We start from the raw sequence: 59842 nt of genomic DNA on the forward strand, positions 1-59842 counted from the left end.
ACGAGGGCATCTCGTGGACATCACATGGGGGCAAGAACACTAGCCCACAAAGCCCTCCGAGCTGGCTACTCGGCCCACCATGCTTCAAGATTCCGAACGAAGACCAAGAAGTGCACGAACCGTCGATGCACGCCCGGTGATACACGCTCCCTCCGAGACTTACGGTAGGTGCTTAGTCCCCTTCCCTTCGCGCAATGGGGATGGACATGCTAGGACCGTTCCCAACAGACCTCCGGGAGGAAGGAAATTCTTAATCGTCGCCGTTGACTACTTCACCAAATGGGTTGAGGCCGTAGCGATCAAAGAAAGACCACAAAGCACGTCGTCGAAAGGTAACTGGGAAAACGTTATAACCCGCTTCGGATTGCCCCAAGTTATGGTATTTGACCACGGTCGAGAATTTTGGAGCGACGATAATGAACCAGTTAGAGGAGTGGGCATCAAGTTTGCGTACTCCTCCGTCCGCCATCCACGAGTAACGGGCGGGCGGCGGAGGCGCCAACAAAACCATCCTCAACGGCTTGAAGAAGACAGTTGAAGACCTTAAGGGAAGGTGGGCCGATGAACTACCCGGCGTCTTGTGGTCCCTTCGAACCACGGAAAAAGAAGCAACGGGATACACCCCCTTCCACCTAGTCTACGGCTCCGCGATCCTGCCGCCCCGCCGATCGAAGCAACAAGTGCCGACATTCGAACGACCACCTTCGACCCAATTGAAAACGAGGAAGGCCTAAGGGCTTCCCGGACTGGTCGAAGAAAGCCGCGACACAAAGACGCCCGAACTTGGCCGTATATCGAACCGGATGAAGAGAGCCTACAACCGAAGAGTCCACAAAAGGGACTTAAAAATAGGAGACCTAGTCCTAAGGAAGTCGGCGGCCACCAACAAAGGAAATATTCACGCAAACCGACGGCCAACCGGGAAGGTCCCTACAGAGTGGTTGAGGAGATGAGGCGGGTACATACCGGCCGACAGACATGGGAGGTGTGCCCTTGATGAGCCATTGGAACACCGACAACTTGAGAAAATACTTTGTATAGCGGCGGAGGTATCCAAACCCATTGTGGACACCCCAACGCACAATCATAACATATAAATGAAGCGCCCAAGTTCTCCATCGAAGTGTCTGTCCTCCTCCGAAATTTGCCACCAGACGAGGAAAGAAACGCTATCGAAGCCGCAACCCCGATTACCTCGGTCAAAACCGAGAGCGACGGGGAACACGACGGCCGATACGCTAAAAGAGAGACGTATACTCGCGCAATTGAGACGCAAATCTAGCGGTCAATATGCCTACACGATTCTTAACGCTATCGAAGCCGCAACCCCGATTACCTCGGTCAAAACCGAGAGCGACGGGTAACACGACGGCCGATACGCTAAAAAAGAAACGTATACTCAGCGCAATTGAGACGCAAATCTAGCGGTCAATATGCCTACATTAGCTATTTAACGCTATCGAAGCCGCAACCCCGATTACCTCGGTCAAAACCGAGAGCGACGGGGAACACGACGGCCGATACGCTAAAAAAGAAAACGTATACTCAGCGCAATTGAGACGCAAATCTAGCGGTCAATATGCCTACTAGCGATTCTTAACGCTTATCGAAGCCGCAACCCCGATTACCTCGGTCAAAACCGAGAGCGACGGGGAACACGACGGCCGATACGCTAAAAAAAAACGTATACTCGCCGCAATTGAGACGCAAATCTAGCGGTCAATATGCCTACACGCGATTATTTAACGCTATCGAAGCCGCAACCCCGATTACCTCGGTCAAAACCGAGAGCGACGGGGAACACGACGGCCGATACGCTAAAAAAGAAACGTATACTCAGCGCAATTGAGACGCAAATCTAGCGGTCAATATGCCTACACAGTTAACGCTATCGAAGCCGCAACCCCGATTACCTCGGTCAAAACCGAGAGCGACGGGGAACACGACGGCCGATACGCTAAAAAAGAAACGTATACTCAGTGCAATTGAGACGCCAATCTAGCGGTCAATATGCCTGCACAGTTACGAACGCTAAAGGCGTTGAACACGGTTGGGACATGCATTCAAACCGCCTCGGTCGGGCCGGATGTAAGAACGAACGCACTCAATTAGTAACGCGAAAAGACGAACGAAGAATCGTGATCAAAGCCCCAGCCAAGCCAAAGGCCGACAAAATAGCTCTATTAAGGATGACTGCAAGGAGAGTACAAACGACGGCCGTCCCCGTAAGGGTAGCCTAAACTCTACCTACCAAAGCTTTACAAAAAGCAAAGAAACAAAAAAGCAAAAGATTACAGACTTAGGATTTGAAGCGCCAAAAGGATGGCGGGGGAGAGAAGGCTCAATAATTGGCCCCGAACAGCCTAAAGCTATCCGAGACGCCGGGTGAGTCCGGTGACGACCGCCCGTCTCCCTATGCCCGTTGTTGCCCCCATCGCAGCAACAACATCTTCGATGGCCGGCGTTGAGGAAGGCCGACCATCTCAAGCAACTCCTTGGCCTCACTGCCCGAGCCGCCTTCGCCAAATCTCCGCCTTCTCGGCAGCCCGCGCGCCTCCGCAGCCTCGGCTATCTCATCCATGAATCGGTCATATTTATCCCACGGGAAGGAGCCGTCGGGGACAGACCTTTTGATCGCCTCCCTGGCCGCCTCCTCGGCCTGGTCCCGGAATTTGACGCACATTTTTGGAAGGAGATCATCTTGGAGCATTTCAATATCCTTCTCTTTTTGAGCAAGGATAGCCTGCACGTCGCTGAGCATCTCCGCCTGCTTGTGAAACCGCTCCTCCCACTCGTCCCTCTTGGCAACCACAGCGTCATAGGCACCTTTATACCTATCCCGCTCCTCCATCACCTTGGCGCGGCGCCATCCAAGCATCCTCAACTTTGGCCCTCTCGGCCCTCGGCAGCTTCTCGGCCTCCTCCGCACGCCTCAAAGAACACGAAGATCCAGTTGGGCCTTCCGACTTCCCCCTCGCAGCGGAGAGATCGATCTTGAGCCGTGCAATCACCGGCCCGGATCGGGCCGCAGCCTTTTCTTGCTCCTGGATAAGAGACACGGCGCACGACTCCATCTCCCCAGCCTCTCATATATCTTCTCGCCCTCCGCCACGAGCTCGGCGGGAGTAACCTTCTGGGGAGAGGAGTCCACGACGACGTTCTGGTCACCAGCCATCTCAGTCGCCTTCCCAGTTGCCTTCTCAGGCTGCTTCCCTGCTTGCCGTTCAGTGGGAACGACAGCCGCCGACGATGGATCTACAAAAAATTTACACAGAGCATCCATGTCACCTTGCGTTGGCACGTCAGAAAGCCTGTCGTCGGGAATACCCAACGAGCCGGCTAAATCCGAACCACAGGTTAAATCCGTACCAGTTCGAACCCTCTTAGTTGGAGTGCTGGTGGAAGCAGGCTCCTCCCCGGCAATGGTGGGAGCAGACGGTGGGTCTTTCCTCTTCCTCGGAGAAGGGACCTTAGCAACGGTCACCTCCCCCTCAGAAATGTTGATCACCTCCACATGAACCTTTTCGGCCACTGGGGCCGAAGAAGGAGTTGCCATTGATGCAGCCCCCGACTTGGACGCCGCCCTCTTTGATCTCTTCGGCACGCCACCAAGAACCCGTGCCTGAGCCGTCTCCTGATCCAACGCCTTCGTCTGTCTTTCCATGAGTTCGTTAGGGGACAATCGGCGATCCTTCGCTTCAGCCGCAGGATGACGGATAAGAACCTTCCCGTCCTTATCAAGCCCCAGCCTCTTCAGGTCCTTCTCAGACAGATCCCGGCCAAACCGATCTGCAAGAAACCGAGCAAGAGTTACACAAAAAAAAAAGGGAAAAACAAAGCTCAGAAAAAGGAACATAACGAGCAAAGGTGGGCCTCACACCGACCCCACTCACCCCAGTTGAGGGCCGGTATGAGGCCGACGCGGCATAGCATCTCGTCTTGAAGAATAATCTGAGTCGGGGGCAGCCATCCCTCCTCAGCATCAAATAGCTGCATTGCCCGCTTCTCATCCGCAGAAAGAGGGACAAAAGTGACGTCCATCTTAACCTTGCTACCCCGGGAGACGTATTTCTCATACTCTTCCCGGGTCTCACACCGTAAATGAACGGGGCCCTGAAAAGACCGAGGCAACGGGTAGTCATCCGGCACTTTGACATACACCCATCGCTCTTGCCAGTCCTTACAAGAAGTAAGCTTGTTTACGGAGACATATCCCGGCTCCGTCTGCACGCTGTACCACCCCACCCGTCGGGCGAACGACGGCCGAAGACTATGAAGTCGGCGGAATAAGTCGACCGTAGGGACCTCCCCTTTATAGAGACAGAGCCACACAAAGCCGATTATTGTCCTCACGGCCAACGGATGCAGTTGGGCCACGGCAAGATTCATCGCTCTGATGATGGGCACGACGTGTTCGTTCAAAGGAAACCGGAGCCCGTACTCCAATTGCCTAATGTACACGCCGATATGACCCGGGGGAGGACAGCAGACCGCCTGACCCTCCTGAGGGTAAACAATTTTATACCCCTCACCAAGGAAGAAGTGATCTCCGAAAAGAGTTTCCCCGGAGCTGCTTGCGAATTTATTTGTCCAGGCACGGTCAAGGCCAGTCGTGCAGGCCTCACCATGGTCTGGAATAGCCCTCCTCCCACCACCAACGGGAGCCCCCTCACCACGATCCGGAGTAGCCCTCCTCCCACCGTCACCAGGAGCCCCCTCATCCTCATCCCCATCTACCAACTCCTCCAGGAGAGGCATCTCAGCTGCGGGGGAAGGAGACCTAGGGCCCCCAAACCTTAGCGGAACGGCCTCCAGTACCTCCTCCTCATCAAAACGCGACGGGGAACTCCCCGCCGCAGAAGTACCAACCCCAGCATCAGCAGAAGACATGATTCACAGAGATTACTAGCAAGAAAAAAATAAAAAGTTTGCTTGTTTACCTTAAAGAAAAACACACGCCGGATCAAATACTCCGAAGATTAAGAAGAAGAAAACCCTTGAAAGTTTGGAGAGATGAAGATTTTAGAGAAAAATTTTCGAAAATAAAATGGAGGCCAAAATCACGGAATAACTACCCTATTTATAGAGAAAAGCCCATGAAGAAGGACCAATCAGGGCACAGCCCATGAAGCGTCAACCAATCAGCGAACACACACGTGTCAAGCATGCGACCGCGGAATGTCAATCGTCGCAACAGTTGAATGTCAATCAATGCAACAGTGACCAAACGTCTTCAACACGCCTATCCACATCTCTTCGACTGTTCATCTCCCGCAAACAAATATGTAGGTACCTAGTCTCCGCCGGCCACCGATCAACCAAGCCAGGGAGCACGGCCGGGGCATATCAAAGTCAACCAAGCACCCTCACCCGATCTCGGCCAAAGCGTCTTGATTCTTTTCCACATCGGATACCCTTCACGCATCCATGCGGAGGGGGGATATGGTATATGGTACGGCCTAACAAGAAGACGCCGGTACAGAGAGATTTTCGAAACTTACTCCGCAGAATATACGCTCAGTATACATCGGAGCCTATACCACGGCATAGACTACGCTGGGGGCAAATTGATGGGGCATATTCTGCACCGCTGACCAAGTCAACATATTGAACGAGGTCAAAGATATCCACAAAGAAGTCAACGACTTTAGACCGCTTAGCCGATGCGACCCATCTACTCGCTAGCTGTGGTATCGGCATGGCAACCCGCCAAACCGGGGCACATATCCGCGTACTCACATCCAAGACCCTACGGCCTGCCGTAGGTCCATCGGCCGAGGGTAGAACGGTCTTTCCACCGATCGCCCACTTGGCCACTTGGTCACTACGTGACAAAAGGTGAAAGCCTATATATACTCCTCAACCTTCATTGAGGAAAGGATCCCACAACTTAACCTAAATACACTATTCATCTGGTAATATCTCCCTCATCTCTCTACAATACATACCTAGCCAAGCAACACAACTTAATCCTTTGAGTTTACTGACTTGAGCGTCGGAGTGAGTACGCTTGGCACAAAGCCAAGCCCTCAGTTCGTTCATTGTTGCAGGAGAGGCCGAGAGGAACGATAAGGACAAGAAGAATCCAACCAAAGACATTACTCTACAAGCCACGGGTGGTAACGATACTTGCTCTGGAATTACACCCGGAACAATTTCATTAAATTGTGACATAGTTGCGTTACGATTTTTGAAATATAATATTTGCGTTACAATTAAATTTTTGATATATAATAATTTAATAATATAATTATTTTAGTGAATTTAAAAAGTGTATAGTTTTTGTAAGTAAAATACAAATTTTTGTATTTTTTTCCCTAATAAGTAAAATATTTTTCTTAACTATTTTTCCAGCAAAAGTTGTAGCCTAAAGTCCATTTGTATTTATATTCTTAGTTCCATCCAAAATTTATTGCCTTAATACAGTCTATTTAAATAGACAATATATTTAATTTTAATTATGGACTTTACAATTAATTATGTAATTAATTGCCTCAATGAAATTAATTTCTGTAAACAAAATCTTACGAAGTTAATTAGAATACAATTAATTATCGACTTTTATCGAGTGTGTTTAATCGCGGGACGTTTTATCAAATAAATGCATTTGTACACCAGTGGGCCCACCACTAACTAAATTTCCGGAAAGAAAAAAAATGCACATTGATGGCGTGGAAGCATGAAATTGCTTGAAATGCTTCTGGATTAATAAAGATAAGATAATATAATTATTTTAGTGAATTTAAAAAGTGTATAGTTTTTGTAAGTAAAATACAAATTTTTGTATTTTTTTCCCTAATAAGTAAATTATTTTTCTTAACTATTTTTCCGGCAAAAGTTGTAGCCTAAAGTCCATTTGTATTTATATTCTTAGTTCCATCCTAAATTTATTGCTTTAATACAGTCTATTTAAATAGACGATATATTTAATTTTAATTATGGACTTTATAATTAATTATGTAATTAATTGCCCCAATGAAATTAATTTCTGTAAACAAAATCTTACAAAGTTAATTAGAATACAATTAATTATCGACTTTTATCGAGTGTGTTTAATCGCGGGACGTTTTATCAAATAAATGCATTTGTACACCAGTGGGCCCCACCACTAACTCAATTTCCGGAAAAATAAAATAAAAAAGAAACTGCACATTGATGACGTGGAAGCATGAAATTGTTTGAAATGTTTCTGGATTAATAAAGATAAGATTTAATGGGGTTAAACCGAATTAAAAGTTAATTTGCGAAAAGATGAGTTAAACTAAATTAAAAGAAATTGAATTGAACTTAATAAAATTGAGTTAAACTAAAATGCGTGTTGAAATTAAGTTCAAAAGAACAAAGCCTTACCGACTTATAACACAAATATATATGTACAACAGTTTTACATAAATTTATCGTAAATAGGTTTTTTTAATAACTAGTTTTACTTATTAATTAATAAGGTTGTATTTGGATTTGTTTTACTTAGTGCAAACCCGTCTTAGCCTAACTCAACTTAATAACTTATAATAGGAAAGTAGTGTGCACGGTGCACCTCTTCATTTTTTCATTCAATATTACTTTTCCACTTAGCCAAGTACTCCGTAGTTGACCATAAAGATGATTGAGAGAAAACGGAGAACAAAAGAAACGGAGATGTTCTTAACTGTTTTTCTAACGGTACATTCTATTGTTTATGAACATTACAAAAGGCTAAATGAGCTTTGTGTATGTTTTTTATGGTGTTCTATAAGTTCCAATAGTTAAAAAATGGTAAAGTACGAAGATTTCAATAAGAAATAGCGTAAAAGTAATTAGGGTGGTATACATAATCTCGGTTCAAATGTTATTACCTGTATACTAACAATCTATCTTCACATTCCCGGTAAATGAGTTAACGGGTTGGGTGCGAGTTGGGTCAGTTCGAGTAGAGTCATTTCGGGTTTACAATAATTCAAGTTATACCATTTCGGGTTTCGCATCTTTTCAGCAATGTTATTACCAAGTAACTTAAGGATAATAGATAATCTGTAGTTTGCAACGATAAATATTCGGGTCACAGGTCAAGATTGAATCATTAGTTTAGGTGTCGGATCAAATCAATTTTATAAAGTCTACCTTTACACACACAAAAATTGAGTTGTATGGAACATGTATGCACTCCTCGCGCATGATCGTTCGTTTGCCTTTGTTCCTGACACAACGCGCAACCTTATCAATCAAATTCTCAATTGTACCTAGTTAATTCATCATAGCAAAACCAAAGTCGTTGCGAAAGAAAAACCTAATATAAGAGAGTTGAAAACAAACAAACGTGTGTAACTCGACGTGAAATTAACAAGTTTAGGTTGATATGTTGAGATTGGAATTGTGTTTAAGAGTTTGTGACCTATTGAAATGTGAGTATGTGACAGGAATACGAATTTAACACAACTTGATATGTTTGTGAGGTATAGTCAATCTATATAATTCGACTCGGGTTAGCTTTACTAAATCTACTTATCCACTGTTTAGATAGAGCATATGTACGTTGTAACCACAAATAATTACACCCGGGCATGAAGGATCATAAGTATGGAGGGGCAGGCATACCTTAACACATGATCATTTTAGCTAACAAAAAAGCTTATGACCCTTTTAGCTCATAATCAATACGGAGTATGTTGTTATTTGTAAGGAGTAGCAATTGTGACACTAAGGACATAATCATTTAAATTGTATATTTTTAGTTAAGGTCATAAAAATTGCAATTGTTTTAAAATCTCTAAGTCCAAAAGTATGGAATCAATTTGTCGATAAATATAAAAATGTCACTATTACTTGTACAAACATCATTTACATCTTGATATTATTAATGAAATAAATTTACGCCTTAACAGAAAAACGATTAAGTGCTTTGTCTTCAAGCAAAGCCTCAACAACCCGTCGACCCGAAGCCAACGCCCCATCAAATGTTGCACTAGTTTGATAATCACCACATAAGTACAACCTCGAACCAACCCTTGGACTCTTCATCAAATTTGTTGGCGGGCTTTGGTTCGGTTGAGCAAATCGAATCCGATAAGTCCTCAAGTACTTCCACTCCCGAACTACACTCTCCCCAAACCAACTCGATAATTCTTGTAGTACACGACTAATTAACTCCTGATCAGACACATCATCATACAATCCAATTAAAGTCACCGAAACTAATGCTTTATTGAGCGAACCATATGACTTGGCTACATTAGTAGCAAAGAACATGTTATTCACTATACCTCGACCTGACCCATTCAAGTACAAAATTGGATCAACCGTGGGTACTTTATCCCGGTCGGTTGAAAAATACAAACAAACCGTACTACGACACGGTTTGTTATCTTTTTCAACATTCTCGGTCAAAACTCGTGCCAAAAGTCTTTTTACTTCCGGTTCCTCAACCGCCAAAATCACCCCGGCCTCGCTAACCAACTCCTCCCCGTTTTCTAACCTCACAACCACCGCACCGCCGCCATTCTCCTCCACCGAAACCACCTTTGTGTTCAACCTAACCGAATTTCCCGGCAATTTATCCGCCAATTGCCTCGGAATTTCACCAATGCCTTTCTCCGGAAGCGTATTATCCCCCAACGCAAGACACCTAAACACGAATTCAAACAATCTCGACGTCGTCTCGAGCTCCGTATCGAAAAAAATCCCGCCAAAAAACGGTCGAAAAAACCGATCAATAATCTCAACCGAAAATCCACTACTCCTCAAATACTCAAACACCGTAACTTCATCATCTCGAAAAATGTCGTCATTCGATTTGCTCAAAACCCTAACCGTAGTTAAAAAAATCCGCAATTTATCGAAAACAGAGCCAATTGGATTAGTTAACGAAGTTAAAGACGGAATCAAATGCCGAAACGGATCAGCAACAGTATAAAACTGATTATTATAATAAATACGTGCACCAGAGAAGAATTTCTTGAGGTTCAAGGAAGAGTAATCAAGAAGCTTGCGGCATTCAGGGTAAGAAGTGATAAATATTTGAAAACCGCGATCAAGGAGGAAACCGTCGAGAGTATCGGTTCGGACACGTCCGCCTACGTCATCGGACGATTCGAGGAGGATGAAAGGGATTTTGGCGGAATGCAGGTGTGTGGCCGCGGATAGACCCGCGAGGCCTCCGCCAATAACGATTGTTTCGGTAGTCGGGTTTGTGTTTGTGTTTGTGGTGGTGAGTGTGCATTTTGGTATGTGAGTTGAAGGACGATGGAGTAGGAAGGTTGGGATGGAGGATAACGAGAGGGATGTTATCGATATCATTTTCTTCCTTGGTTGGAAATAAAGTTTGAAAGCTAATCAGATAAGATTAGATCATGGTTTTTTATTTTCTTTCCTTTTTTTTCCATTTGCTTTTTCAAACTGTCCAGGATAATAGTTTGACCATAATTTCCGACCCAAATTCTTGTTTAAGATATGTACTACTCCCTCTCAGTCGTTATAATGTTCCCCTTTGATAATGGCACGATACTTAAGGAAAAGTATTAAAATAGGAGTAAAAGAGTTGTGTGGGGTTGGTGATGGGAGAGAGGGATGAATTATTAGTAGTTAAATAAAGAATTGTGGGCCAAAACATAAAGGAAAGTAATAAAATAGGAGTAAAAGAGTTGTGTGGGGTTTGGTGATAGGAGAGAGGAATGAATAAAATAAGAGTAAAAGTTTCTAAAAATAGAAAGGGGAACATTACTTGAATAATCCGTTTTGGGAAAGAGGGAACATTATAGTGACTGGGAGGGAGTATCTGTTTTAAATTTAAAACGGGTATATTTATGTGGAATTGACCTTGTTTTTTGGATTTAATTTTAGCTTATTTCAATCCAATTAAGTGTTATTCAGACCAGTTCCGTTCAGGTTCAGCAAATCTTTTCAGTTTTCACAAATTAACTCTTACTTCAGTTTAGTTCAGCTTCATTCAGTTTAGTTCAACATTATTAGCAAAGTTCAGCTAAGCTTTTTTCAGCCAAATAAAACACTGCCTAATAGGACAAAAGTAAAATGGGCTGTAAGAGGTACTCTGTAAAAGGTAAAAAGTTTGTCCTATCCCTTATATGTCGGGGATATTTGATCTATTTTAAGCTTTAGACGGATAGTGTCATTTTAAGCAAGACTAACTTCCGATAGGTGAATGTGAGTACGTCTTTTTGTCGAAAATAATATTTTGTCAAAGATGACTTAATAATAAATGTAAATATTTTAGTTTTATGTATTACAGAAATTATTGTCCAATATATTTATAGTCGAGTTGGACCTCTATAAAAATGGGAAGAATATGAAAATGAAAGGAATATTATTTTTATTTTTTTATTTTTCCACAATGCCATACGGTTGTGAAGATTTTTCTTATGAGTAAATGAAACTAGGTTTAATTAGTTTTCCTTACTTTTCGCGAAAGACAAAAATATCCGTTTTAATAATAAAACAGGTCAAATATCATTTCACTTTAGCATATAAGACAAATCTGTTGATAATCCTTATAAATTATGCTTTTGTCTTATCCATATTGCTCAAGTCGTCCTAATCTTAAGACGGATACACCTATGTTTGCTCACTATATGGTTCGGACCAAATTCCAAACCGGACTGGACCATTTAGTCTGATCCACGATATACCTATTCACTTTACTTTGGTCTTCGCTCTTGGACCAAATCGAATGGACCGTGGACTGAACCATAAACTTAACTTAAATAACAAACTAATCTTTAAAATTGTAACATTATTGATTTAACTAGTTTAGATCTCGTGCACTATATGCACAATATATATAGACTTTACCATTTTAGTGTATTATTTTTGAAATTTAAATTAACTAATCTTTTTTATTTTTACGTTTCTCATCGTTATATTTTGATCTGAAAATTCAAAATCAAAATCGTATCAAGCATGAAATGAGTATTTCAATGAAAGTTTTTCTTTTATCGAGAGATTAATAGTGTAATTTTATAAAATTTTACTGATAATATATATTTAGCCGCAAGTTTTTATCATAAAAAATCAATGAATTTTATCGTATGATTCTTTAAACAAAAAAAATGAATTCTTTTTTATATCATGAAAAGACTGCAGATAAATTTGTATAAAATGTTAAATACTAAATGACAAAAATATATAAATCTAAAAGATTATGTGTATTATAGCTCACCATACGTATAAAATATGTTAAAAAAACTAAACCTTATTTTAGGAAATATTTTTAGGCGGGAAAATTTAGAGTTTCACCTATTCATTTAGTAAATAGAGGATTTTTTATTATTTTCTTTACATATATTATAAGATACAATATGTAATTTTGTGCTTAAATACAGTAAGAAGAAAATGTTGTTTATTTTGTTTGTTACGAACTTCTTAAGTTCTAATTTTATATACTACATCATGTCGATGATAATCATATTCGGTTGGGTCCACGCGTTTTTCTAGTCTAGTCCAGACAAGGCCAGACTAATACTAATATGGTTGGTCCTCGGTCCACCATTTAACCCTTATCTGGTCTTCAGTTCAAAGAGTTTGTTCTGGTCCGGTTCGGTCCAGGACCAAGGTCAATGAACACCCTTAAGTACACATTTTTTAAATAAGAATTTGTGTTCTACGTTATCCTTGTGAATAAAGACCGGAAAAAGAAAATTATTAAGGAGTTTCTAGTTATTACTGAAGAAAGAATTATAAAAATTAGGGCACAAAAAACAAGATTTTCCACAACAAAGATAGATGAATGATGGATGAAGGTTTACCTGACCCCAACTCATCCATTTCCACCTCTAATGCACACAACTTGTAACGTTGAATCGACAATAACTTCGACGAGGTTATCCATATAAATTGGAATTTAATTCATGACATATACAAAGTATAACACCTGCACGAGATATCTATCTACGCAACTATAACGGTAACCGTTATCGACATTATGAAGTCAAATAAACTCACTAAGTAACCGATCTCATTAAATCTTTGATAATTATTTAGAAAAAAAAAACACAAATCTCCAATTACTCGTTCAATACTTCCCAAATATACACATCAAAAACATCGATACAAGATTCCATATATGACTCAACACTGTCACTCTTACTTACTCGATGAAACCGTCATCTTAGCACCGTTTATGTCTCATCGATTTGCAGAAACGTACTCTGTAAAAAGTATCAAACGAAACACTAACAAATTAATATCCTTACAAACCGAGTCAATTATACAGCTTAAGTACAACTTAAGTACAAACACAACACATATTCCGCTCCTTATACGATTCAATAATTTCTCTTAAACCAACCGTCTAACATCATTTATCTATCTTTGATTTACAAAAACAAACTCCGTAAAGAGTAATTATCGGAACACTATTAGAAAAAGTACCAATCGATATTGAGTCAGCTAAAATATCTTAAAATACATAATAATATTTCGAGAGTCTCAGGTTCAAAGCTCATCGGACCGAAATAACAATTTGAATTTAAACTATGATTTCCTATGATATGATGGCTAGAAACCTAGAAGTCTAGGCAATCGATTCAAACATACAAATATCCCACCAAATAATCGCGAAAATACTTTCCCGCTTAGTTCAATATACAATATTCCATACTTCCCCCCAAATCCCCAATTATCCCCACTCCTCTATAAATTACCAACCCTCACACTCTCACCTTTTCCACTTCCTTCATTATCGCCGCCCCTCTCTCTTCCACTTCCCCCACACACACACTCTCTCAACTCTCCCGGTCCGGTCCGTTTCCGACCCAATGGCGAAGCGAAAAACATCGAAAACCGGATCCCCATCCACCGCATCCGCATCCACATCCACCCGATCCGCCAGTTCTAAGAAACGAAAGACCGTTACTTCCCCTGCTGTCGAAAATGCTGAGGAAGTTATGGATGTTAGTACTCCGAGTTTAGAAGCGGCGATGGAGGCGGAAGCGGATGAGATTATGATGGGAGTAGCAGTAGCAGATTCTGCTACTGCTGCTGCTGCTGATGTGGTTAAGGAAGAAGAATCTTCGCCGATTGAACCGAGGAGGATTTCGAGGAAAAATGTTAAAAAAGAGGAAGATCTTAATTGTCGGTTTCTCGGAGATCCGGTTTCTGATGATGTTGCTAGGGAACGCTGGCCTCATCGTTATCCTGATACGGTTATTACTCTTTCCGTCTCAGTCATTTGTTTACTTTTCTCAAAATTCCGCTTTTTGTTTAGGTTTTGAAGCTGTGGTCTTTGTTTGTTTCATTTAATTGTTTACGTTTTACAAATTGCTACGTCTCAGTCATTTGTTACGGGTTACATTTTTTTAAATTTCTGCTTACTCGTTTTCTTAGGGGTTAGTTTTGAAGGATTGTTTACGATTTTACAAAATATCGTGTAGACTATCAATTGGAATTCTGCTCACTTATTTTCTGTAGGAGTTAGTTTTGAAGGATTGCTTGCGATGATTTCTAAAAATGTAGTCTTTATTTCATTTGATTGTTTACGTTTTGCAAAATATCCGGTAGTCTATCAATTAGATTTCTGCTCACTTATTTTCTTTAGGGGTTAGTTTTGAAGGATTGTTTGTGATGTTTCTAAAAATGTAGTCTTTGTATTATTTGATTGTTTACGTTTTACAAAATATCGCCTAGACTATATCAATTGGAATTCTGCTCACTTTTTTGTTTAGGGGTTAGTTTTGAAGGATTGCTTGCCATAGATTGTTTATAGACTATCAATTGGAATTCTGCTCACTTATTTTCTTTAGGGGTTAGTTTTGAAGGATTGCTTGCGATGATTTCTAAAAATGAAGTCTTTGTTTCATTTGATTGTTTACGTTTTACAAAATATTGTGTAAACTATCAATTGGAACGACCAAAGTATTATTTTTTTGCAATTTTTTGGAATTTATTCATCAATGTAGGAAAATTTGGCTCGATTTGTGACGGTTTTTGATGAATTAATGTAATGTGGAAGGTTAATTAATCGAATAAGATGACATAAAGTTGAGATAATATCAATTGGAAATTTGGAATGATGAAAGTTACCATCGTTTCCATTTTTTTGATTTTATTCATCAATGTAGGAATATTTGACTGGATGTGACATTTTCTGATGAATTAATGCAATGTAGAGGGTTAAATAATCGAATAAGATGACATGAACCTGAGATTAGTATTTTGATATTGTGTATTAGGCATCTTAAAGATAGAATTATTGTGGATTAGAGTATTTACTTTATATTTTCCCCATTATAATCTGTTGCTAATTTATACTGCATTTCGTTGCAACAGGATTCGCGGGGAAAGAGCTTGAAAACGTAAGTAGTCTTGCTAAAGTTGTTACCTTTTTGCCTGTTTGATTTAATTTTGAAACATGAATGTATCTAAACCTATGAGAAGTTCTTTTTTCTGATATTGATTCTGAATTTTGGCAGTTCGGGGGGAGATGATGACATTGTGCTGGCTAAACGCCACTATTTGAAGGCCGAGGTTGATGGACACATTTTTGAACTGAATGATGATGCTCATGTTGCGGTAATCGTCAAATTTCACAATTAATTTCAAAAATATTGTTTTTTGTTCATACAGCCTGCCATCTGTTGCAAGATTCAGGTGTAATTGTTGACGAGTTTGAGTACTGATCACTGAGCTTTATAGTTTTATGTTGTTGTCCGTAGTTTTGAATACTGTTTAACTCGAAAGATTTCATATTTCTACAGTTCAGAGTTAGTTACCTCGTATGCATACTTATGCTTACACTTAAATTGAATATCCAATGTCACATTTGTGTGTTGCAGTCTTTTTGTTGGAAATGTTATGATATTTTTCCAACTTGATATGTAGATCAATAACTTGGATTCAAACAACCTGATTTTGCATTGATGAATCTTTGTATAACTAGAGTTTTAATGACATTCTTATTTTGATGATGCGTAGATTTTCATGATTTTGATGATTGCATTCTTTCTAACTTAATAAGTTGATCAATAACTTGATTTGGATTTTGGATAACCGGATTTGGCATTGATGAATCTTTCTACAACTAGATTTTTTAATGTCATTCTAATTTTGGTGTTGCTTAGGCTTACATGATTTTGATGATTGCATTCTTTAAGTTGGAAATGTCCTGATATGTTTCCAAATTACTAAGTAGATCAATAACTGATTTGACAACCCGGTTTTGAATTGATGATTCTTTGTATAACTAGCTCATGAATGGCATTCTTATTTTAGTGTTGCACAGATTTACATGATTTTGACCTTTGCATTCTTTATGTCAGAAGTGCCATGATATGTTTTCAACCTATTAAGTCGATAGATACAACGTCCTGACTTAGTGTCGGTGAATCTTTGTACAAACTGAAATCCTGAATAATTCAGGACATTTGCATTTTGGCTGTTGTATAGATTTTTATGAATTTGTGTTTCTTATGGAAACTAGCAGACTACCTCCTTCTTTAACACTAATGCGCTAATGTGTCATTTGATCTTGCAGTCGGAAGAAAATATGCCACCATATATCTGTAAGATACTGGAGCTATTTGAAGGTGTAGATGGGCTGCCCTACTTCAGGGCACAATGGTCTTACAGATCCAAGGACACAGTGAGTGAATTTCATGAAGCTTTCTTCACAACTGTTTCAGTGTTTTGTATCATGCTCTTTTTCATTAATCTTTATGCTTCATTTGCCTTGCTATTTGTCAGGTTATCAAAGAAGCCTTTACTTTGAGGGAAGGGAAGCGCATTTTTCCTTCCGATATCCAAGATGATAATCCATTAGACTGTCTTATAGAGAAGATTAAGATAGTTAGGGTGAAACCTAATGTAAGTCCTACGACTCTACTTTATTTATTTTAAACATTGATTTTTTTCTGGCTGATAAAATGCTCTTACATATATCTGATATTGGTGTATTTTCGTTTTTTTTATTCCAGTTTGACATTGTTGCTAAGCAATCTGCAATCCCAGAGTGTGATTATTACTATGATATGAAATACTTGGTGCCGTACTCTACTTTCATTGTCCCAACAGATGGTATGACTTCCTCTACCTTCACACTGTTATCCAATGGGTTCTGCTGATTTGTTGCTATGAGATAACTTTAAGCATGTTTGCAGAAGCTGTTCCGGTGCCAGACGATTCACATTCTTCTTTATCTAGTGGACTGGATGAGACGAAAGCCGGAATTGATGAAGTGAATCAAGTAGACGAGGTATCACGTCCTGAGATGCGGTTGTTAGACCTCTACTCTGGTTGTGGTGCGATGTCAACGGGGTTGTGCTTGGGTGCTAACATGCAAGGCATCAACCTTGTCACTGTAAGTCACTACGCGCTGAATTTATTTATGCTACTTCAGGTTTTACTATTTTCAATCCCACTAAATATTTATTTTTACTTTTTGTTCTGATAGAAATGGGCAGTGGACATCAACAAGTATGCTTGTGAGAGTCTTAAACTCAATCATCCAGAGACTGAGGTACAGACACATGCCTTGAATACGTTTCTTTGATGCGTTATTTTGTTGTTTCAATTTAGTGCTCATCAGTTGCTAGTTTTATTCAATACAATCAGGTAAGGAATGAAACAGTCGATGACTTTTTGACTCTACTGAAAGAGTGGAAGAGGTTATGTGCAAGCTACAAGTTGATTGAGAGCGGTGATACTCACGAAATAGTTGATGCTATGAGAGTTGAGGATGGGGAAGATGATGCGGAAGACGAATCTGAAGAAGAAGACGGAGACAATGAAGAAGTGTATGAAGTGGAGCAAATTGTTGGCATTTGTTACGGTGACCCCAAGGATAATAATAAGGCTGGCCTATATTTGAAGGTATCCTTGAATCTGCTTGAACTTTTATTCTGTTAAACAGCCACACATGGTTGATATAATAGTCCTTATTGCTAAACCTGTGATTTTACCAAACAATATAGGTGCACTGGAAGGGTTATGGTCCGGATTATGATACTTGGGAACCTGTTGACGGGCTAGGGTATGAACCTGAACTTTGTAGAGGCATACAATTGTGCAATCAACATTTTCATTTTGTTCTAATAAATTTATTTTTAAACACAGAAACTGCTGGAAGAGCATTGGAGAATTTGTGAGAAAGGGATTTCAAGAGAGGGTATTGCCTTTACCGGTATGTCCTTTCCTGCAATGGTTAATGAATCCTAGTGATTTTCAAGTATCAGATTACAATTCTTTACATTTTTATTCTTTGATTGATTGTAGGGTGATGTTGATGTGATTTGTGGAGGACCACCTTGCCAAGGATTAAGTGGGTTCAACAGGTTTCGAAATAAGGAGAGCCCTCTTGAAGACCCTAAGAACAAGCAACTGCTCAGTTATATGGATGTTGTCGATTATTTAAAGCCCAAGTATGTTTTAATGGAAAACGTGGTCGATCTACTTAAGTTTTCCAATGGGTTTTGTGGTAGATATGCTTTAGGAAAGATGGTTGATATGAATTATCAAGCCCGCATAGGAATGATGGCAGCCGGTTACTATGGTCTACCCCAATTTCGCATGCGTGTGTTCCTTTGGGGTGCACGGCCTTCTGAGGTATGTTTCTGTATGCAATGTAGATTGATATTCATATTAATTAAATGTTCAAGAAATTTTGATTCTTGGATTTTCCCTGTACAGAAATTGCCTCAGTACCCGTTGCCTACACACGATGTTGTTTACAGAGGCGTTACTCCAGTTGAATTTGAGGTTACTCATATTTATCAGTCTATGCATTCATTTTTTTTTAAAGTTCACCTATTTAGGCAATTGATGATCGACTTTACTCATTTCAGATGAATGCCGTTGCACATGTTGAAGGCCACGCTAATCATTTGGAGAACAAGCTTTTCCTTGGTGATGCCATCTCTGATCTCCCACCTGTAAGAATATGTTCATTTTCAGTATAGGATGGCTTTCCCAATTTATGTTACTTTTGATTTCCGAGTGCTCTGCATCATTTTTGCTGTTTCTGTAGTCTAGATTTGAATTTGGCTGAGACAACTATTGTTTTGCCTGAATTGCAGGTTAATAACGATGAGACTCGTGATCAGATCCTTTATCGTGATGAACCAAAAACTGATTTCCAACGTTTCATCAGAATGACAAAAGACGGTAAGTTCATTTCTATGAACACTTGAGGACTAATGCTCGCTATTCTTTCAGTCATTTGGTTGTTAAAAACTGAGTCAATTTCTTGTTGTAGCCATGATCGGTGGTGGGACGGAAATGATTACCACATTATATGATCACCGTCCACTACAACTGAATATTGACGATTATCAAAGGGTTTGCAGGGTACCTAAGCGTAAGGTATGAGTTTCTGTCAAGCGTCAATACTTTCCGTTTTTAACTATATTGAGTAATCTTATACGGAATAGTTAAATAAGGCGAGGCTTTTTTTCAGGGTGCAAATTTCAGAGACTTCCCTGGTGTTCGCGTGCGGCAAGATAAGAAGGTTGAATGGGACCCTGACGTAGAAAGGGTGCTATTGCCTTCCGGGAAACCATTAGTAAGTTCTGTTACTTTTATTTACGAGAGCTTGACACAATCTGTTGCCGATTGCCAAGATTTAAATCGTACTTTATTTCTTCCTTTGAACAGGTTCCGGATTATGCCATGAGCTTTGTTGGTGGAACCTCATCCAAGTAAGCGATCCATGTCAATCTCGACAGCTATCTTTTAGGGTGTGTTTGGATTGAGGGATTTGGAGGAAAAGGGAGGGGAGGGAATTGGAAGGATGAGAAATCCGTTGTTTGGTTAGCAAAATGAAGGTAGAGGGATCTGGAGGTGAGGGAAAATGGATCCCTCCATTTCCCTCCTACAAGGCAAATTATTTCCCTACCAACATAAGCAAGATTTGGAGGAAAAATCATCTCCTTCGTTCTCCCTCCCCTCCTCTTCCCTCCTTCCCCCTCCCTTTCCTTTCCCTCCTTTTTTCCTATCCAAACAAGGCCTTGGGGTATGTTTGGATTGAGGGATTTGAAGGGAAAAGAAAGGGAGGGAGTGTAGGAGATTTAAAATCCTTTGTTTAGATATCAAATAAGGGTAGAGGGAAATGGAGAGGGAGAGATTTATTTTCCCTTCTCCAAGGCAAATCAAAATCTCTTCACAATATGCAAGATTTGGAAGGAATTGTATCCAAACACCCACATCCAATTTCCCTTCCCCTTCCCTTACCTCCCATTCTATTCCTTCCTTCCCTCTCCCCTTCATTTCCCTCCACTTTCCCTATCCAGACACACCCTAAGGATGTGTTTGGATTGAGGGATTTGGAGGAAAATGGAGGGGAGGGAATTGGAAGGATGAGAAATCTATCGTTTGGTTAGCAAAATGAAGGTGGAAGGATTTGGAGGGGAGGGAAAACGGATCCCTCCATTTCCCTCCTACAAGGCAAATTATTTCCCTACCAACATAGGCAAGATTTGGAGGGAAAATCACCTCCTTCATTCTCCCTCCCCTTCCCTTCCTTTCCCTTCCCTCCTTCCCACTCCCCTCCCTTTCCCACCTTTTTTTCCTATCCAAACACACCCTTAGTATATTTTCTTTTAGTATATTTTTGTTTTTCTGTGTGTGCTTGGATTTCTAAAACAATATTGCTGTTCAGGCCATTTGGGAGGTTATGGTATGACGAGACGGTACCAACCGTGGTTACGAGGGCTGAACCTCATAACCAAAAAATCTGCCATCCCGCGCAAGATAGGGTCCTCACGATTAGGGAGAATGCTCGATTACAAGGATTTCCGGACTACTATCAGTTAAAGGGCCCTGTGAAAGAGAGGTATATTCAAGTCGGAAATGCTGTAGCAGTCCCAGTGGCACGTGCCTTGGGATATTCACTTGCCTCCGCAAGCCAAGGGTTGATCGACAATCAACCTCTTATGGTCCTCCCGGCTGGTTTTCCCGTCAGACTCGCTCCCACTGTTGAAGATGCTGTGTAACCAATTGATCGAAGTATTAATCAGTCAAAAACATTGAAAGCCTAAAAATTGTTTCTGTTAAATTATTGTCATTGTTTCTGTAATTCTGAGAGGTGTATAAACTCATTAATTGTTGCTATTCCAAACTTATTTTTAGTCTATCACAACTGAGTTTACACACAAGTCGTAAGACGGTCTTAAAACTCTCACACCGTGAGACAATTCTTTTGCTATAAAAATCCATTTATTTATTGCTTAATAAAAGAGTGATTTTTATACAAATGGATGAGATTGTCTTACAGTGTGATACTGTTTATTCGGGAGAGTAATGTATAGACCTGGCAAAAGTAATTCGACCCGAAAAGACTGACCCGAGACCCAAAGTGACCTGAACTACATAACCCGAATGTGACCCGCCTCGAGTTTTCTTGACCCTAACCGACCCGACGCGAAAATGACCCGATCCGAAATCACCAACTTGAAAATGACCCGGCAAAATATAACTCTAATTGAACCAAAGAGACTTGAAATGACTTTCACTATTATTCGTTGACCCGAAAATGACCCACCTGAAATAACCCGACTCGCTTGACCCGAAATAGAGCCGACAACAAACCCGGAATAGACTCGAAACCCGAAAAGATCCGCCCGACCCGAATTAACCCGAACTCAATGAGAGACCCGAATTGACCCGACTGAACCCGACATGTTGACCCGTTTTACCACGTCTACTACTAATGTATTCTATTTCATAATTGATAAATAACAAATTGCTTTTGGACAAATGCTGTGATTCTTTTAACTTTAGATCAGACCTTCACTTTATTGTCAACCTTTTCTTTTGTCCCAGTGAAGAAATGGAACATTAAAATTTACTGTAAAAGTAGCCATACACTTTACTTAATCAGTGGGTGTTCTAGTTTCAATTCTTAGGAATTAAGTACCGAAGATGTCACTCGATAATGATCCTTCCGTCCCATTCATTTGTTTACATTTACTTGTAATCTTTCGAGTTTTTTAATTATTGGTAAAGAAATTACTGTGTCAGGATTGAAAACGGGATTTTACTATTTTTTATCGCCTTCATAATAAACCAAAAGGAAAGTTTGAAATGTATTCGTGTTGATGCCTATTGAATTCCTTGTCTTAAAAGATGATCTCTCGTTTCATAACAAATAACTTGGTTAATACTCCCTCTGTCCCGGTCATTTGTTGTCCTTTTCCATATTGGGGTGTCTCAGTGAGTTGTTGTCCTTTCTATTTTAAGAATGAACTTGATGAACAATTTGATCATTCACACTCAATTTGTTCCACTTGTTATTTAGTAATTGACCCCTTCCTCTTTTCTTGGTCTTTGTGCCAAAACCAAAGGACAACAATTGACCGGGACGGAGGGAGTACGAGTTTTGTACCAGACGCTTCAATTGTAACGAGTTTTGTACCAGACGCTTAATTTGTTATGAGGTGAAACATTAAACATATAACATCAAATGTCTGATTATATGCTCAAAAACTTATCTTACATATATAGAGAAGTTTTTGTAGACAACATCGATACAAAAACCGTACAAAATCGAATCACTTTAAAGCTAGCTAAGCTCATGCATACATATTATGTCCTCATGACATAAAACACAAAACCTTAACACAAAAGTACAAAACCCCATAAATCTAATTTTTACAAATATACTAATTACACAAATTACCAACTCAATAATCATGAAAGTCATGATTAATTATCATCATATTTATTTTTTTACTTACACCGGGCAGTCCACCATCGATAACAGTATCCAGTGAGTAATCCCCTTGCCGCGTCTGCTCTCAGGAATATGCTGCTGGCTAAGAAATTTGCTCGAATTAACTAATTATCATGTTAAGATGATAATTAATTACTTAGAGAGCAAAGGCCACCAACTCTCCCTAATAGAAGTATGATAAGAAATCATAAACATGAGAAACACTAGTAATAAACCAACACCCCACGGCGAACCACCGGCGCGATGAATGGTGTCTTGTTCCGGGAAAGGGATGAACAATTTTCGCTCATTTTCGCCACTCGAAAGCCAATGGAGTGCTACTAGTAGTAACACAGGGAATATCATAAGGAAGAGTTTAATTTGATCCATTAAATCCTCGAACATGGATTCATAGTTTACGTACCATGTAAACCCTAAAAATAATAATAAAACCGTTATGAAAAAACATAATTGGACCGGTGGTGGCGATAAATATTGTGTGTACCAATTGTTATCGTACCTTGCCATATCCCTCGTAATATGTTGTTTTACCTGGTTTGAATATGTTATTATTATGAAATTATGAAATTGAGATATTAATATTAGCTCGTAATATGTTGTTTTACCTGGTTTGAATCTATTTATTGCGAGATTTATGAAAAATGTGTGGTAATGGAAGTTTGATTTGAGAGGTTTTTGTACGTATGATATCTAGAGTGATGCCAACTTCTATTATTGTAGACTTTATAGGACAAATAAATAATGGGACTTTTTTATTTATTTTTTATTTTTTTAATGGGAAATGTTGAATTGGACGGTGACATAATGTTGGATGGTGTGTCTTATATTCATACGCTCTTATAGTAATGCGTGGATGTTTGATGTCTCTAGATTATATTAGAACCACACACTTAGCAAGTGATTAGTGACAAGAGAAATAAATAATCATATGATTAGTCTATATTTGTAGGTCATTGTTAATGTGTGGTAATGAGTCATTTTTCAACTATGCCAAGTCATTATTTAGGTTACTTTTTTTTACTAATAGATCCATCATCCATATAAAGACTGAAAATTACAATTTATTTACGCGAAAATTAAGTGATAAACTCGTCATGAAACTAACCTTAGCTCATTCTATAATATAAGTAATTAAGACTGTTTTACAGTGAGACAACCTCGTTAAAAAAATAACAAGTAATTGAGTTACAACGCAATCAATATATTAGTTCAAAACAAATTATTACACTAACAATATTACATATTTGATCCTTATCGGTTTCAAAAATTACCAATGAAACAACGATATATAAAATTAGCTCGAATTTGTGTTAGCTAATGTAAATGTAAGCTAACTAAGCTGGTAAAGTTTTAATAGTTGGTACTCTCGATTGTGCTGAATACCGTCAATATATTATCTTTATGACTCATTTTACATAAAAAATATACGGAGTATAAATAACGGACCGTGTAATCACGCTCTTTATTGGCGTGTGGAGCATTGAGCTACAATACAATAAAAATAAAGAAAAAAAAACAAGAGTTTTGCTTTAAATTAGATCGCGAGTGTTCCACTTTGCGATCCTATCAAGATACTTTAAGGAGCATTGTGAATTTCAAAGGTCCAGATTCATGTAGAAATCTGGTACAATTCTGAACCAATGATAAACTGCCACGTACCACCGACCATTAACGAGAATATTGGTGAAATTAAGGACAGACAACACTTGAAGTAGATAAGGTTTAGCTTTGTGATCTTTGTGTTTGGCCGACGCATATACTTCTTGGGCTTGTGGAACAATTTTTGGGCTTAAATAGGCCCTAATTAACTACATGTTGGGCTTGTAAGTCCGGGTAAATGGGTCATTTGGGTTGGTCACTTCGAGCCGGGTTATTTTCGAGTCAACAATTTATCGGGTCAATTTCGGGTTAGGGCATTTCGGATTGGGTTATGTTGGGACGGATCGTTTGGGTCATTTCGGGTATGATTTTGCCTTAATTAACCCATTTTGGGTTAATTGGGTCATTTTGGGTATGATTTTCCCTTAATTAACTCATTTTGGGTAAATCAGGTCATTTCGAGTCAGATCACTTCTTGATCGGATCACTTTGGGTCTATAAGATCAGTTTGGATCTATCCAAGAACTTTCGGATCACAGGTCGGTTCAGTTTTACCAGGTCTACTTTTAACCAAGTAGATTGTGAATGAGTTGGGTTTTCTTTCATGATGATGTGTAAATTTTAGTTGCTAATAAGACGTGTTTATAAAGTGGTTTGGTCCGGTTAAGTGCTCGGGTCCATAAATATGTGGGATATGGTTCTGTTTGGTCCAAGTCTCAGCCTAATTGGTCCAATCTTCGATTTTGGAGTGAAAGGTTATCCGGTCTATATTCAACCGGTAAGGTCCGGTTTCGGAGTGGTAAACACCCCTACTCATATCAATTTGCAAACTACTTAAGTGGAAGATCGTCACACATTTAAAAGCTTCAAACGAACATGGGAAATGAGATAATACCCGTATTTAGTTTCGTTATCATCATCTCACACTCTATATTACAACTAGAGCTGTTCATAGGTCGTCCCGTCCATTAAACCCGACCCATCCCGCCCGCTAAAAAAGCGGGTACGGACAAGACATTTTAAGAAAAATACAAAGGCCCAGCCCACTAACCCGTCCCGAACCCGCTAACCCGCTTATCCATAGGCCAAAAGTTAAACGTGAGCGCAGCCCATATCCGGCCCAGGCCCGCATTTGAACACCTCTAATTACAACACCAATTAAAATATATGATTTCAATTGTTGGGTTTAGATAAGGTTAGCTTGTGATCCTTGTACTAGGCCGACCCATATAACTCTGTTGGGCTTGTTACCAAGTAAATTCAGAATGAGTTGGGTTTTTCTTTCAGGATGTTTTGTCCAATTTTGGTTGCTTCGATTATAATGGATTTGTCGATGACATAGGTCGTGTTCTTTTGGACATAATTTTAGTGAACTGAACTGAACGGAATTTATAAAAGGTTAATTTTTTTTTAAGCTGAACATGTAAGAGTTTATTTTTTCTGAATGAAATTTGTAAGAGTTAAATTGAACTTAAAAGGAGTGGCGTTAAGTTCAAAAGAACAAGCTTAAGTGGAAGACCGTCACACATTACGAGATTTAAATGAATAAGGAAAACGAGATGATATCAGCATTTAGTTTTGTTAACGGTGGAAGGTTTGAACCTAGGACCTAATGTCTACTATACCTCCATTTTAATCACTCAATTAAGGCATTTTCGGTATGTAATTTGTTTATTAGGTTAAGAAATGAATGATTATGTGCATATATTTAATCACTCGATTAAGACATTTTCGGTATGTAACTTGTTTATTAGGTTAAGAAATGAATGATAATGTGCCTATTTAAGGTTGATTGTCTAACACTCATAATTGTGTCCAAGGTAGAGTCAACACACAAACAAATACCTAAAGAAAGCATATATTAAGAGAAAAAATTGGAAAAAAAATGACAACAAAACAAAATCTTATATTTAGGAAATTTAACAACCAAATTTCCCTTAATCTCTCATTTTTCCAACACAAAAAATTTACAACATTTTTTTACACAAAATATCTAACACTAAAATACAATCTCCCTTGTTTTTCTCCATTAATTACGTAAATTAATTAAAATCCAAATTCCCACTCCTCTAATCTCCGTAGCCCGCTCCCCATTTCGTCAATGGCGGAGCGGACCACCCACTCCAACCACCACGACGACCACCATCACGGTGAAGACGAGGGCTTATTTGCTGATGCTGAAGATGATATTAATAATTTTACACAAAACAAAAATAATAATAATAATAATAATACTCAATTTATGCAAATAGTCTCGTCCGATGGCTCTACGGCCCCTAGGGTACCTCATGAAACGTACATTGTACAAATTCCGAGAGATCAAATATATCGGGTTCCGCCTCCAGAGAATGCCGAGTATGTGCAACGACAGTGCAACACCGTTGTAAAAGACAAGGGTGGTACTCGTCGTTGCGCATTTTGGTTCTTGTCGATATTTTTTGTTCTCGCTTTTATTATAAGCGTTATTGTTTGCGTTCATAAGTTTACGTTGAGCCCTAAGCCTCCTTCCTTTTCGATTAAACATCTTGTTAAGCAATCACCCAAGTCTTCGTCGAAGAAAACTCCGTCTCCTGGATTCCTGGTAATTTTCTCGAATTTTGAATGATATTAGTGTCTTTGTCCCAATCATTTATTTCTTTTTTTTTTCGAAACAAATGACTGAGATGCAGGCAGGTTATCTTATAGTGTTTCATTTATATCCTATTTGTTTGGTCAATTTTTTTTTTTGACAACGATTTTGTTTGGTCTAAATGAAACATGATACCAACAGTAAGTGAATTATACATCTGATGTAATACATCAGATGATATAGTTTTTGAGCATTAAGATAAAGTTTTTGAGTTTTAATTTAAAATTTTTGAGTTTTATTATAAAGTATTTTGAGTTTATTTACTTAAACATTAATTTAAAAAAGTTACATTATAACTCAAAAAAATTACAGTTCAGAAAAATTTGATTTTTGACGTCATAAAACTAAAATGTAATTTATAAACTCTATACAACTCAAGAATACACAAAAACTCAAAAACTCATTGAGTGTAAGGTAGTACATCTGATGTACCATCCTTTTTCTCTGATATCAAACGCAAATTCTCATTTCAGATGGCTGAATTTACCAAAAGTACGACAGATAAAATGTAACTATTTTACGATAAAATTTGAACATTTCCTGATAAAAAACTACCATCGGTTTATTATCAAAAAGCGACAATTTTAATTATAACTTTTTATCGTTAATTGTTAACTTTCTATTATAAAATGGCGACATTGTTCTCGTCTTAATTGGAAAACTGTGTGTAAATATGGATTAGGTATCAATGGAGACAACAAATCCAAACAGTGTGAATGATCTCGGCTATAATCAAGGAAGTGTTACGCTTTCGTACAAAGGAAAACAAATAGGCAATGGCCATTTTCCGGCATTGGGCAACCAAGGTCCCGGGATATCCGACTCAGTCGACATTAATCTCGTAGGATCGTCTAAGGGAGGTTTGCCTAAAGACTTAGACGTATCGCCGGACAGTAACAAAAAGTCTAAGAACACAAAAGGTAGTAATCCAGTGATCAATATGAACCTGTCACTCAATGTTCCAGTTAGAATGAAGACTTGGTTATGGACAAACGTAGTCGATTTCGACGTAAATTGCGAGTTTGAGACGGAATTCATCGGAGATCATTTCAAAGTTCAGTCACAAAAATGTGACATCGCTAAGGCATGACATTGTTTATTTTTTTTTTGTATGAATTCAGTCCAGATTCGAGCCGAGTAGATTATTATAAAGGATAATGCATGACATTTTGTTGATTCTTTTGTGGTATGTTTTAACGTTTTAAAATGTAAATAGTGATTGTGCTAAAGATTCCATTAAAGTACTTTTGTTTTTGATTGTTGTCATCAATTAAAAGTAAACATGCAATTAATCATACTATCATAGGAATGCAAGTACCTATAAGACGGTTTTATACAAGTTTATACAGAGTAGTACACAATAAAATGGGATTAATTGCTTTGTGTGTAGGTTTAATTTTCTAAAAAAGAGATGTATATATTAACCATGAGGATAAGTAATAATGGTTTTAGTTATATTCTATTATCTTATATCTATATCTCAATTCTCAACTATTCAATATTTGGTGATATAAATTTGTCCTATTTTCTAATTTTGATCTCGATCATTTATTCACCTTTTCAATTTCTATTTTCGATGTCCATTTAAGGTATTGTTTTGGTTACGATTACAAAATATCTTTGACGGTATCTTGTTTGCGCGGAAAGAAGGTTAGTCATATGAAAAATTCTTGTGTCCTCTGGGAGGACGGAACTCCTTACACCTAAGCCTTTATAATATTTCATTTGGTGGATTGATTTTAAGTGTAAAGAGTACGGTCCTCCGGAAGAATACAGAAATTTTTCTAATCAGTTAATATTTAATACTTCCTCCATTTCAGTCAGTTTTTTACGTTTGCATTTGCCGTTAATAGATTATACATACTCTACTTAGTCCTATACTCCTATATACAAAGAGACCGCTACATTGCCTCTTTGTTGGACCGCCGGCGCGAACACAGTGGTCTCTGACCAGGACCAGGAAGCTCTTAGAATTTGGATCTTGACATGTCAGTGCTTTTTAACCGTAGGCATCTTGCCAGGAAGTTGGTGGGCTCATCATGATTTAGGTCGGGGTGGCTGGTGGTTTCGGGATCCCGTAGAAAATGCTTCTTTTATGCCTCGGGTATTAGCCACCGCTCGTATTCATTCAGTCATTTTACCCCTTCTTCAATTCATTCTTGGACTTTGCTTCTTAATATTGTGACTTTTCTATGCTGTATCTTAGGAACCAACTTTAAGGCGGTTGTAATACAACTGGGTGTAGGATAATACTTGTGTTGCATTATTTGTCACAAAGATAAGGAGAAAAAAGATTATTTGTGGTATTTACAATATATATTACAACATTTGGATACACAAATTACCAAAAAAAAAAAAAATCCAACTTAACAAAAGAAAAAATATCTTGAAATGAAATATGTAAACAAATGATCGAGATCGAGATGTAAAAGAAGTCCTTGAACCAAGGAATTTAAATATCAACGAAACCTTGCGTTCCGGCCAAGTTATTAATTTTCTTGTGCGCTTCAACGTCGTCTTCGACCTCCTCCTCGTCCTCCTCCTCCTGCTCATTCGTCGACAACGACAAGACACTATACTTGACGCTACGATTCCCAAAAACAATCATCATAAACATGTAAAACGACGCAGCAAAAACAACGAGCAAGATCAAATTCCAGCTAAATAAAATATTAACCAACGCCTTGGCTCGGTTAAGCGACTCCTCACCTTCACATCGGATCTCTTTATGTCCATTATCCTCGACGTGTATGGAACACCCTTTCGCGATAAAGCCGGGTGTCCAAAGTGCAAACCCCATGATCACAAACCACACACCCTGGAACACTATGCTTAAGGAGCGTACAAACGCTACAACAAAGCTTCCAGCACCACCGCGTCCAAACCCTAGAATAGTCGTGACTAACGACACAAACACGACGAGCTGGAGGAGCCAATGGTATTGTCCCTCAACTCCCATGTGGTCGATTGAGTGGAGGTGAAACATCAAGAGCTCCTGAGCAAAACAAAACCCGGCCAGAATGAGCAGGATGTCGTCTTGCGCTGGAAGTGGACGAGAGGCCCATTTGTCGAGAATTAGGGCGAAGAGGGCGAAAATTATGAAGGTTAAGTAGATTGGTGAGTGTTCGAAGTTGTGAAGGTGGTCTGACGGAATGGTGCCATCTGAGTCCAAGGGTTGGTGCTTCGCCGGGTTAATGAAGAGCTCCATGGTAACTGAGAGGGTGAAGCCGGTTATTATGAGGTATAACTCGAGTCGTCGAGGTAGACGACCTTGGTTCGAAGGGAACCATAGTCTAGACTTGTATGATGAGGGACCCTTAAGGGCTAGTAGTCTTAGGTGGTTGTACATGTGCCATAACCCGATTAGGATGAACCCGAAACCCGGAGCCACATGACCGATTAGAGAACCCATTTCTTATGTTTTTGTAGATGGTTAAGTTCTTATATGGAGTTGGATGATGGGGTTTTGCAGGATGGAAATTGGGGTAGTAAAGAGGTGTTTATATAAAGGAGGCAAATAACCAAGTGGTGTTAGTCCAGTGGTAACCGGGTTAAACCTTAAAGCTTGCAGAAATGCAGGAGTTGAGAGGTCCCGAGTTCGAGTTCGACTACCAGCTGGGGCGCGATGATCACTTGGCCACTGCAGCCCCCGAATGGGGTGGCTTACATGGTCCATGTGGTGGTGCGGGAATGCATGGGCCCAGGGGGATTCAACCCCCTCGTCATCAAAAAAAAAAAAAAAAAAAAGGAGGCAAATGTATATGGAAAAAAGTTTATTTAGGGAAGGTGATGATTTAGGGTTTCACTTATTTTTCTATATTGAAATCACTTCATAATTATAGGATATTATAAGAAGAGTAATTCTACCGTCCTTTCGGAGGACGGTATTCCTCACAAACAAGCAATTATAATATTCCATTTGGGTGGATTGTGTTTGTGTGTGAGGAGTACCGTCCTCCGGGAGGACGATAGAATTTTTGTTATAAGAAATACTCCTTTCGTTTCGGTCAATTGTTGTTATTTGGCTTTAGCACAAAACCAAGAAAAGAGGAGGGGACCAATTACTAAACAACAAGTGGAGCAAATTGAGTGTAAATGATTAAATTGCTTATCAAATTCATTCTTAAAATAGAAAGGGCGACAATTAACTGAGACGCCCTAATATATAAAAGGACAACAAATGACTGAAATAGAGGAAATATTATTTTTGCAAGTGCCCAATAGTTCACTACTTATTCTTTCATTTTTTTTTTGCACTCGTAAATTTTTTGGTTTAACAAAGACAAGTGCAATTTAAAAAATAATACTCCCTCCTATTCTCTATTTTCTTCCCTATTTCCTAAAACGGATTATTCAGGTTTTCTTCCCCTTTCCTTTTTTGGAAACTTTTAATCTTATTTTATTCATTCCTCTCCCCTATCACCAAACCCCACCCAACTCACAATTCCTTATTTAATTCATAATTATTCATTTCTCTCTCCTATCACCAAACCCCACCCAACTCACAATTCCTTATTTTATTAATTCCTCTCTCCTATAACCAAACCCCACCCAATTCACAATTCATATTTTATTCTCTACCTTAATTCTTGTGCCCCCAACAAAGGGGAAGAATATGAAGAATAAGAGGGAGTACTTGTACAAGTACTAGTATAACTCCTTTCACATTCGATCTTTCTCATCTTCTCGAGGTTTGTCCAGTCAATTGATTTAACAAATAATTTAAGAATTATCATTTTTTGATAGATTCTTTTCTCTTTTTAATACTTCTTTCGTTCCAGTCAATTATTATTATCATTTGCATTTTTATCACTATTTATAAGTGAAGAAATTTATTCATTTAAAATTTTGTTTGACCTATCTTCTTCCCATTGTGTAAATAAACAACTCATGCTAATAAATGAATAACTTTTTAACAATGCAGATGAATTTTCTAATAGTAAAACCTAAAAACCGTCTTATATTCTATAGTTTGTGTACCGAAAAAGGTACTAGAAACACCTACCCTAGTAGTCTAGTACAGTAGTACTAATTTATCTATCATGAGATCACATATTCACATGTAACTTGATAATCTTAAAATGAAGGTATTAGTTACACGTAAATAATGATGTAATTATACTAATTATATAATTAACCACCTGATGAAAAGAATGAGTCTTGAAAATGATTGTATTCAGAAGACATTAATCTCGTAGGATCGTCCGAGGAAGGTTTGCCTAAAGACTTAGGGTAAGATTATTGGTAGTCTTGACACAAGACGTTGGTAAGTCTTGAGACAAGACTACCAATAATCTACCCTACTCTTGACAAAATCTTAAGTTGAGTCTTGGAAATACAAGACTCAACTTAAGATTTTGGGTAAGTCTTGACCCCACCTTAAAGAAAAATTATCCAATGAGTTGATAATATGTGTCCTTTCTTTTTGTTAAAAAAAAAGTGGAGTGAAAAAGTAGAGTCCGAGGTAAGTCTGACGGATAATGTATAAAGTTTGAGGTGGGTTTGAGATGAGTCTAAACAATAAAAAAATAATATAAGTTAGCGGAAAGCTGATGTGGCAGAGTCCTAAGACTTGGGAGAGTTTGACTGATAATCTAAACCTTAGATGTATCAGACAATACCAAAAAGTCTAAGAACACAAAAGGTAGTAATCAATATGAATCTGTCACTCAACATTCCAGTTAGAGTGAAGACTTGGTTATGGACAAACACCGTCGAGTTCGATGTTAATTGCGAGTTTGAGGCGAAATTCAACGGAGATCATCTCAAAGTTCAGTAACAAAAATGTGACTTGGCTAAGGCAAGATAATGTGTATTTTTTTGTATGAATTCAATCCAGATTCGAGCCGGGTAGATTATTATAAAGGATAATGCATGACATTTTGTTGATTCTTTTGTGGTACGTTTAACGTTTTAAAATGTAAATAGTGATTGTGCTAAAAATTTCATTAAAGTTTGTTATTTGTCATCGGTAACGATTCTATTTATGGAGTTAGAACGAGTTCTTGGTTGTTGATTATTGTTATCACATGTTAGAAAAACCCATTTATAAAAGTAAACATGCAAATGATCATTATAGGAATGCGCAAGCTAAGTACTTAACTACTTATAAGACGGTTTCAATATATTGTAAAATAGATACAGAGTACCTTTTAACATTTATAATATTAGTGTAAAACTGCCTTATATATACAAGACTTATAAGACGGTTCAGTTACAATTATATTAGTTTATTTTAGAAGTTTTACACTAGTAGGTTCGAGGTGCATAGCAGTATAGATTACCTTCATTTGCGTTCGACGATTCTGAAACCAAAACTTGACCCGGAAATGATTAGGCGAATTTAAAGCATTTGTCGTTCCCGCATCTATATTCGCTAATCCAAGCCTCCTTGCTATCTCAGACCGCGATAATGTAGCGATAGCGATAAAGTGAAGACATACCTAAGCAGAAACATGCAGAATGTTTGTATGTTGTGTGCCTCACTATCTCGCTATCTTAGACAGCGATAAATTAAGAAAACACCTATCTCGCTATCTAAGACAGCGAGATAGTGCAAGCTCATTGTAAATCGCATTCTGGCTTGTTTCTGCCTTTTGCCCTCTGTAGTTTCTCGCTGTCCTGGACCGCGAGATATGTCGATTTTTTTTTTTTTAAAAAAAAGATAAGTGCGGAAATGATGACGTGAACCCACCCATTTTTGCTAAATAGTTTGAAACCCGCCTTATTTTGTTAAATAGTTTGGGTTTGAACCCCATTTAAGCAAAAACTTGTAAAATAAACTAAATACTTATTATATGCTTTTATATAATTTTACCATATTATAACTACCTTTTCAATTTTCAACTAATTTACCAACCAGTTTTAATATTATCAGCTAGTTTATCAACTTATATCCTTATGGATATATTTTCAGTTAGTTTAATTAGGGCATTAGCAATGCACGTTTGTAGTGGGGTTCATATAAATGATGAACAACTTCAACCAGTGTTGGTACTCCTTTGTCAAAAGTTGTGGGACATCTCATTTGAACTTGAAATGCAATGGAGTAGAAGAATTTAAATTAATATTGGGTGATAATGGTGGATCTCATAAAGCACAAATTCTATTATAGACAGGAGATATACGTCTATAGTTATAGACAGGTTAAATATCCACTCACTTTAAACATATTTGACCTGTTTTTTATTTTAGACGGATATATCTGTCTATAGTGAGACTAATTGCTCATAAAGATCCATTTAACTATGCTCTTCATGATTTTAAACGGAAAAACGTTTATCATTGTTAAGATTAGTTTATAAAATTTGTGTTTGTTATTAAGTGAGGTGACGTTAATGTGTCGAAGAAAAAAACTTTTAAAAAAGTTTGACGATTACTATTGCTTTTATAACTTTTAGGTACCTTTTATTTTTTGCTATCAGCTACGGCAGAGTACGGATTGGGTATTTGATCCAAAGTGTTAGTTCGGATCGGATATCCATATTAAAAATTCTGAAGTTAGATATCCAATATCCAAACCAAATGTTTCGGATGTCCAATGTTCGGGTATCCAAAATAATCGGATCGGATGCGGATATCCATACTTTAGAATTTACTTTAAAATTAAGTTTGAAACACGATTATATTCATAGTCTTACATGATGATTTTCTTTAGTATTCTTATTCCAATTTTCTCGACATAAAATTTAAGTACCACCTAGATATTTCTCTAATATTTTAAACATTAATTAAGTTGTTGTATCAAATAAAATTTTATTTTCTCGAAATTATACTAGAAAACTATAGTTTCGGATCGGATCGGATATCCAAATGTTTTAATTCTAATATCCATATCCAAACCAAAACCAAAGATTTCGGATCAGATATCCAAACCAAACTTAACTTTCGGATCGGCTATCGGATCAGTTTGGATAATCGAATTTTTTGTTCTGCACTACTATCAGCTACCTTTTTAGTTTTTAACTTATTTTACCAAATAAAAAATCATAGTAGGAGGAACAAAAGCAAAAGGAGCAAGTCCATTTTAGCGTAAATCACACATTTTAAAAACAACAAGCGTTGGTGCCAAAAGCAAATGAAGGAAAACAAACAACCGGGACAGAGAAAATATTTGAGAACAATAACGGCATTTCATGATAAATTAGGCCTTCAAATTAGGGCTTTCCCATTAGACCTTGTTACTAACGAAACCTTGCGTTCCGGCGCAGGTATTATAAGTTTTTTTCGGAGTTTCAATGTCGTCTTCGTCGTCATCCTCCTCCTCCGATACAGCACTATACTTGACGGTAGCATTCCCATAAACAATCATGATAAAAAGGTAAAACGACGCAGCGAAGAGAGCCAGTAAGACCAAAATCCAGCTAAAGAGAATATTAACCAACGCCTTGGCTCGGTTAAGAGACTCTTCCCCATGACAACCCACAACTGTACGGCCGTCTACGACGTGCATGAAACACCCTTTGGGGATCAACCCAGGTGTCCAAAGTGCAAACCCAATGATCACAAACCAGACACCCTGGAATACTATGCTCAGTGAGCGTACAAAAGCAACGGAAAAACTTCCATTGCCTCGGCCAAACCCGAGAATTGATGTGCTTAGGGAAACAAATATGACTAGCTGGAGGAGCCAGTGATACTGCCCTTCAACTCCCATGTGATCGGATGAATGGAGGTGAAACATCAAGAACTCTTGAGCAAATGAAAGCGCGGCTATAAAATACAGGACATCATGTTGTGCTGGAATACGACGATGAGAGGCCGAGGCCCATTGGTCGAGAGCAAGGGCGGAGAGGGCGTAAGCTATAAAGGATAGGGAAATGGACGAGTGCTCGAAGTTGTGGAGGTGGTATGATGGAATGGTGCCGTCTGAGTCCAAGGGTTGGTGCTTTGCCGGGCTAATGAAGAGCTCCATCGACACTGCGAGGGTGCAGCCGGATATTATGAGGTATAACTCGAGTAGTCTAGGTAGACCATGGTTCCGGTCTGAAGGGAACCATGGTCTAGACTTGTACAATGATGGACCCTTAAGGGCTAGTAGTCTTAGATTGTTGTACAAGTGCCATAACCCGATCACCAAGAACCCGAGACCCGGTGCCACATGGCCGATTAGTGAACCCATTTGATATGTTTAGCAGTTTAGATATGGAGTTGGATTAAGAGGGGTGTGTAATGTGTATAGTGGAAATTGGGATGGTAGACGGGTGTTTTTATAAGGACTAAGGAGGGAAATATAATTTTTTTTTTTTTTTAAAAAAGGAGGGAAATATAATTGGAATAGGCACAATTTTTTTTTTATTTAAAACCGTCTTAGTTAGAGTTGAAAATAAAAAGAGATTGTGAGAGATTTTAATAAAAGATAGGTGAGATAGCGTCCTTAACATTTTGGTAAATTTTGCAATTATTCCGTAATTCTCTAATACACTCACTTCTTTTATACGGAGCGAGTATTCAAATCATTTCATAAAGAGGGTATTATTGCGAGTTTATTACTGCTTCTGTCCAAGTGAATTGTTATGATATTACACTTTGGGTGTATATATGAGTGTATCCCTCTAATTAAGCCCATATAATTAAGGTTGCTTATTTACTTCGTATCCCTCTTCTTATATTTGTTCCCGATATTTACTTTACCAGAGTTTTCTTAATAATAAGTTGACGATGTTTTTTTGTGAGTAGCAATTAAACGTTATGTTAGAGTATTATTTTTATTGAAAATATAGTTTTATGAAGTGTATTTCAACAAAAAATATAACTACGTAAATATTATGGGATAAATAAAATATACTCTGTAATTTTTTTGTAAGTATATGGGCAAAATTTAAAATGTTAGACCTCTAAAAATCAAATGGAAGGAACAAAAATAAAAAGAAGAGGTACTAGAATAGAAGGCTAAAAACAAAGACATATCACAAAATAACATAACAATGTTAATCTTTTAGAACTCCGGTTATAATTATTAGTTATTTTTCACCATCATAATACGATAATTTATATGTCTTCTTTAGTCATTATATTCGATATAATGATATTATCTTGCCTTATTCTTATCCAAAATGTAATAAAACAACTAGTGTAATAATTATATAGGGAAAAAAAAAGTATCAAAAAATGATTACAAACTGTGGTACCAACTACTACTAACTATATACAGTATAGTGTAGTATAAGATTCACATGTAATTTTTTTTTTTTTTTTTTTGACAGTGAGAGAAAATAGAGTCAGACAATTCACATGTAATTTGATGCTTATAAAAGAAGGTATTAAAAAGTAAAAATGATTACAAATTTAGCAAGACAATTGGTTCCCAAACTTCCATTGTGACCAACTAGGCAACTAGGCAACTAATCAACTACTCCCTCTGTTCTGATTAATATTTATCTATTTTCATTTTGAGGTGTATCATTGAATAGTTATTTATTTTCATTTTTGATAACATTTTTTGGGCTACTTCCCATGTGCATGTGGGGTTAAGTGATTTATGGGGAATATCCTCAGCTCTATAAAAATTCGCACTTCCTCCCCCGCCAAATCCACCAAACAACCACCGAAAAATAACTTTATTAAGAGACCTCTTACATAATGAAGGGATACCTAATTTCTATTTTCCATGTTATGTCTCCCACTAATTTAGTGAGAGGGTCTTTGACGAGACCTACTAAACAACACAAAAACTTTATGTGAGAGGTCTCTCAATAACGCTAGTGAGAGACCGTCTCTCTAAAGTTCATGTGTTGTTGTAAATATCGAAACTTTTCTTCCATCTAACCAATGGCGGAGCGAGGATTTGAGCTTGGGGGCGGAAAATTTTAGGAGGGACGGATGGGTAATAATATAAGGCACACTCGATTTTTTTTTGAAAAATTTAACTAAAAACTCCGAAAAACTCAACCACCGGGGACAACCGCCCCTGCTAGCCCCCCAAGCTCCACCACTGCACCTAACCCCTATAAATCTAAGATAAATCCAGACGCAAAGTTCAGAAGTCAAAATCATATCCTTCTTTTACTCCTTTGGTTCTCCCATATTCTATCATGACAACAATGTCATGCCTCCATCAACACCATCCACCATCCACCATCATTATTACATAACATGCTCTCTTTATTTTCGGATCAGATATCGGATAGTAAAATTTTGATTTTTTGGATCGGATATCTGATCCGAAAGTCTGGTTGTACAATAACAGACGTAAACGGTTTTATACAAGAATTATTGTTTGAAAAATGGGAAAAATTTGATCAGATTTATGTGTAAATATGGACTAGATATCCATGGAGACAACAAATCCAAACAATGTGAATGATCTTGGCTATAATCAAGGAAGTGTTACGCTTTCGTACAAAGGTAAACAGATAGGCAATGGCCATTTTCCGGCATTGGGCAATCAAGGTCCCGGAATATCCGACTCAATCGACATTAATCTCGTAGGGTCATCTAAGGGAGGTTTGCCTAAAGACTTAGACGTATCGCCGGACAGTAACAAAAAGTCTAAGAACACAAAAGGTAGTAACAATCCAGTGAATATGAACTTGTCACTCAACATTCCAGTTAGAATGAAGACTTGGTTATGGACAAACACAGTCGATTTCGACGTTAATTGCGAATTTGAAGCGGAATTCATGGGAGATCATCTCCAAGTTCAGTCACAAAAATGTGACTTGGCTAAGGCATGACATTGTTTATTTTTTTTGTATGAGTTCAGTCCAGATTCGAGCCAGTTAGATTATAAAAGGTTATGCATGACATTTTGTTGATTCTTTAAAAAATGTAAAAAGTGATTCACAAATTTTCATTATAGACGGGAGATATCAGTCTATAGGTATAGACGGATCAAATATCCACCCACTTTAAGCGTAAGACAACAATAAGTTGTATAGTGGGGCCCAAAAATGTCACCACTTTAAGCATATTTGACCCGTCTTTCACTTTAAACGAATATATCCGTCTATAATGGGACTAATTGATAGTGATTATGCTTAAAATATTTCCATTAAAGTTCATTATTTGCATGTCATTGGTAACAATTCTACTCATTTGACTTTTAAGGCTGTACTGTTGTTGATCATTGTTATTCAGTTACTGTATTATTGTAGTGAACAGGTCTTAACCATCAGAGTGGTTAAGACGAAGGTATATATATGTTGTAGTGAACAGGTCTTAATAATTATTCCCTCTGTCCTGGTTATTTGTTGTCCTTTTCCATTTTTGGGTGTCTCAGTCAATTGTTATCCTTTCTATTTTAAGAATGAACTTGAAGAGTAATTTGATCATTTACACTCAATTTATTCCACTTGTCATTTAGTAATTGGCCCCTTCCCCCTTTCCTTGGTCTTTGTGCCAAAACCAAAGGACAACAAATGACCGGGACGGAGGGAGTACAATTAAAGTGGTTAACAATCAAAGTGGTTAAGACCACAAATTCTCATTTAAAACGACCACTATTCGTCTTAAGCTTAAGACGGATAGTGGCCTCTCACACAAATGCAAGTGGGAGGCAAGTGGGTGGAAAATGGATACACCCACTTGCCTCCCACTTGCATTTGTGTGAGAGAGTCACTATCCGTCTTAAGCTTAAGACGGATAGTGGCCGTTTTAAGCAAGACGAAGTGGGTTAAGACAGAGGTATATATATAGTTACTCAGTTACTATATTATTTGCGTGTCATCGGTAACAATTTTATTCATTTACCTTTTTTCTGCATGTGTAAACCTGTCTTTCCAAATTTATTCAGTAGTAACTAAACAATTAAAGTGATTAAGACGGAGGTATATGATAATATATCATGGGATCGAATTCCATGCCTCTCATATATTGTATTGGTCTTACAAAAATATGTATCCTAGCTGGCCTGACTGTATGAATTGTGTTTAATCCCAGTTCGGTCATTTATTTACCTTTGCTTCGAGACGGAGGGAGTAATTAAGTAATTTGATGAGGTTGGTTGTTATTGGATTGATCTTATTGATAAGACCATCTTACAAAACAATCTACGAGTCTTTTTTAATAATTTTCTACATTTGTGTGGTCCAAATTTAATTGTATGGTGGGGCAGTATATTTGTGTGGTCCAAATTTATTTATATGGTGGGTAGTGTGTTTCCTTAATTTTTGTGTCAAAATGAAATGAGAAGTTTATTGTGAATAGGAGGGAGTACAATATATAGTGATTAGTGCTTGTTTGGTTAATCGTAGGAAGATGAGGTTCTCATGAAAAAATAAATTCACATAAATTAGCAATTCACGTAAATTTTATACGAGTTGTTTGGTTATAATAAATTATAATAGAGGAACTACGATTTGTATATGAACTTTTCTTATATGAAAGATTGAGAGGTCTCACAATACTCTTATTATGTTATTATGTGAGATCGCCTTAAAAGGAGAATTTGTCAAATATTTATAGGAAATTCCATTAATCATGGTTTTAAGAGTGGGGTTGCGCAACTACCCACAATTCCACAAATCACAATTCCACAAATCCATAGTTTCTTACTTGTAGAATGCGATTATATGTGAAAAATAGAAATATAAGATTTCACACGTTTATGTTGAGGTTGGTAGCGTGAGATCAAATAACACCCAGGTATTTTGACTTTTTTTTTTCTTTTTTTCCTCCTTTTTCATTATCTATCCATCATTTCCTGTTTATTATAAAACAAAATTACGTTCAGAGATAAAAAAAAATATGTCTAAAATTTACTAAAACGCTTTGGTCTACATCAATTTTTAGTTTTTCACAATACAATACAATACAATTATTATTATTATTATTATTTATCCCAATTAAATCATACTCCCTTCAATCATATCCAAACACAATTTAATTTTTACACACTTGACAATACAAATATTGCAAGGTTCACATTATAAAAAGATTTATGAGTTTGATGTTCTTCTTATGCTACTTATAAAGACAAATTAAACAAAATCCTGCATAACTATATTCTTCGTATATATTACAAAAAATTACTCTCTTCGTTGAGGTCATTTGTTTACCTTTGGTTTTGGCATAAAGACCAATGAAAAAGTAGATGATCAATTATTTGATAATGGACCAAATTAAGTGAGGAGGATCAAATTGTTCATTAAAAGCATTCCTAAATAGAATGGTAAACAATTGACTGAGACACCAAAATGTAATAGGTAAACAAATGACCGGGACAAAGAAAGTACGAGTTATCAATCGTTTATAAATAATACTCTCTTTGTCACAGTCATTTGTTTACATTTTTCATAATTTATAAGAGGTATTTTAATCAAACGTAAACAAATGATCGAAATAGTGTCAATATATTTCGTACGCATTAAGCACCTCACCTCATCGCTTACGCTATTGACCAACAACTCAATCTCTTGATCAAACCAACTGTAACTGGTCAACGTGACAACGGCTAACGGCTGGAGGCTAGCTTATAAATTATTTAGGATAAGATCACAAAATTAAGACATGGATTACGTATTACGTATTAAAGGATTCTAGAAATAGTGTTATTTCTTACATTTTAATCCAAATATAGCAATTGTTAAATCTCGCACATCTTTTACTTAATCTCACACATTTGTCTCTAATTTTCCATAATTACCCTTTATCATAAAAAAAGACCTAAAAAGAATTATCCCTCTTCTTTCTCACAAACCTAACCAATTCATTAACAACTCGACAATTATAGATCGTAATTCGCAAATACCACACGTATTTCTCCATTTCTATCAATAATTTTATTAGTACGGTCTTTTAATTAATACAGTATAATAATGTTTTTTTAAAAGGGTTTTTTACAATTAAGGTTTGGATTGATGTTGGATTAATATTAACGTAGGGGTAGTTGTGGCCTGTGGCGTCGTCGAACAGGCCGGAGTAGATTGATCGGAAGATATGGTCGGTCATCAAATTTGTGGCAGCCATGGGCCGTGATATGATGAGTAGCAAGTTGCTGACCTAAATTCACTTCTAACTTGGCAAATTTGATTAAATAGTATGTGAGGCTAGATGGATTGTTATTAGGTGGATTAATTAAAATGGCAAAACCTTAATTTACCAATTAAATCTTGATGCGTTGGAGGTTGCTGCAAATATCGAACTCTATTGATTTAATTGATGATGGAGCAATTGGTAGGGGGGCGAAAGGGAGAATGAGAGGTGTTTATTTTTTAGATTTTTCATTTTTTTTTTATCTTTGTGGGTGTGAGAAATGAGAGGGATACAATCGAAATAAGGGGGAAAAATGTGCGGGATTTAGTAAAATGGTGTGCTGGATTTAGCATGTAAAGTCTATATAGATGATATCCATAAACCAAATATATTCTCATTCAAAAATGTAAATTACTCGTATAATAATATATTGAGAGCTTGACCTATAAAAGACGCAAATAAAATTATTACGATTATCGATTGTCCTATTGAGTTAGCGCAAAATCTCATTGAAGACGGTACGTATCCGTCATTTTGGAGTGACGGATACCATTTCTTCTCACAAATGACCCAAATAGAGGAGAGAGGGAAGCACATGGGGGTGCCCCACCTTGTCCCCTCTATCCGTTTTGTGAGTGACATTACCCGTTACTTGCTCCGACCCGTCTTTAGCAAGACTAACTATTGAGTTAGTGAGTCAATATAATCGGTGGAGTTGATGTGCGAGTCACACATATATCGTTAGTTTAAAAAATAATAATTTTCTTTTGGTGTCAAATGAGTCATAACGATAGTCTTATAGGAGTATCATCGATGGGGTAATTCGAATCTGAGACTTATTTTCCACTAATGAATAATAAGAAAACTACTTCCATCCTCATCCTCTTGTGGCTCGTGTAATTAGGGGACTTTATGAGTAATTAGTGACCCACAAGAATGAATGCCAAAACATAATTAGACGCATAAAATTGTCAAATTTTGAGACATAAGACACAGGGGGGAACCTACATAGTAGCAAAGGGTAGCATTCGCTACCCCAAATCTCTAGAAAATGGTTAAGATTATCGACTTTTGCTACCCCAAATTTTTTAAATATGCACCTTAACATAAGTATAAAATAACATCAGAAAAGTTTGCTACTCCAAAATTTTATTTCTAGGTTCGCCCCTGATAAGACATGAGATGTGACCAGATATGTACTTAGTATTTCCGCTTATCTTCGCATAAAGCGCACCAACAAGGCAAATTTATTGACTTTGTACCAAAAAAATTAATAATTATTTATTACTGTATTAATTAATACTCCCTCCTAGTTTGATTGTTGGTTCCTCTTTCCTTTTCCATGCTAGTCGGGTGTTGGTTCCCCTTTCCTTTTTTGGTAAGTTTTTTGTGGTCCAAATTCAGGGTATGATATTTTGTGTGGTCCAAATCCATTTCTTTAATTTTGATGCCCAAAAGAAAGAGAACCAACAATCAGACTAGGAGGGAGTAACACTTATAAACCATTTCAAAGAGTAGACACAAATTTTCCTAAATTAATGAAAAATCGATTATATTTTATTAATCTCGTGAAAACAATGAGACTATTTAACTTTTTTTAACAGAAAATTCGAACTCGTACAAATCCACTCTTATCTTATTATTTCAATACATTTTCTAGAAAGATGTTCCCTTATTCACGAGAACACATTAAAAAAGGATTAATTGCTTTGTGTGCTGATTTATTATACACAAATTCTCATTGAAGACATGACATATCCGTCACAAGCTTGTGACGGATACCACTTTACCTCACAATGTACCCACTTTTTCTCTCTCTGCAACACTATTCATGTGGTCCCCTTTCTCCACTAACCTATTTTGTTACCATTTTATCTCACAAAATATCCGCCACAAATGGTAACCCGTCACAAGGGAGACCAATTGTTTATTATATTTCTAGAAAAAGGATGTTGTTGTAGCCATGAAGATCAAGGTAGCATTAGTCAACCTTGAATCAAAATTTGCTAGCTAGCAAATAAAAACAAAACTTGTTCTCCAAGCCACCATACCTCATATGACATATGCACATAGCCATACATACAAGTCACAAAGATTCTCATTTGTGACCCGTCAGGTCGTCACAAGCTTGTGACAGATAAATGTGATTATTTTATGATGAATTTGTAATCATTATCTGATAAATATGAATTTATAAATGATTACTTTTTATCATAAAATATAAATGGTTACATTTCCCGTCACAATTTGTGACCAACTACAAAAAGGACCAACTGTACAAGTAATAATAATAACAACAACAATAATACCTCAGTACCTCAATGGCTCCCGTAAATTACGGGGTAAGGGAGGGTCGGATGTACGTAGACTTACCAACTGTACAAGTAATAACAACACAAAAAAAATGTTTCTATTACTTCTAAAATGGTCAACTAAGTTAACCCTTCAAAGTTTCAAACACCCCAATTTATACTCTATTTACAATTCCTTGAGAAGTCTCTAGACATATTTGAAGTCTAATTTCAATTTCAACCTTTCCCTCCTTATATATTCCCCCTCTACTACCCCAATTTCCCCCATATACACACCTCTCCTTCAACTCCTATACCTTAAACTGACATTTCTCGTTCCCGAGTTTAAAATCTTGGCTTTGCCACTGCCAAAAAATAAAACTTAAATCACTTGAATATAGTAGTGCATGGGTACTCTTATTGGACATGTGGGACCGGGTTTCGGATTTTTTGTTATCGGGTTATGGCACTTGTACCAAAATCTACGACTACTAGCCCTTAAGGGTCCGTCGATGTACAAGTCTCGACCATGGTTCCCATCGGACCATGGTCTACTTAGACGACTCGAGTTGTACCTTATAATAACTGGCTGCAGTCTCTCAGTTGCCATGGAGCTCTTCATTGGCCCAGAGAAGCACCAGCCTTTCGACTCAGATGGCACCATTCCATCAAACCACCTTCACAACTTTGAACACTCGTCAATATCGCTAACATTCTTAGTGTACGCCTTCTTCGCCCTCGTCCTTGACAAATGGGCCACGCGTCCTGTTCCAGCACAACAGGACGTCCTGCAGTTCATGGGCGCGCTTGCATTTGCGCAGCAGCTATTGTTGTTCCACCTCCATTCAACCGATCACATGGGTGTGGAGGGGCAATACCACTGGCTCCTCCAGCTCGTCGTGTTCGTCTCTCTCGCCACCACGCTGCTGGGGATTGGCCGCGGTGCTGCAAGCTTTGTTGTCGCTTTTGTACGTTCCCTGAGTATAATGTTCCAGGGGGTGTGGCTCATGGTGATGGGGTTCGCACTTTGGACACCCGGGTTGATCGCGAAAGGGTGCTTTATGCACTTAGAGGAAGGGCATAAAGTGGTGCGATGTGACGGGGAAGAGTCTCTTCACCGAGCCAAGGCCTTGGTTAATATTCAGTTCAGTTGGTTCCTGATCTTGCTGGCAGTCTTCGCAGCCGCATCTTACATGTTTATGATGATAGTTTACGGGAATCGTACCGTTGAGTACAGAGCTATGTTGTCGTCGTCCACTGATGAGGAGGAGGACGACGTCGAAGCACAGAAGAAAATTAGTAACTTCGCCGAAACGCAAGGTTTCGGTAATAATAAGGTTATTGATCATATGGAAAGGTAGATTTTCAAGTTCATAGGGTAGAGTATGAAACTTGAATTCTTTTCTTCATATTTCTATAAAAAAAAAAAGAAAAAAAAATTAGACTTGTAAATATTTTAAGATAAATATATAGTTATTTTATCCTGAAACAACTTTTAAATTAAAAGAGTAGTTAAGTTGATGATGGTGTTAATTTAGAAGGATGATGTGATGAAAAGGAAACTCAAGATGGGTTAAGGAAGAAGATTACAAGCAAGTATTGTCTTACTTTATTGGATTGGATTGTAGTTATGGGGTTGAATATTTGTACATACTAGGTTGTACTTTTTCAGTCTCAATTATTTGTTTATCTTTATTAATTTTTGTGAGAGATATTTTAATTAAAGTTAAACAAATAAATGAGACGAAAGTAATACTTTGTACATACTAGGTAGTACTTTTACCATCACAATTATTTGTTTACCTTTATTAATTTTTGTTAGAGATATTTTAATTAAAGGTAAACAAATAAATAAGACGGAAGTAATACTTTCTACATACTAGGTAGTCCTTTTACCGTCACAATTATTTGATTACCTTTATTAATTTTTGTGAGAGATATTTTAATTAAAGGTAAACAAATAAATGAGACGGAAGTAATACTTTGTACATACTAGGTAGTACTTTTACCGTCACAATTATTTGTTTTCCTTTATTATTATTTGTGAGAGATATTTTAATCAAAGGTAAACAAATGAACGAGATGGAAAGTGTCATTTAGAAGAAAAAGTAGGGTTAATGATTTGTCGTGTGTTCATAATTATTTTTGAGATAAGAAAAAGTGTGCGTGTGCATTTGGATGATAGAATTTTGAAGTCAATTAGTTTGTTTCGTAACAGATTCAATTTGCATTATTCTTATCTAAAAAGGGATTTGTGACACATAATTAATACCAACTTCTCTATCATGACATTCACATCTAGTTTCATGTTCACGAAATAAAGATATGGTAAACGTAAATAAACAAAGTAAAAGAAAATAAATAAAGATTTACGAAAACGTAAATAAACAAAGTAAAAGAAAATAAATAAAGATTTACGAAACAAGTATGTTGTAAAAATGAAGCAAAGCTCTTCTACAGTGTAACTACGTCAAACATTTTAACTTATCATTCGTATTATGACCAATTAATCGACTACGACCTACGGAGCGTCAACCTCAAGTGTCCAGTCACCACTGTCTATACTTCTGGTGGGGCAGGGCAAAGGTACAAGATGGCAAAATCATACTCCGTATAAGAAAAACCTTTACTATCTACTACACTAGTTGGAGTTCACCCTGCAATGACTAGCTATGTAAACCATAATTTGCTAGTGTCGTCTACCGGGTTCACCAATCTAGGGGGAAAAACATTTTCCAAACAAAATTAGAAATGTTTTCTGATGATCTACTGAAGAGTGTAGTAAAACAAGGCTACGAGATTATCTCTACATGCAAGTTAATGTATACATTAGGCATTGAATAAGAGGGTCTTACTTGGGAAGCAATCTTGGAGGAGGCGGTCTATGAGGTAATAAGCAGGAGGTATGACAAGATGACCCAACCATGAAAAAATCCGTCTACTCGTCATTTGCTGGAATAAAGACGACATTTGATGATGATATAAGAGCAACAGCAGTATAGCAGGGTTGTCAGGTAAAAGGATAGAAGTTTGAAAATAGCAGACTGCCCAGGAAAATATACGAGGCAGCATATGCCCATATTAGATACGCCCATCTCCTCCTTTCTATACAGCCCATCAGATATGAAGCATACCAATATAACGGAGGGCTTGCTGATAAGAACCGAGTAGATACCTGTGGCGTTTTAAACACCCACGTCATCAGTGTTCCCCTAACTGCATTAAAATACTAAGCATCAAAAATCGGAATGATGAGTTATTGAGTTACCTGAACATGCATCACAAACAAAGCTGTAGCCGCCATGAAGCTTAAGTGATATATGAAAGGAAGCATCTCCATTGTATAGTATCCTCCTTTAACTGACACCTCCTTTTCTGCTGCACTACTGGATTTTACTCGCGGTTTGGCGCTCTGCTGCCGACGTCTCAAATCTATCACATATTTGTTCATACTGGGTTAAAATGGGGCACTGTCAGCCATAAGTAAACTGAAAAAAGAGGCACTTCAATAACAACTGTACAATAGATGGAAGACCCCATTTGTTCATTGTTCATATGAATAATGTGTCACCCAAGATTTCCAGTTAAACTAGTTAACCCAGAGAAAAAATATATCGACAATAACAATGGTCCAAGACTCCAATCAAAAATCATATTCCAGATAATTACACGTATACACTTCTCCAGTAAGATAGTACCTTGCTTTGCAGCACGGTGATCGTCAAACCTCTGCTCTTCACCTCTGGAGAAAGGCTCGTTAGCTGAATTGTTTTCCTTTGATGCAATTCCAAAACCAAGCGAAAAGAATTTCTCAGGCTCAAACTTTAAATAAGAAAAGATGGAGCAAAATGCCAAGGACAGAACAGGTGACGCTAGCAGAAAGTTGGGACTCTGCTTAAGTTGGAAATACCGCAAAAAGCCAACACCCCTGGAGCAAAGAGAGATTTGTGCTTGTTAAAAACTAGAAGCTCAAATATAAACAATTCCGAAATAGAGTTGCACATGTGGAGACAATTGAAAGCACTGATTATGATCACTCAAACAAACTGACAAAGGTATGTCTTAGGCACTCAGGAAACATTTCAGCTCATATTTTAGTCTCAGGGTAACTAAAGGAGAGAATAGTGTAAGAGATTGATCCGAACAAATGAAATGAGAGAAGATGGAATCCTTTCAACCAAGGGCTTATCAGACATTAAAGATGGCTTTAGAATCTAACTGACTAGAACAGAGTAGCATCCAGTATGCACTGGAATATTAGGAAGCATAAAAATAAACAGAAATAACAGGCGCTATAGGCAAAGCAGTTGGCCATACCAGTACTGACTTTGGATAAAACTGTACAACAAAGGAACCTTTGTCCTGCACCAAGGCCTCATTTCATCAGTATTGAGCCCATGACAAAGGTTGTAGTAACCATACGCTTGAAAGGCAAGAAAGGGAAGGCAGATGCAGATACATCGAAAAACACCAGCTAAAAGAACTTTCACAGCCAACTGAAGACAAGAAATATGCACATGTTAATCTCATTTCAAGCCACAACAACACCAGAAGACCAGACGTAAAAGATGGCGAGGACTTACAAGAGAGCGCTTCTTCACATAAACAGCATGATAAGCCTGATGCAACATCTTGAAACCACAATATCCAGCATTAATTACTCCATTTGATCGTGCAAAACTAGATAGTGAAAGAAGAAGAACCGAAGTATTGTTTGCTCCAGAAATCAAGTAATAGACACCACCAATCGAACATAAAGCATACAAGCTTTCTGTATATCTGCATATTACTAGACACTATCAGGCACACGTAGTATAGCTACGTAGACTACATTAATCCCAAGAGGCCAAGAGTATAATTTTTGAATTCAACAAGGGACGATAACTGTTACATTGATGAGTAGAATATCGAAGCTGGGTTAAAGCAGAACAGAATTGATGCCCTCAGCGATGCATCTTTATCCTTTAAAATAGCAATCGAGAGCCTATTAGAAGATCACACAATGAAAACATGAGAAAACACAGTATCAGGCAACATTGATGTACAAATTAAACACTAAAATGCATTAATAGTGGAACTCTCCGTACAAGATAAAGAGTTCAGTAGAAAATGTTATGTCGGGTCTGAATTTAATAAAAGCCAGAAACACGCAATATTCTGCTCTGATTAACTGATCAAGTCAAGGTATTTTGTTAATGATAGGAAACTGAAATATCCTGGGAATGCAAAACCTTGAATGCAGTTAAGTAGTTAAAATTAAAGGTAAACCACGCCAATAACGTAGAACTCAAAGTCTAGGTAATGTCAGCAAGTCAATTCCGAGTGTGCAAGGAGAACAAGCACACAGATACTGCCGTGGCAACGTGAAGAACTTAAGTCAAACAGCTACTGTAGCAAGGTCACGATCACATAGTTCAAAAACATACTAGTAGAAGACGGGAATGTATTACTCGTAGATATTTACATTTACATCCTCAGCAGAAAGACCTTAATCCGCACTAAGATACACTATTCTCTTATCTTAGAGTCATGTTTCATTACGGCATCAGTCCTACCACTCGATATTGATACACAATTTTTGCATACTCGGACAATGAGCTATATAATTACAATCGCGGCATAAGACAATCATCGGACAATCACCAGTAAATATTACTCCCTCCGTCCCGGTCATTTGTTGTCCTTTCGTTTTGGCACAAAGACCAAGAAAAGAGGAAAGAGCCAATTACTAAATGACATGTGGACTAAATTGAGTGTGAATGAGCAAATTGTTCATCAAATGCATTCCTAAAATAGAAAGGATAACAAATGACCGAGACACCCAAAAATAGAAAAGGACAACAAATGACCGGAACAGAGGGAGTAATACACAAATTTTGCATACTCTGACACCAGTAAACTGTACAAACAAATTCCAATTACAATCGCGGCAAAAGACAGTCACCGGAAATCACCTGTAGAAGTAGAGTGCAGCAAGGACAAAAGCCAGGTTGTTGATAACATATCCAGACAATGCTAGCACAGCTCTATATCCAATCACCGGAATAAGCGGCCGAAAAACTATCTTGATATTCAAAACACAACAAAATCAATGAGGTATATACAAGCATCATAGAACCGTATACTACAACAGTCTGTCAGTCTGACAGAATAATTTACGATAACTCGAAATGAAAATTGCGTAAGCGAATTGCATCGAATGACCGCTACTTACGACAAAAACACGAACCTGAATTAGAAACAAGGAAGATTAAAACAGGAAGGAGAGGCAAAAAGGCGTAGGTCTGCTCATACTCGTAACCACATTGAGCAATACGAAGGAAGTAAACGGAATCCCAAACAACACTTGTTTCGATAGCGGAACCGATACCGGGGAAAATAACTGAATGTGGTGATGAATCGGAAGGGGATGGTGATAGACAATTAGGGTTTAGAGATGCGGATGTATCGTATGGTGAAAAGATTGATCTCCATACGATTATTAGGGTTACGATTAGGATTCTTGATGTGATTGCGTATCGTATGAGCGATGTTGACATTGAATTGTTGATTGATGAAGCTGGTGATATTTGAGATTTCAGTGGGAGTAGGAGATCTCCGCCATTTTTAACGGTTTTCCCCTCCTTTTGCTTTCCATTTCAATTTCAATTGACTTTTTAAGTCCTCGAAATTAACCCGCTCCGAAAGCCTAACCCAAGACTTGGAATTGACTAGAAGTCTAGAACTATAACAGCCGAAGCTAGACCTAGCGAAACGGGTTAACGGGTCGAGTTCGGGCCGGGTTAACTTGGCTTTGTCACATTATCGGGTTAGTTTGGGTCGGGTCGGGTCCTTTTGGGTTTTAGGGTTGTTTCGGGTAGGGCTGAGCAAAACCGGATATCCGATCCGGATTTTAAAACCGGTTCGGATATCCGAATTTAAAATTATCATTTTTCCTGATCCACATCCGATCCGAATATTTCGGATATCCGAAAATCTGGAATCCGAAAATTCGGAGATCCAGATTTCGGAAACCGGATTCGATCCAGATTTAAATTTACATTAAAAATTACACCGGGGGTGGTGGTATTGGGCTATTGGCAGACTAAAACTAAAGGCAATTTCGGTCCATTTCGCATTTTGCAACCCACTAAAAAAGGTAACGTCTTCGATCGTATAAATTATAAGTCTTGATCGCATAAATTACAAGTCTCGATCGCATAAATTACAAGTCTTAATTTCATAAATAACAAGTCTTTATTACAAATTTCAAAACTAGTCTAAAAACCACATAAACTAAACATAAATTTTGCTTTTTTTTTATATATATATATAATTTTTTAAAATTCGGATCGGATTCGGATATCCGGTTTTAAGAAAATCACAATCCACATCCGATCCAGTTTATTCGGAAAAAACCGGATCGGATATCCAATTTAAATGGTATCCATATATTCGGATTTTTTTATTCGGATTTCGGATCGGATTCGGAAAAAAAATCGGATCGGATATTTTTTGCTCGGCCCTAGTTTCGGGTAAGTTTGTTGGGTTATTTTCGGGTCAAGCGGGTCGAGTTGTTTCGGGCCAGGTCATTTTCGGGTTAAAGATTAAGAGAGAAAAAGGCATTTCAAGTCTTTTGGGGTTAATTAAAGTTATGTTTTGTCGGTTCATTTTCGGATTGGTTTGTTTCAGATCGGGTCATTCCGGGTCGGGGTTGTTACGGGTCCATGAAAGCTCGAGTCATTTTTGGGTCAGGTAGTCAATTCGGGCTTCGAGTGCGGTAGTTCGGATCGATTTCGGGCCTCTGACAACTTTTTCGGGTCGGGTCAATCGGGTCTAGGCCGACCCATTTTGAATTTCGGACCTACTACGATATGCTGCCCGACTCCACAATGGGACAAATTATTTTGAGTCGGGCCATGTTTCGATTAATGATTAAGAGAGAAAGTGATTGAATTCATTTTGGTTCAATTACTCAATTAGAGTTATGTTTTGTCGGGTCATTTTTAGTAGACCTGGTAAATCGGGTTAACGGGTCGGGTTCGGGTCGGGCCAATTCGGGCCGGGCTAGTTCGGGTTAGCTCGTGTCGGGCCGGGTTATTTCGGGTTTGTTGGTCGGGTCTGTTTCGGGTCAAGCGTTATTTCAAATCTTTTGGGGTCAATGATTAAGAGAGAAAAAGGCATTTCAAATCTTTTGGGGTCAATTAGAGTTATATTTTGTCGGGTCATTTTCGGGTTGAGTGGTTTCGGGTCGGGCATTTTGGGTCGGGTCTGTTACAAGTCCATGAAAGCTCGGGTCATTTTCGGGTCGGGTCGGGTTAATTCAGGCAGCGGGTGTCGTTCGGATATGGCAGCTCGAGTCGATTTCGGGACTCAGGTTAACCTTTTCGGGTCGGGTCAATCGGATCAGGTTGATTTTGCCAGGTCTAATTTTTAGGTTGGGTGATTTTTGGTAGGGTTAGTTACGAGTCAACAAAACTTGGGTTATGTTCAAGTTAGATCAGGTCAATTTAGATTTCAGATCACATTCTCGACCTGACCGGACCGAATAACTCGAAAATGTGATGCATCCGAACTGACTCGATCTGAAATGGCCCGACTGACCCGTTTGCCAATGGACGGATAGACTTCGCAAAGTTGACCCGACCTGAAAAGGCTGACCCAAGACCCAGAGTGACCCGGAAGTACCTAATCCAAATTGAACCAACTCGATCCAAACTAGACCGAAACTTTGATTGACCCAATGTTGATCCGACCCAAAACTACCCAAATCGTACATGATACGAAACGATCCAAAGTGATTCAAAATGGCTTGTAATTAGAAGTATCCATTCATACTAATATTATACTCCCTTCTATTCACTCTTTTCTTCCCTATTTCCTAAAACGGATTATTCAGGCTTTATTCACTTTCTTATTTTGGAAACTTTTTACTCTTATTTTATTCATCTATCTCCCATATCACCAAACCCCACCCAACTCTTTTACCCACATTTTATTACTTTTCTTAATGTTTTGACCCCACAATTCCTTATATTAACTCCTAATTATTCATTCCTCTCTCTTATCGCCAACCCCACGTCCCCACCCAACTCTTTTACTTTTATTTTATCCCTTGCCTTAATACCCGTGCTCACAAATACGGGGAAGAAAACCCTAAAATAGGAGGGAGTATAAATCAAAATAAAGGGTTCACTAGTTGCAACGTTCCATAATGAATAACTAATTTTGTAAAATAATATTTGTTAATCAAATTAATATTTAATATTAATTAATTAAAGTGTTTTGACATTGACTCGACAGTCTGACACTAAATGACCTATATCCAAAAATGTCCTGACTCGTCCCGTCCCAAAGTAACCCAAATCCGAAATGATAGACAACTTGAATTCTGAAATTGATTCGAAACGTGAAATGACTCAACTAGATCCGAGATGTGGGACAAATTCGAAATCTCAATTCAAATTAACCCGATTTAAATCTGACCCGACCCGATTGTATGCGACAACACCAATACCTAAACGAAGTACTCGTGTCGCAACACTCCTTATAATCTTCCCCAAGCCTTGGGATACAAGCAAGTAAGCGACCCCAACACAAAACCCCGCTCAAAATTCTGAAACGGTAATATTCTCCCCCCCCCCCCCCCCCCTTTTTATGATTGTTGTTAATTGGGGTTTTGATTTTGAATTATGCTATACTATTGAATCACTGATTGTTTATTAGGGTTCTGAATTTCGATTTAGGGTTTTAATTTTGAATTATGTTATACTATTGAATCATTGATTGTTTATTAGGGTTTTGAATTTCGAATTATTATATTTTCTATTATTGTTTTTCAGGAATTATGTTAGACAAGAATCCGCGTTATGTATTTGGAGGTCCAAGCACTCCTCGTAAGTTCTTTAATTTTTCCAGTTTTTCTTAACCATTTTAACACTGTCAATTATTGAATTTGTGTTGTGAAGTTCCTGGGAAAACTGTAAAAACTAAAAATTGCAAATTTGTCACCTTTAATTTGGTGAAATTGTTATTAATACTGTTTTGAGGTGAACATTTGCAGTCGGATATATCTGTCACAATCTTGTAATGGGTCAAATATCACTCGTCATAGCTTGTAACGGATACGAATTTGTGAAATTGCATATTTGGTTACCCATTTTTTCAGTTCGTGATCATACATTTGGTGATACATTACAGTTCAACCCCACCAAAAAAAAATTGGGATTTTTTTATCATCTAGGCATTGCTATTAACACTTGTGATAAAATGATAAAAAATCGGAGCCCGGAAAAGTTTTCTAAAGTTTAATTGTACTAATCCACTTTCATTTTCTGGAACACATGGAGCACAAAAAACAACTTGACACATGAAAGCGGGCTCAAGTAGTCAATCAGAGTACACGTATTCGCATAAGACGGGCAATAAAATGATAAGAAACTGTTTTACTTGGTACAAATTGCTGAGAAATATAGTTAGGTTTAAGAATTTGTAGCTATATAGGGATAAGTAAAGCTTGAAGGCAGAGTTAATGGTGTCTTTGTGGTTGTGGATGGAGGCCTAAAGGGTGGAACAAGAAGAATAGATGATCAGCTAATGGTGCTATTGATTTAGTGGCTAATTGTACAATTGAGGCGTAGCATTGATATATTTTAAATTACTAGGTTACAATGTAGTTTTAGGAGAAACGCAGTTGTGACATAGAAAAACCCTTAATTTTTCTCTCTAGTGTATTTGATTATTTGTTATTTGTTATTTTCTATATTCATTGGTTCTAATTTATTTGCAGCCATAGAATCCCACCAACGGCCTACTCGTGAAGATGTTGATACATATTTGCGTATGTTCTACACTCTCTTTTTTCGTTCATTCTCCATTTAATATTTGCCAGATATGTCAGTGTATGTTCTTTTTTTTTATTTTATAGTTGGTCAATTTCATGGCTTGTATGAAGTTACAAACGAAGCAGTGTAGACACCTCGTTTCTGCACCTCCCGCAAACCACCCGTTGATGATTGGGCCGCATGTTTGATTCGCGGAACGATTTGTGACAGTTCGTAAGATTATCGTCAAGTGATTGCTCAAATATTAATGTCGACCTCATAGTTGTCATCTACGTCCTGATACGGTCGTTTTGGCAGTAATTAGAGTACATTCGGAGTCCGGGTCAAAAACCGTCTCCATTTTCTGATAACTGTTAAATCCCGAGTCGGAATGTTCTGGAATGTTCCGGATATTTCTATTCCATATTTTACAAGTTTTATCTTTTGGCAAATAATATCCCGTAATATTCATGTTAAATATTAAGGAAGATCGAATTATTTCCGTCCTACCATAACTCAAACACGGAAATCTTTCTTCTTGGGAGGAAACCTCCGGGAATAGACGCAAGAAGCAGTGCCGCGCCTCTTCCAAGAGAGACGCTGGGTCGCTGCGCCTCTTCCCGTGCCCTTCTCTCGCATGTTCCACGTATCTTTTTCATATCTTTCCGAGATTCACTTCCAAAGAGTCTCCGAAACCCTATTCCGTCGTGTGATTAGTATAAATAGGAGCCTTCGCTCCTCATATTTCTCACGCGAGTGTCCGCCCTTCTCTTCTCCCTTTGCATTCTAGACTTTGTTCTTACTAATTGGCGCCTACGTGCTTGAACATTCGACCACGTAAGCTCGGATCCTTCCGGTACCGACCTCTCCGTTGCATGACCGACCAATTTGACCAACTACACCAATAATCAATTTAATCAATCAACTTAATCGTTTTCCTCTTACGAGGGCACTTTCTTTGCATTCGCGTCGAGCATCACTAATCGATATCTTAGTCCTTCTCGTTTCGTCAACATGTAAGTCTGAGGGTGTATAATCTCTCTTTTATTTATTGTATTTATTTATCGTATCACTCATGTAAGGTTTACGTTGAAAATACCATTAAAACCGATTTCTAAAACCGTCTTTAAAACCTCTTTTTACGGATTTTCAGTAGACAAACAGTCGAGAAAAGACGCAAAGAATCGCTCGCGCCTCTTGAAGGAGCGCATTCTGCGCCGCGCCTCTTCGTGAGGCCGCGCAGATTCGCTTCTTTTCTTCTTCCTCGTCCTCGTAATTGCGTCTTTCTTATTTGTTTTCGTATGTTTCTCTTTAATTCATTCACATAATCATCATCAATAATTCATATGTATATTATTCATCATTCATTCACATGTTTAATTCATTGTTAAATCCGACTTAAATCCCTAATAATCCAATATTTGCGGGTTTTCGCCATTAAATTCATTCCGGGTTTTAGAGATTCAATTCGTCCATATTGGGTTTCTGGAATTCGTCTTTGATACATTCCATCTGTTTATTCATATATTCGTCACTAATTCATCATATTTAGTCCAATTAATTTGTTTAGTTAGTTTAATTCGTTTATCGATCATTAATCATGTAATTAATTCGTCTACTTCCGTCTCATTCATGTTTTACTGTTTTTATGACTCATTCATATGTTAAATAACCTGCTAATCACTTTCATCCGAGTAAATATTATCAATCAACCATTAAAATCATCAATCGACATTAACGGCTCGCAATTACGGCTTCACACAAATTTAATCGAGCCGAAGAAGAATGACGCAGCGTCTCGCGCGCTTATTCAAAGGGACGCAGCTCTCTGCGCTTTGTTCTGGCCGAGTTTCGTCACGAACTCCGTTTCTGCTTTGACATAGTTTAATTAGCTTACGTAATTAACTAACTAATATCCGTATTATCACGCTAATTCTTGTTCGCTAATTTCATCCTTTTATTCTTTTATCAAATTATCCGTTTTAAAGGTATTTTCGACATAAATCGCCTTTCCAAATGTAATTATTGTAATTTTCATTATTGTAATTTTCTTTTATTGTATTTATCCTATTTCTTGTATGCTTTCACATGTAATTGAGCATTAATTCCAACTTCGACTTAATTGTATGCTAATTATTTGTCAACCCACTTAGCTAAATTCTCACATGCTAGGATCAAAACTTGGATGTTGCATTGCATGCATACAATCGACGATATATCGAGTACGAATAACTTCCCTAATCATTAGTAGAGGCCGCTATCGAGGCGGGCGGGATTAGGTGTTCGATCAAAAGAGCTTCCTAATACGTACCCTCACCCCTTACTCCAGATCTCCGTGAGCACCCGTGTTCATTGGCATCCACGAGAGTCATTCTAGACATAGAATGCTAAGGGTAACGATTGCTTAGTGTTCATGTCACTACTTTATGTCTTGACATGACATGAGGTATTCGAACGGTTCCAATTTCCCATAAAAATTGGTGGCGACTCCATACAAAATGCAAACGCTTGTTTTCGCTTCTCACCAAGCGCCCCGTGGGCGGCCCGCTGTCCACAAGCGAGATGACCCGTCAAGCCGGGAGTTGAGAAAGCTAGCCTGTTCAGTTTCATCTTCTATTGTTGGCATTTCTTGTTATGGTTTAGGACCTTTAGGTTTGTTAACTATTTACATTCTTTGGAACGGATTTATACCGCTAGTAATCTAGTATTGCTTTAATGCTTTAATGTTGTTGACACAATTACATACATTCGAGATACGATATAAGTAGTTTTATTTAGAACTCATATATTACACATAAAGAAAGAAAATCTCTTGTTATTTGCAGGGTTCAGACCATACCATAGCTCCGGGATCATTTTGGAGCATAATGGAGAGAAATTCATCTTAACTTCCTGTTATATCCTAGGAGATCGATCTAAAACCCCTTCTAAGGTTATCTTTCATTTTCTTTCTTTTATTTTATACATACAAGTCCTCAAATTTTGTAACTCTCCCTCTGTCACTTTTAGGCCTTTATGTGAAAGTTTTTTGGTCTAACCTTACTACTTAATTCTTCTACTTTAAAACGTCACACTTTATTTGGTCTTTTGCAAAATTTTATCCATTTTTCCCAATTTAAACAAGATATTTAAAGAAGTAAGTGAGAAATGTTTAAAGAGATTTGTTCATAATTTCATTTCTATAGTTCAATTATGTGTTGTAGTCTATGAAATCGATAAACTAGTGTGATAAGAAATGTGTTTGATTTGTAAAAAACTATGACTGCTTTTATTAATGTTAAGTATGCTAGATTTTCAAAAAAAAAAAAATCAATTTATTAGGTCTAAATGTTTTAGTTTCTTTTATTGCAGGTTACTATTTTTCTTTGTAACAAACAAGGTGTAGATGCTGATATTACGCACATTAATGTGGACCACAACATTGTACTCCTCCGTGCTAAACAACAGCAAGAACTAGATGAGACTACTACTGCACGCTTCATTACTGATCTCCGAAAGTCAGGTACTCTAGTGTCGTCTTGTGGGTCGCGACTACCACTATAGGCTCATGGCATCCTCCGGGACGACCAATGTTAGAGGGGATCATTTAGAATGTGATGACCTTATGTCATCTAGTTGCAACATCTCTGAGGTAGTATTATTTCTTGTGTTTCCTATTTTTTTCTAAAGCAAATAATTTCATATTGTTTTTTAATACCAAATGCATAATTTACATGTTACCAATAGTTTTGAAATATCTCTTTTGAAATAATGCTTACAAAAATTATTTATTATTTTGGGTCGATTTTGAAAGTATTTATGAAACTGATGTCCACGTAATCTCGTGGAAGACATGAATAAACACGACTTTGTTAATGATGTGTTTATCCTAGTAATGGAAATTTCATGTAGCAATTATAAAATAAACACGCAATTGCCGGTGGCATGTCTTTTGAAGGACACACGGGTAATTGCATATTCCGTGTGTGTACAACAGTATTAAAAACCAAGTCAAACAAGAACACGCCACTTTCAATGGCGTGTCTATTCCGTGTAACGTATTGTGTGTTACACTTGTTCAAGTCATTGTTCCACCACACATAACCATACCATTACATGTGGGGTATTTCTTTCAAGTCACACACCGTTGTGTGTGAGGTGTCTTTTCCGATCACTTTTTTCTTCTAAATATGTTCTTAATTTTCCATTAATTTTCAGTTGTGTGTGAGGTGTCTTTTCTGATCACCACACATAACCATCCTTGTCCCCGCCGTCGCTCTGACTTCCTCAGTCTACTAGTCCACAACCACACCCACCCCTTATTCAAAATCCACCAACCAACCCCATAAAAACACAGCAACAACCTCCCCAACCCACGAAAACACCACCCTTCGTGGGTGGGGGAGGTTTTTATATTTGTTTTGTTGTGCTTTTTATGGGTTGGTTGATTATTGGTGGATATCGAAATGAGTGAGGACTGATGGTGATGTAGGGATGGCATCGTCGGCCAATGACTCCAGCGAAGGGACTAAGTGGGACGCCGGCAAAGGGACACAGGTGGTTGTTAGTGGCGGCAGCAAGCGTGTGGTGGTGGTGGTTATAATTTGGGTTTATTTTTTAATTCCCTTACCTAGTAATCTAGTATAAACCAAACAATGAACTACTTCAAAAGGAATTCTTTCCTTACCTTTTGTTTCCCTTCCCCTTACTTTCAAGTTTTAACAACTGAAATTATTATTTTTTGTGCTTTGTGTTTAATTTGAGTTACACGTTAATTTCAGTGGGGTATCGGTGGACCCTTGGTTGATAGATCAGGAAATGTTCTTGGCATGAATTTCTTTTCCAAGAAAGGGTATACACCTTTTATGCCGAGTAACATTATAATGAAATGTGTGAAACACTTGATAGAAATTGGGTAAGTTTTCATAACTCGGTCTTCCTAGATCGTTTAATTCGGCCTTCCTAGGCCCAACCCAACCCA

General features: G+C 37.9%; 8 protein-coding genes and 1 long non-coding RNA gene across 10 annotated transcripts; 5 read left to right on the plus strand and 4 right to left on the minus strand.

Annotated features, from left to right (window-relative positions):
- Positions 1–8770: 8770 nt before the first annotated feature.
- On the minus strand, positions 8771–10345 carry LOC141619488 (15-cis-phytoene desaturase, chloroplastic/chromoplastic). Its single transcript, XM_074436505.1, has one exon. The coding sequence runs from the start codon at positions 10270–10272 to the stop codon at positions 8848–8850; it is 1425 nt and encodes a 474-aa protein (XP_074292606.1). The 5' UTR covers positions 10273–10345; the 3' UTR covers positions 8771–8847.
- A 3212-nt stretch (positions 10346–13557) lies between these two features.
- On the plus strand, positions 13558–21047 carry LOC141619487 (DNA (cytosine-5)-methyltransferase CMT3-like). Its single transcript, XM_074436504.1, has 19 exons — positions 13558–14132; positions 15256–15281; positions 15399–15498; positions 16460–16567; positions 16669–16788; positions 16899–16998; positions 17082–17281; positions 17375–17440; positions 17536–17793; positions 17895–17953; positions 18037–18103; positions 18196–18525; positions 18610–18678; positions 18765–18851; positions 18996–19083; positions 19175–19281; positions 19376–19480; positions 19573–19616; positions 20576–21047. The coding sequence occupies exons 1-19, from the start codon at positions 13746–13748 to the stop codon at positions 20907–20909; spliced, it is 2655 nt and encodes an 884-aa protein (XP_074292605.1). The 5' UTR covers positions 13558–13745; the 3' UTR covers positions 20910–21047.
- Positions 21048–26216: 5169 nt separating this feature from the next.
- On the plus strand, positions 26217–28120 carry LOC141622671 (NDR1/HIN1-like protein 13). Its single transcript, XM_074438679.1, has 2 exons — positions 26217–26828; positions 27559–28120. The coding sequence occupies exons 1-2, from the start codon at positions 26349–26351 to the stop codon at positions 27964–27966; spliced, it is 888 nt and encodes a 295-aa protein (XP_074294780.1). The 5' UTR covers positions 26217–26348; the 3' UTR covers positions 27967–28120.
- A 1208-nt stretch (positions 28121–29328) lies between these two features.
- LOC141621063 (uncharacterized) lies at positions 29329–30322 on the minus strand. Its single transcript, XM_074437779.1, has one exon. The coding sequence runs from the start codon at positions 30286–30288 to the stop codon at positions 29329–29331; it is 960 nt and encodes a 319-aa protein (XP_074293880.1). The 5' UTR covers positions 30289–30322.
- A 4666-nt stretch (positions 30323–34988) lies between these two features.
- Positions 34989–36078, minus strand: LOC141622670 (uncharacterized). The gene has a single exon (XM_074438678.1). It carries the CDS (start codon positions 35995–35997, stop codon positions 35047–35049), a length of 951 nt encoding a protein of 316 aa, XP_074294779.1. The 5' UTR covers positions 35998–36078; the 3' UTR covers positions 34989–35046.
- Positions 36079–38149: 2071 nt separating this feature from the next.
- LOC141621064 (uncharacterized) lies at positions 38150–38551 on the plus strand. The gene has a single exon (XM_074437780.1). The coding sequence runs from the start codon at positions 38150–38152 to the stop codon at positions 38549–38551; it is 402 nt and encodes a 133-aa protein (XP_074293881.1).
- A 5631-nt stretch (positions 38552–44182) lies between these two features.
- On the minus strand, positions 44183–50775 carry LOC141619492 (uncharacterized). Of its 2 annotated transcripts, XR_012531720.1 has the most exons (9): positions 50310–50716; positions 50035–50140; positions 48972–49064; positions 48664–48859; positions 48398–48576; positions 47779–48008; positions 47349–47512; positions 46936–47255; positions 44183–45494 (listed from the first exon to the last, which is right to left on the minus strand). XR_012531720.1 is itself a non-coding variant. In XM_074436508.1 (8 exons), exons 1-8 carry the CDS (start codon positions 50617–50619, stop codon positions 47091–47093), a joined length of 1443 nt encoding a protein of 480 aa, XP_074292609.1. In that variant the 5' UTR covers positions 50620–50775; the 3' UTR covers positions 46675–47090. The 2 variants fall into 2 exon arrangements, 1 of the variants encoding a protein (XP_074292609.1); XM_074436508.1 differs by lacking the exon at positions 44183–45494 and having other exon boundaries at positions 46675–47255; positions 50310–50775.
- On the plus strand, positions 44376–45441 carry LOC141619493 (uncharacterized). The gene has a single exon (XM_074436509.1). The coding sequence runs from the start codon at positions 44488–44490 to the stop codon at positions 45439–45441; it is 954 nt and encodes a 317-aa protein (XP_074292610.1). The 5' UTR covers positions 44376–44487.
- Positions 50776–53633: 2858 nt separating the features above from the next.
- On the plus strand, positions 53634–54923 carry LOC141622673 (uncharacterized). Its single transcript, XR_012533060.1, has 3 exons — positions 53634–53683; positions 53902–53955; positions 54849–54923. It is a non-coding gene; the product is annotated as an uncharacterized LOC141622673 (long non-coding RNA).
- Positions 54924–59842: the final 4919 nt, after the last annotated feature.

This window comes from Silene latifolia, chromosome X, assembly GCF_048544455.1.
Source record: "Silene latifolia isolate original U9 population chromosome X, ASM4854445v1, whole genome shotgun sequence".
Classification (NCBI taxonomy): domain Eukaryota; kingdom Viridiplantae; phylum Streptophyta; class Magnoliopsida; order Caryophyllales; family Caryophyllaceae; genus Silene; species Silene latifolia.

Excerpts from the sequence above, each read along its gene's own strand:
- LOC141619488 (XM_074436505.1), bottom strand. The coding sequence starts at position 10,272 with ATGATATCGATAACATCCCTCTCGTTATCCTCCATCCCAACCTTCCTA.
- LOC141619487 (XM_074436504.1), top strand. The coding sequence starts at position 13,746 with ATGGCGAAGCGAAAAACATCGAAAACCGGATCCCCATCCACCGCATCC. Across the intron at positions 16,999-17,081 it reads TTTCATTGTCCCAACAGATG|AAGCTGTTCCGGTGCCAGAC; the intron begins GTATGACTTCCT and ends GCATGTTTGCAG. Across the intron at positions 19,481-19,572 it reads TGCCTTCCGGGAAACCATTA|GTTCCGGATTATGCCATGAG; the intron begins GTAAGTTCTGTT and ends TCCTTTGAACAG.
- LOC141622671 (XM_074438679.1), top strand. The coding sequence starts at position 26,349 with ATGGCGGAGCGGACCACCCACTCCAACCACCACGACGACCACCATCAC. Across the intron at positions 26,829-27,558 it reads CTCCGTCTCCTGGATTCCTG|GTATCAATGGAGACAACAAA; the intron begins GTAATTTTCTCG and ends AATATGGATTAG.
- LOC141621063 (XM_074437779.1), bottom strand. The coding sequence starts at position 30,288 with ATGGGTTCTCTAATCGGTCATGTGGCTCCGGGTTTCGGGTTCATCCTA.
- LOC141622670 (XM_074438678.1), bottom strand. The coding sequence starts at position 35,997 with ATGGGTTCACTAATCGGCCATGTGGCACCGGGTCTCGGGTTCTTGGTG.
- LOC141621064 (XM_074437780.1), top strand. The coding sequence starts at position 38,150 with ATGGAGACAACAAATCCAAACAATGTGAATGATCTTGGCTATAATCAA.
- LOC141619493 (XM_074436509.1), top strand. The coding sequence starts at position 44,488 with ATGGGTACTCTTATTGGACATGTGGGACCGGGTTTCGGATTTTTTGTT.
- LOC141619492 (XM_074436508.1), bottom strand. The coding sequence starts at position 50,619 with ATGTCAACATCGCTCATACGATACGCAATCACATCAAGAATCCTAATC. Across the intron at positions 50,141-50,309 it reads CTTCCTTGTTTCTAATTCAG|TTTTTCGGCCGCTTATTCCG; the intron begins GTTCGTGTTTTT and ends ATATCAAGATAG. Across the intron at positions 47,513-47,778 it reads TCACCGTGCTGCAAAGCAAG|ATTTGAGACGTCGGCAGCAG; the intron begins GTACTATCTTAC and ends AATATGTGATAG.